The sequence below is a fragment of the Tachypleus tridentatus genome, chromosome 9 (assembly GCF_004210375.1).
Source record: "Tachypleus tridentatus isolate NWPU-2018 chromosome 9, ASM421037v1, whole genome shotgun sequence".
NCBI lineage: Eukaryota > Metazoa > Arthropoda > Merostomata > Xiphosura > Limulidae > Tachypleus > Tachypleus tridentatus.
In genome coordinates, this window is record NC_134833.1 from 143,005,468 (window position 1) to 143,077,556 (window position 72,089).

General features: G+C 33.0%; 1 protein-coding gene across 1 annotated transcript; it reads right to left on the minus strand.

Moving 5' to 3' along the window:
* Nucleotides 1-5,680: 5,680 nt before the first annotated feature.
* On the minus strand, nucleotides 5,681-40,394 carry LOC143227502 (uncharacterized). The gene is made up of 16 exons (XM_076458943.1): nucleotides 40,310-40,394; nucleotides 37,560-37,769; nucleotides 34,908-34,949; nucleotides 33,058-33,237; nucleotides 31,574-31,753; nucleotides 30,812-30,973; nucleotides 29,195-29,623; nucleotides 26,638-27,015; nucleotides 23,699-24,010; nucleotides 21,974-22,291; nucleotides 20,698-21,003; nucleotides 18,080-18,472; nucleotides 15,967-16,203; nucleotides 13,052-13,426; nucleotides 11,896-12,321; nucleotides 5,681-9,284 (listed from the first exon to the last, which is right to left on the minus strand). The coding sequence occupies exons 1-16, from the start codon at nucleotides 40,392-40,394 to the stop codon at nucleotides 8,956-8,958; spliced, it is 4,362 nt and encodes a 1,453-aa protein (XP_076315058.1). The 3' UTR covers nucleotides 5,681-8,955.
* Between the last annotated feature and the right edge of the window lie 31,695 nt (nucleotides 40,395-72,089).

Genomic DNA, 72,089 nt, shown 5'->3' on the forward strand with positions numbered 1-72,089 from the left:
ATAACGCTCCCACAGCTGACAGGAAAAGCATGCTTAGTATGACTGGGATTCGAATCCTCTACCCTCAGATTACGAGTCGAGTGCCTTAACCACCTGGCCATGCTGAGCCTATCACAATAAGTTGTATGTGATCAGGTAAACGTAAGTTATTTTATCTCGAGTCTCATATATTGCTGGCTAAAATCTTAGAGCCAGTGAACACAAAGAAAAAATATGCATTTTGTGTTGTTAGACTCAACCACTTATTTGACTAGAGCTTTGAAAGATGAAAATAAGAAAAGGGAAAATAAAAATAATAACTTTCTAGCATTTATTAGGGAAAATATGAGCACTATGAAATTAGTCTAAATACCAGCTTGTCAAAAGTTTAAGACCACACCAAAAAGAAGTCCTAAACAGGGTAGGAAATGCCCAGCAAGAGGTCTCAGTAGTAAGTTGCAAGGCCGTCATTGCGAATAACTTCAAACATTCGCTTTGGCATGGTCGATATAAGCGTTCGCAGAAGGCTGGCTGGAATTTTATTCCAAGTGGTGAAGATGGCTTCACGAAGATCATGCACTGTTTGGAATTGACGTCCATTTCTACAGACTTCCCTTGAGAAGGTGTGGCATTTAAAGACGTTTACGGTTTTTAAAGCCCTTCTCTCGTAGATGCCATCTTATTGTTCTGGAGCTGCATTCTGCGTCCGTAAGGGCCTTAATCTGGTTCGACAATTGATTGGTGTCTTGCCGGACAACCCGCCGAATCCTCCTGCTCAACGCCGACGAAATTTTTTGGGCCGACCACTTGAAATTCCCGTTCGAATACCCTCAGGTTTTTTAAAGAAATTTGCAACAGCAGTTTTACTACGCCCAATCTCACCAGCCATGGCACGTTGAGAGAGACCTTGCTTTTGCAGCTCGACAATTCTGCCACGTTCAAACTCTGTCAACTTTTTAGCTTTTGCCATGTTTTTACCCACTGTAACACAGGAGATGTCAGTGGGAGATATTGACAACGAACACAAATGACTAAATTTCGTTACGTGTTTTCCGATTAACGCTTCGTTTCAGTATGGTCTTAAACCCCAGCTAGTATTTAGGCTAATTTCATAGCGTTCACATTTTCCCTATTAAATTCTAAAAATGTTTTTTATTTTTATTTTCATCTTTCGAAGCTATACTGAAATATGTGGTTAAGTCTAACAACACAAAATGCATATTTTTTCTTTATGTTCATTAGCCTTAAGATTTTGTCCAGCAGTGTATATTTAGAAAGCGAAACGAAATGATAGGTACATCTGCTAAATTTTGAAGAAGAAGAAATCTTACCTTATTAGAAACTTAAGTTTAAATAGAATTTTACGCAATGAGTCACATTAGTCAATGTTTGTTCGAAAGTGTAAAAAAAATCAAATAGTTTATAAACAGTAATTTAACTAGTTAGCAACACAGTTCAGAAGCAACCGTTTACCTATTTACGTAAATGTAACTTATAAAAGATGTAATAAACACGCACACATTATGGTCTTTTATTAGACCATGTATATGTAAGCACCAGTTATACATATATTGATGATAACGAAAAATCCACTTGAAGTAAAAATGTATTGCAGAGACGAATTGTATGGATATTAACAAACCGAAGTAAAAATGTATTGCAGAGACGAACTGTATGGATATTAACGAACCGAAGTAAAAATGTATTGCAGAGACGAACTGTATGGATATTAACGAACCGAAGTAAAAATGTATTGCAGAGACGAATTGTATGGATATTAACAAACCTTAACTAAATTAAATTACAAGAACAACATTTTGACCTTCGTCTTGGTTACGAGATTGTAGGGGGCATAACAGTTATATGTTAAGTTATTAATTGATACAGGTATAAATGTACTCCTATATATTGTTATAATTTTTTACTTCTCGTATAAGTAGTTACAATCAATACTGTTAGCAAGACTGTATTGAACTCAGTAGTCAATAAACATTAATTTGGTTTTGCTAAATTGGATTTCTGGATGATAATTATAAAGAAAACAACCCTAAGGTTATCATTAATTTTACTTTTAATTTTTACATGTTAACTAAATATTTTTACAAGGTTGCAGAGCAACACACATTTTTGTTAAAATTATAATGAAAACACTATTATACTGAAACCCATAACTTTGTATGCGTTCTGCCGAATTATTTTCATCGTGTACTAATAGTTATCACCATAACTTATAAAATTTGCGATCTATTTCAATTAGGTGGATAATAAAACTGTTTCGTTTATTTTTCAACCAAAGTCACATAAATGTTATCAGACACTGTCATTGTCTGCTAAGTATATCAGAATATTTAAATACACATTCACAGCGCCCTCTACGGTTTAAAGAGTTAAATACATTGAAATAATTTTCTCCGCTCCCAGTTAAGCACGAATCCAAGATTACAGCTTGACTGTTAATATGGGTCTTGAATGAGGAAGCTCTGAGGACTAAATACATCATGTGTGTGTTAATTCTAGTCAACAGTTAATGTATTAAATATCTCACTGTAACTGTGATACCACTAGCATTTTCTCTGTATAACACCACATCAGTGTTGTGTTAAAGTGGTTTTAAATTACTTTTTTCCATGTTTTTAAATATCATATTCCCGCCTTTGAAACATAACTTTTAATATATTTTATACCTCAGTCACTCAGATACTGAATAACATTTCATTCCAAAAAGCGTTGATACACTCCAATTTTATCTTTTAAAAAATGTCTGCATGTAGATTTTTAAATTATCTTCCTTTGACGGACGGAGCGTGTATGTCAATATATATGTATGTAACCAAAACTCCTGTTTCATTTACTAAATGGCACCTAAAACAAAAATACTTCTGGTATTCAAGGTCCAGACAAATAACTGTGGTATATGCAACAACCATTTCTTTATGACACAACACAATTTGAAATAAAAGTTCTCTCATTACAACAAGAATACAACTTTCACTAGGGCTGTACTTGAGGAGTTGATTAGATCTTTATTAACGTAATTTTTATATATACAACTAAAAATGGAGTTATTACGAAAAGGTGATTTTATTTTCATTAAACGGTACCATTTTAACAAACAAGAACATTACAGTTTATATCAGTAAAAGTTATGAGAGATTCGAGCTCTGTACATTGTATTATGTTGATGCAATAAGTATATATGACTAGAAAACACAATTCACACACTTCTCCCGTGCACTACTCCCCCCAAAAACAAAAGTTTAAAAAATGTTCAGTCTTTTTTTAAATGTTTTCTCAATGTAATTACTAGCACAAACAGTCGCCAGATAGCGGCGTTTCTGCTAGTTTAAATACTATGTGACATAATATTTAATGTAATACTGTAGTATTATTACAATATTTAACATGTTAAATATTTACTCGAAGGAAATGTTTACAATTTCATCAAGTAACAGCGAGTGTAAAATATGTTAATGTCTACTTTCTACTCCTTCCCAATGACAGTTTAACGAAGTTCTTCAGGGTTTTTTTTTTATAGAAGAATTAAAAATATCTATATACAGTTCTTCTCAAGTACACACTCACTGAAAACAAATAACCACGATAACATTACTGATGAGGTTTAATCACGATGTCAACAACAACAAAACTGAAACTTGCACAGCGACTGGACAGTTTGTACACATTAGAATTGGAAGTACTTTTAACATTTTACTTCCATAGCGAGTAAAAACAAAAAAGAACTAAATGAAACTTGTATTGATATGTAAAACTATATTTTATATAATTTCTGCAAATTAAAATATTTGACAGTGTTCCGAATCCTCAGCTGATGTCTTCAAAAACCAGAATAGTAAAACTATGATCGGTATGATACTAAAACGCCAGAAGTTCCTGTGCCTTTAGGTCCAATGACGAATGTATTAAGCACCTAATGACACCTGTGGTTTAAAATGCAATTTATATGTAGGGTTCTATAATAATGGTACTTCTACGTACGTATGTACCTAAATTTGATGTGCATATTCATTGCTACAATCTCTATTTGGCCTTCTTTATTTTGAAACCAAAATATATTCGGTAATAAACCATCCAAACAATAAGTTACACAATCTACCTAGTTAAAAGGTTGATGTATTACCAAATAATAGCATCTGTTAAATAAGTTACACAGCAGTTGTAAAGATTGTATTTTTACAAGCAAAATTACCCATCCCAAGATAAAATGGAAAAAAAATAAGTGAATCTATCAATATAAATTACTTGGTATACTTTAAAAATGTTAATTGTTTGTACTGTTAGTTCCATTCACAGCTAAAGCTCCTAGCTATTTTTACAGACCATCGCGAAAAGTATCACGATTAGGCTAATAGACGTATGGTATATTATTAATATTATACTAACACACATCTACATAAATTTTTTATGTAAATTGAACGACAAATAAACTGTTTATAAACAAATAACCAAAAATAGGTGGAGCAGAAGGTGTTGGTACAGTTCAGAACGTGTGAAAAAACTGATATTCCCGTAAAAATTTTGTTTAGTTTGGCGAATAAACTACATTATACCATTCCAGAGCTAGACACTGAGTTCATAATTATTGGAATTTAGCCAGCAAAACATTTACTTCCGGCAATTTAGCGCCGTCTCCATTATCTGCTTGGCCATCATGGCGAATAGGATACAACTATCCAGTGATCTAAAAAACCGAATTATTGTGAAATACAAGTCTCGTGTGGCTCTTTCTGGTATTGCTACACAACTTAATATGCCGACATCTACTGTTCAAAGCATGATTGCAAAGTTTAAGCTTACAGGATCAACTGCTAACCTCCCTCGTTCTGAACGCCTCACCAAAATTCCAGAGAGAACCAAGAAGGTTCTCAGAGAAGCTAGTAGGAATCCTCGTCTAACACGTAATGACATACAGAAACTGGTAAGGGAAACTGGGGTTGAAGTAAGCACCTCTATTGTTACGAACATGTTACGCTCTTTTGGGTTCAAAGCGTGCCATTCTTGTAGATCTCTTTATTTAAAGCCTCTTCATTTAGAAGCACGATTGAAGTATGCAAAAAAAGCATGTAGATAAACCCTTTACCTATTGGAAGAGTATTCTTTGGTCAGACGAGACTAAAATCGAGCTTTTCGGCCACAATGATGTTCGCAATATTTTCCATAAGAAGGGGGGAACAAAATCTTCCAAAGAACAACATCCCTACAGTTAAACATGGAGATGGCTCGATCATGCTATGGGGTTCTTTCAGCTCTTCTGGTGTAGGCAGCCTTCACCGCGTCAACAGAATCATGAAAAAAGAAGAGTACGTTGATATATTAGGCACTTATATCATTGTGGAGTGGCCATCACAGTTACCCGATCTCAAACCAATTGAAAACGTCTGGCATGAGTTGAAGACCGGGGTTCATCAGCGTCATCCGAAAAACGTGCAAGAGTTGGAGGCCTTCCGTGAAGAAGAATGGAAGAAAATACCAGTCGAGCACTGTCATACAATCATGGAGGGCTATGAGGAGAGATTGTGCCAAGTAATTCACCTGAAAGGCTACACAACTGACCATTAAAAGTAGAAGCACGAACACTTTCTGCCCCTCCTATGTTTGGTTATTTGTTTATAAACAGATTATTTGTCGTTCAATTTACATAAAAATTTATGTAAATATGTGTTAGTATAGTATTTATAATATACCGTACTTTTGTTATCCTAATCATGATACTTTTTTAAGTTATGAGGAAAAAACTACTCACGACGCAGGGGTACGAACACTTTTTGTCGTAACTGTATGTCTGGAATGGAGTTGGGTACAATAATTTTCCAGCCTTAGGGTAAAAAATGTTATTGACAGTTTTCTAGAGTTATAATTCTTTCTTTCTCATCCACCACTTTGTACAAGAATGAAAGTAACACTATGAGGGTCCAGTTGACACTTGTACACTTCATGGTCTTTGCCACCACAATGAGCATATGTAACAGAATCGTCACAAGATGCCTTTAAAAGACTGAATTGCTGATATTATAAAGACTGGAGAGGGTTAGGAATATATGACTGTAACTTACAATGAAGATAACCTGCCTTGACAGAGGCAGACAAACATGGAGATGCAAATATCAAAATGAGAACACCGGTTGTCAGCATAATTTCATCTTTATTCGCAGAGATATGTCACACTGAAGAAACACTTGACAGGAGAAGCCAGCAAGGATCTTCATCTAAGAGAAGTTTTTAAATCCTTATCAACAATAACTCCTTGTGAGGAATTCAAAGTAGCATGGGGAGTAAATTCAGTTGGTATATCCTTCATAGCCTTTCAATTCAGGAATTCAGTGTGTTTTGGTGTAGTATTTCCACAAAGATGTCCTCAGAATGTAGCTTCTTGACTGACTATGGGGAGCCAGCAAGCCCTTATAGTTCCTTCTGAATAAAAAAAAAAAAGGGTGGGGAGCCTGACACGGAAAGCAATATAAAAAAATAAGATACAGGATCACGGTGAGTTGAAGAGTGTTAGTCAGAATTTAAGAGGTGGTCGTATACCAATGAGATGATCTTTTACTATTTTATTTTACTTTTTGGAAAGGGGGGATCCATAACAGAAGGAGATTGATTCAAGACCCACTCACCCTTCACCATGGAGTCACACAAAAGAATGCAATATAATGCCAAACAAGGGCACTACAGCAACGTCAGGGCTTCATGAGCACTATACTCAAACACCAGTATCAGACACAATGTACAGAACACCTGATGTCCAATACTGATACTCAGTTGACCCTAGCCCAACAAAACCAGCTGGTTGACCCAAGGGAGAGAGCCACCCTAAAGCCAAATGTCTAAAGGAATTCAAGGCTAAAGATGCGTGTTGCAGTGCCCCAGACACCACTCAACCATCACAATGCTCCCCTTTATGAGTCACCACACACAGCAAACACAAGTGGATGTTCAGATTCCAAAGCAGGTAAAGTGAAAATACAGAACCTTCTCTACGAGATAACCTCACCACCTCCACATCAAAGGGCTCTTCAGTAGATGTATTATTTATTTCTTTTATTTTTTAGAGCATGCATGCATTTAACACATTTTGGTACTCATACATATTGGAAAACTGTTGACCAACAAAAGTATTAGCAATAATTAAGATAGCTCTTAAATTACACAACATTGATACAATGAAAATTGTTAGACATTTATAGTGTTCTTTAAAAAAATATCTATCAACCCAGTAAGATACTATTTATAATAGTTTTTCAAAACACAGGAAAAGTTTTTTCTTCAATGGCTGAACCATAAATACTTCACATGGCTTTAGCAAGAAAAATTGGCATGAGAAGATATAAAATAGCCACAACAAAACACTTTACACAGTGAAGTCTATATAGCTTAGCAGGTGTGTATGACAAGACGAATGGTGTAAACCAACGTTTCCAGTGATGCTGTTGTTACTAAGTGTTAATACTGAAATAACTGTGGTCATTTACCTCCAATGGAAGATATTCATTCAAAATGTCGAGAAGCAAATATTTTTCTTCAGTGTTATGCATACGTGTAAATGTGTATGCAAACTTATCCTGCAGGCCCTAATATAATGTTGATTTTATGACTGTTGTATACAAAAGCCTCTCTGTATTGATTTGTTTGAGTACCCTAAACTTGGTTTTACCAATAACCTGTCATTTGTATTACAGATAAAGTAAATTTGTTTCCTGCTAAACAAAATGATTACAGACACACCAAAAGCACAACAAAATTGTTACATATACATCAGAAATATAATACAATCACAGACATATAATGCATCTAAACACCATTTCAGACACACTGAAAAAAAATTATCACACACACACACATTAAAATGTAGCAAACATTTTGTTTATCAACAGCCTAATGAAAAAGTTTAATTCTCTACACAGAACAGTATTCTGATTTACCTTATTTAATCAGCATCAAGATGCAGGAAAAACTAGTTTTAAAATTATCTGACTTTAATAATCCATTACATGAATATTTCTCTCTTCAGTCACTTTTAACACAGCTAAATCAATAACTGAAGGTAGTTTTTGTCCTCAGAATAGAGAAAACAACTGCAGACAGTTTAGAAGATTACTTACCTGAATAGAACACATTGCTGAGCAGACTCTCACGAATACACATGAATACACATACAAAACTAAACATCTATGTCGTACTTAAGCCTTTCAAGACTAACTTATGTCCTATTTTTCTAAAATTTTTCAAACTGAATTTCATTATAGGTTAAAAAAAGAAATGAAAGAATATTTAGGTCTTTTTTTTAATGTGAAAATCATTATTAAGATGTGTTGCTAGTGTTTTGAGGAACAAGAAAATGTATATTTGTAGAGAGATAGATAGACAGACAGACTCTTAGAAGAAACATATATAGTAGTGATGGCAGCAAAAGAGTTACACAAATAATAAAAACAAAAACTTTAATTCCATTCAGAAAGTTTGGCTTGGATGGAGTTGAAAGATCAAATGCCAAGCATAGATAATGAAATAAAGGTTGCTGCTGTTTATTTTAAAACTAAATGTGAAACTAAGCATAACTCTGCTCTAAGGATAAAATGAAATCTTTTGTAATTCAACAAAAAATTAAAAGTTTATCCTACTAGATGGAGCATCTCCACTATTTTATCTTAATAACAAAATGACAAATATTTTCCAGTGTTGTGTTACATATATGCCACCATTATGAGAAGGATTACAACATATATCAAAGTAGATGGCAGAACTCAACACTTCTTTTACAAACAACACATGATTAACAGAATATCACATTATGCTAAGTGATATAACTTACATTTAAACTGCAGTGAAAAGAAACAAAATAATCACATACTGGGTATAAAAATAAATCATTTGAAATCTATGAACTGTATCTATCAAAAAGCTCACAAGTCATAGTTATTTTATGAATTAATGATAGTTATATTTTTACTGTTATGTATATTAAAAAAAAAAGAAAAACCTAATCACAGATTTGTAAGGTTCATATTCTACTGAATAAATCCCATTATTCTGGTTATGAATGGTGCAAAAAGTCAGAGAATGGAGTATTATGAAATACTTACATAATATCTGCACAGGACAGGTACTGGGACAGTTATAATGATTGTTGTTTTCATTGTGATTCCAGTCAAAGTCTACATCTGTGCTACACCATGCAACTGTCTCTCCCTCTTCCATAACACATGACATACTGGTCACAAGCAAACCAGAGTAAGTAACAGGTATAACACAGGTCCTGTTTAGCCGATCAGTTGTTTGATTGTAACACACTAGTGGTAGAATGAAGAAATAAAATATTCACATCATGAGAACAAGAACACAATGACAAAAGAAAATAGGTCTTTGCTGAAGTTACTACAACAATTGCAGAGTAAGATAACTACAATATCAGGATAAAAAATCAAATGTTTATCCATCACATTAAATATTTGTCTAAAACTGTAAAAATATAAAGTATAAGCCACAATTTGAGTATAAAAGTACCTAAGAAGTTATAAACTGAAAAGTAATTTTATCATTCACAGCTTAAGATCAGTTCACTGAGTTTAAGATCAAAATAAGCAACTAGAAGTCTGAAAAATACAATTATCTGATTTTTCTTCATTTATCTTTGTTGAAGAGATGCAGCAATAAACAAACACAGAAGATATGTTGAAGCTTAAAAATTCACTTTTAAATTAAGTTCTATCCCTTATCCATTATATGTTCACCTGCATTATTCCTAACAAATGTCCTCACCTTAGAAATAACATTACATTGTTGTTACATGAAATCAGATATTCTTACCTTAGTACAGGTAGAAATAAAATAAAATTACATTGTTGTTCTACAAAAGTCAGATATCCTTATCTTATTACTGGTAAAAATAAAATTACATTGTTGTCACATGAAGTCATATATTCTTACCTTAGGTAGAAATAAAATAAAATTACATTGTTGTTGTACACAGCCAGATATTCTTATCTTAGTACAGGTAGAAATAAAATAAAATTACATTGTTGTTGTACACAGCCAGATATTCTTATCTTAGTACAGGTAGAAATAAAATAAAATTACATTGTTGTTGTACAAAGCCAGATATTCTTACATTAGTACAGGTAGAAATAAAATAAAATTACATTGTTGTTGTACAAAGCCAGATATTCTTACCTTAGTACAGGTAGAAATAAAATAAAATTATATTGTTGTTGTACAAAGCCAGATATTCTTACCTTAGTACAGGTAGAAATAAAATAAAATTACATTGTTGTTCTACAAAGTCAGATATCCTTACCTTAGTACAGGTAGAAATAAAATAAAATTACATTGCTGTTGTACAAAGTCAGATATCCTTACCTTAGTACAGGTGGAAATAAAATAAAATTACATTGCTGTTGTACAAAGTCAGATATCCTTACCTTATTACTCACAGAAATAAAATTGCATTGTTGTTACATGAAGTCAGATATTCTTACCTTATTACTGGTAGAAATAAAATAAAATTACATTGTTGTTACATGAAGTCAGATATTCTTACCTTATTACTGGTAGAAATAAAATAAAATTACATTGTTGTTACATGAAGTCAGATATTCTTACCTTATTACTGGTAGAAATAAAATAAAATTACATTGTTGTTACATGAAGTCAGATATTCTTACCTTATTACTGGTAGAAATAAAATAAAATTACATTGTTGTTACATGAAGTCAGATATTCTTACCTTATTACTGGTAGAAATAAAATAAAATTACATTGTTGTTACATGAAGTCAGATATTCTTACCTTATTACTGGTAGAAATAAAATAAAATTACATTGTTGTTACATGAAGTCAGATATTCTTACCTTATTACTGGTAGAAATAAAATAAAATTACATTGTTGTTACATGAAGTCAGATATTCTTACCTTATTACTGGTAGAAATAAAATAAAATTACATTGTTGTTACATGAAGTCAGATATTCTTACCTTATTACTGGTAGAAATAAAATAAAATTACATTGTTGTTACATGAAGTCAGATATTCTTACCTTATTACTGGTAGAAATAAAATAAAATTACATTGTTGTTACATGAAGTCAGATATTCTTACCTTATTACTGGTAGAAATAAAATAAAATTACATTGTTGTTACATGAAGTCAGATATTCTTACCTTATTACTGGTAGAAATAAAATAAAATTACATTGTTGTTACATGAAGTCAGATATTCTTACCTTATTACTGGTAGAAATAAAATAAAATTACATTGTTGTTACATGAAGTCAGATATTCTTACCTTATTACTGGTAGAAATAAAATAAAATTACATTGTTGTTACATGAAGTCAGATATTCTTACCTTATTACTGGTAGAAATAAAATAAAATTACATTGTTGTTACATGAAGTCAGATATTCTTACCTTATTACTGGTAGAAATAAAATAAAATTACATTGTTGTTACATGAAGTCAGATATTCTTACCTTATTACTGGTAGAAATAAAATAAAATTACATTGTTGTTACATGAAGTCAGATATTCTTACCTTATTACTGGTAGAAATAAAATAAAATTACATTGTTGTTACATGAAGTCAGATATTCTTACCTTATTACTGGTAGAAATAAAATAAAATTACATTGTTGTTACATGAAGTCAGATATTCTTACCTTATTACTGGTAGAAATAAAATAAAATTACATTGTTGTTACATGAAGTCAGATATTCTTACCTTATTACTGGTAGAAATAAAATAAAATTACATTGTTGTTACATGAAGTCAGATATTCTTATCTTATTACTGGTAGAAATAAAATAAAATTACATTGTTGTTACAAGAAGTCAGATATTCTTACCTTATTACTGGTAGAAATAAAATAAAATTACATTGTTGCTATGAGAAAGCAAATGTCCATACCTTGGTACTGACAGAAATAAAAAATTTCTTCACCATGTGCAACCTGGAACCAATTGTATGTGGGTGGCATCAAAGCAACTCCAATGCCTCCCTGAATCTTTCTCTCCAAGTGAGATTCAGAAGAGTACCAGTTAGTGTACCTGTTTTGGTGACGTCCTACTATAGGATAATTGTACCAATCTTCAATGTTCATTTTGTACTTTAACCCCAGCCAAAAAGATGGAGATTTCTTCACTGAGTCATTACTGTGAAACTGTACATGCTTGCTAAGAATAAGTTGTGAGAAACTGCCATGTGGAACTGCTAGATCCCTGAACATGTGGTCTTCACACAACTGATGAGCCTCTTTTTCTGTTACCAAATCAGCATTAACAAGATAGCACTTTCCACCTATAAAAACACCGTCCCCTTCACACTGTAGGTTACCTGAAAAAATGAAGTTTTACATGAAACCTCAAACCTTTTCTTTTACCTAACTTTATTTTAAAAGTATCATAGCTTTACACAAAAATTTGTTTGATTACCTTACAGGCTAATTGGCGTAAAAGAATCTAAGAAACAGGTGCACAACCCTTTTTATGACAAAATGTAACTAAAATCACGAAAAGTTCTGGTACTTAAGGAAACCAGTTTTAAAATTAGAAGTTGAGAATGTATTTAAACTGATCTCGTCAGGTGCATTACATAAACACATAACTTTTATATATACTTTTACGTATTTTTCTGTTATCTAATAAAAGATATAATGAATTAACAACATTGGGGGGGGGGCACCTTTTTGTCCACCTTATGCATATCTTGATAAATATTACATGAATGTAGCTTTATGTGGAACAAAAATTCCTGTCTAATATAGTACCAGAACTTCCTTGTCAATAATTTATTTACAAAGTATATATATCTTGATACCTGTTACACGAATCTGATTTTATATAAAACTAAACTTCCTGTGTAATGTGGTACCAGAACTTCCTGGTTAGTAGTTTTGAAACTATCAATATTTGGGAACTTTGGATGTAGTTTTTATGAAGGTTTCAACAGTTAAATATTTTCAAGTGGAAAAAAAAAAAAAGAAGTGAAACAAAATGCAATCAAACAAGATCATATTTTTCAAACCTAGTTTAAAAGTAAAAATGTTTAAGCCTCACAGTCTCACCTGGATTTTCACATACAAAAGGATACTCTACATCACAGTCTGACCTTAAAAGTGTGGAATCATTGCTTGAAAGATACACACACTCATCATTAGAATTAGGACTTTCACTCTTGTCTTTTTCCCATTCACTAAAGACTGGAATGATTTCTCCATCTGATCCTCTCCAATGTCCTCCATAATGGTATCCTCCAACCCAGGCATTTGTACCACTTGGTAGTAAAGTTTCCAATGTCTCAATTCCAAATTTATCTTTTAACAAAGCCAAGTAACTACTCTCACGTGCACAGTGTAAAAGTGCCATGAAAAACTTCTGTGGTACATCAACATATCTATAACATGTTCTACCATAACCGATGTACCCTTGAGGACATGATTCTGAAACAAAAGAAAAAAAAACATACTGGAAACAAGAAGTTTACATTTCTACTCCACATAAGTTATAAATATAAATGGTACACTTAAGTTTCAACATAATGTTCATTTCTTGCACTTTTTTTTGTAAACCAAATAACCAGTCAATTTCAGGCCTGTTTCTACAATTAAAGAATTCATTAAATTTAAAATCTTGCTTTCTGGTGTAAAAAATAATGATAATAATAAGTACCACACACATAACGGATTTACCATTGTACATTCATTTTAGTATCTACACTTGTTTCTTTATTGTTACCTTTTTCTACGTGGCATACATTCTTGACTGTATAGCACAAGTCCCACCCATTCTCAAAATCTGTAGAAAGTTCTTGACATAAAACAATACTTATTTGACAAAAGTGTGCTAGAATATTGTCAAAGTTTATACAAATTTGTGTGATTCCTAAAAAAAAAAAATACCAAACATAAAACTCAGTACTGTTTGTAAGTTTGTAAATTATTGTATATAAACCATCATTTGTAATAACCTTTATTAAAAACTGTATTGTTTTCATGTTTGTATATTAAAATATATCTGTGTTAAAAAAGGAAATTGTGTGTATAAATCTTGTTGGCAAATAACATAAATTTGACCCATATTAATATTTTATTAAGTTTTATATTCAAATTCAAGTTTCCAGTTATATGAAATAGTAATTCATAGCATATGTGATATAATAAATCAGAGACCTGTCCAAAATAAAATATAATACATAACAAAGTTAATCATCTATTTCACTTCCAGATGGTGCTATACACACTGGTGAAAAGTCCTAAGAATCATTATAGAATTAAAATTGCTTGAAGTGAAAGGAGTGGGTTGGTTTTTCTTAATTTAGTTAATAATTTTAAACCTTCAAGTTCACTCTTCATTAATTCTCAGAAAAAACAAAAAAACATTTTTCTTGTTGTGGACACCCTACTTTTTTAATTCAGTAGCTGAGATTAATTTTGAAGAACATTTTAGAAATATCTGTCCTTTAAGTTTAAAGAAACAATAGTTGAAATGGAGAGATGATTAAAATAATAATCCTATATTATAAAAATAATAAAAACCCATTTCAAGTATCTATCTCGGTCTCTTAGCTTTTCACAATAAACAAGAACAATTGGGTTTTCAGTTGAGAACCAACGAGAAACAATAACTTATTAATCAAAATATTATCAAATTCATCTTCCTATATCTGTCTTCAAAATATTTTCCATCTAAAGCCTTATCAAGTCTTTACAACTACCACAGGGTTTAGAGAGTGTCTATTTCACATTTTTTAGTTCTAAATCCACTTGAAGCAAAAACAGATTTCCTAAGTAGCACACATAGTGTGCATTTTATAATCCCAGTTTTTTTACACATACCTTTGTTATTATTGTTATTACTACAATCTTATTACCACTTACACCTTTTGGCTAGTTCTTAGGGTTTAACTTAGTCACATTACACAAAGCTTATAACATGTTTAGTAAATTATTTTGATTATGGCTCACCTGATTATTTTATTTACTGTTTAATGAATGAGGTCATTATTAACTTAATCTATTATTTTGTATCCACATAGACATTAGTTTCTGCTGTAATATCTGTACTGTCTTGCTTCCAGACTCTATATAATTAAAGAGTAATGTCTGGTAGTAACCACTTCAGATGTCAAGTATCTTTAAAGTTACAATATCAGAGTCATTTTGTAAACTTTCATTGGCCAAATGTTGTGTAGAAGGAAAATATTTAATTTGGAATATACACCACACTTTGCAAAAAGCAAGGGAATTGGTGATAATGTAAATAACTAGTTCTTATGTGTTTCTAAAGCCAGTTAAATTCTACTTTTCCTTCAGTGTATTTTATTAACGGTATTAATTAAAATATTCTACATAATTATAATTATTTACTTATTTTTATCTACATGTTACTGCTTATTACTTGCTATTATTTTTTATTGTTAACTTCATACAATAATTAAGTGCTAATTAAAATATTCTGAACTGGTTAAGAAATAGTGGAAGAACAACAAAATATTACTAATAGGGTGAATACCCAACTGATGACACAATTAATTATAATTATTAGTTTTAGTTAGATCAATATATTAAATTAGCCAAGTAATGCATTGTTTTTTTTGGTTCTATGTAAAAAGATTGTTCAGTTCAGAAATATATAACAGCACTATGATATATAAGAACATAAAACAGATTTCAAATTACAAAGGTGTAACTCTTAAAAGTTTTAGGTTAATCTTAAACACAATTATTTTAACCCTTAAACCCACAGAAGTTTTTCAAAATATTTCCTCTAACATAAACATCTAAAATTTCAATACCCTCATTTTGGTTCTGTATTTACGGAAAACTTTACAAAAACGGTGAACAAAATGAAATATTGTGAAATTACTCCCCTTCCCTTCATTACATGAAAACCAGGTATGGCAGATGTTGTAAAAACTCATTTACTTAAATTGTACAAAGTAAAAAAAGACACAATCAGGTACAATATTCTCTTTACTGACTTGGAATAGTTTGAAATGCATGGTTAATCTGGCCATTATCTATAAGAAGAATATCCTGAGAGTTTGTTGAGATGTTACTATATCCTGCTGATGAACTCCACTGGCTCAAGAAATCTTTCATATCTTGAGGAGCATCATCCTTAACAAGACTGGATGTGTCTGATGCTGAGCTATCATATTCTATCAACTCAATCCACTGATGTTTGAAGAAGATTTTCTTTCCTTGTAATCTTAGTCCTAGCAGGCAGTACAAAATTATTTAAGTAAACTAAGCCATAACCACATGAAGCATCTTTTCATTAATTTACTGTTGTTGTTTTTTTAATTACTAATAACAGAATACAGAAACTGTTTATCATCTTTGAAAAGCAATGTGTTTTGCTTTAACTTCTTAGAAATGATATTAGGACAAAATTGCATTTAAGGAGAGACAATCATTGTTATCACACTTACATGCTAAATTCACACAATTAACTACACTACTGATTTTTTAAAAAATATTAGAGTAGAAAATTAGATAAAAACATCAGATAATTATCTGTCAACCTATATGAAACAAATAATGTTGTAAAACTATGTTTTGAGATGCAGTGTATCAAGACACACAGTAATGTGTTGTGTAGCCAAAACAACTTGCAGGATACACTGTGGGTTATTAACAGGTGTGACAATTTAGCAATTTTATACCTTCTATACAATGGGCTGTGGTAGTCCAAACCACGACATACTTTCAGTGGACATGTTCTACTAGATCCTTACTTCATATATCAAATTTCAAGGCAATCCATTACGAAATCCGAGGTATAAAGTCTCAAATTTTAATTTCATTTCTTCCTTTTTTCTTCTTCACACTGAAGGTACAGCAACTTTATTTGATACATAAACAGATTTAACTTTAAAGGATTTTTTTTTAAACTTTGGTACACTGATAGATCTTTACAACCTAGAATTAGGTATGAAACTTTGTATAAATATAAACCATGGATGCAAAGTTATTCAACAAAGACCACTCAAATTTGATAAAAATCTTTGCGTTCCTCTAAAAAGAAGTCACATGGGTTGTCACTATAAACTTTTTAATAAAGCTTCATTAAAAAGCAAGCGTGGTCGATTTTTTAGTTTTTCTCATTCAGGTTAAAAACGGATGGTTTAGAGCAGTAAAACTATGGGCTGAAAGCATGTGCAGATACGTAAGTAGTGATTAGAGAAGTAAACAAAATTAATAGTTTCAAGCTCGAGTTTTCAAAAGAATTATACAAGTAGATTATTATTGATTACTCATTGCCACCTTTTCAGCATAAAATTGCTAAATTTTATGAAATTATCCTAATTTTAGAGCATTTAGGATTACATAATATTAACTTAAGTAATTAGCATAATTAATTATGCTTGATACTGTTGTACCAAGTACATGCAGGTGATCACAAGAAACTATTAATCTAGATTCTGTGGCATTATTATAAAAGAAGTTATTAACACTGTTTTGGAAAGGAAAAACTACCACCATATATTTTAAAGAATCTGGTTGGTCTGTGAAATATAGGTCTGTTCTGAATACTAGGATTACAATCCTAAAGCTGATGTTGGTTAGTATCGAGTGTCATTTTCTTATTTGCTGTAGTTTGTTGGTGTGTATTTACAAAAAGGTCATAATATCTAATAAAGAACACATTAGATATGAAAAAAAAAACAGGTGTGGTGAAAATTAATTTAGTGTGCAACTTAAAGAAATGAACTTAAAATTGTTGGCCTAACTTGGTCGGTATACTTATAGCACTGATAAGAAATTTACAGCAAATGTTCATTTATTGGTTAGCTAAGCTGCATATTGTTTTCCAAACCAGCATGTCCCAAGTTGAACAAAATCCACAGCCTGGCTAACTAAAAAATGATTATTAGCTAAAAAAATTCTTACTGATGCTATAAGTTTAGTTACTAGTTTTACTGCCAACTTTGATTTTATTCCTTTAAGTCATACACTTAATCCTTTTTTGGCTACATTTTTTTTCACACCTAGGGTGTTTTTGATTAGCTAAGGAACAAACATGATGAAAGAATTAATCTAGTCTCATTGTTTTTCGTATTTACCATATATGTTTAAACCAAAACTTACCACTAGATTCTACCTCACATATAAAAGGTGCTTTCCTATTACAGTCATGTCCTGACAGGTGTTTCTGATGAAAAAATACCATACACAATTCTTCACTCTCATTTATATTCCTTCTTACTCCTTTAAAGAATGAACCAAGTTTCTGGCCATTACTGAAGTACCAAGTGCCATCATACCAGCGTGATGACAAACCCATCCAGTGACGACTAGTGACACCAAGTTTCGTAGCTGCATAATTTTGAGTTCTACTGTCAGTAATGTCAGCAAGTCGGCCACCTCTATTAGCACAGTTTAGCTCAGCCATTGAATAGTTTGTTAAACTGGAAATTCGTTGCATACTTCTGTCTATATCAAACAGCCCAGAACCTCTTACATTGTTGATGATATAATGGGCTGAAGCATCAAAAAAATTAATTTTTTATCATTCACAAATTGGTACTGATGGTGAAGCACAACAAAATGACATTTTACATAAACAGTTCAACAGTTTAAGATAAATCTATTTATGAACACAATTAAGATAAATCTATTTATGAAGACTGTTTTCTGATATTAGAAAAATGAAAAAATTCTTCAAAAATGATTAACCTCTCAAACAAGTTAAGCTAGTTTTTATCTAATTTTCTATGCATAAAACAAGTACTATTCTGTTAAATTAGATCTACATTATATTTGTATGTTGTATTTTGTATTATCCTGTCAAAATTAATAGTTAGTATCATTCATACAAGAATGCTAGCTGATGTTCCAATGAGGATAAAACTTTGTCAGAAAATTACCTCTAGGACGTATGTTATTTAATAAGGTTTATTTAAGTTTTTGCTTCTTCACAACAGGATCAATAATGATATTTCTTGGTTGATTCTTATTAACTTTTGTTGAGTCCATGGAAACCTGTGATTATCTTAAATTAACTTTCAACTTTGTTAACTGAACGTGAAAGTTTAATACAAGTGTCTGGAAGGCAGATGTAACATTTGTCAACTCTTTGAGAACCTGTGATCAGCACTGTCAAGCAGCTTGTTGAAAAATCTGTTTATTATTTCCATGAAATTTTCATAGAAATGGTTTGACTCTCAAGGTTGTAATACCCTCTTTAAAGGCTTTCAACAGTTCACTTTAAGAGTAATTTAACTAATCTCTAGTTCTGTAGATTCAACTGTAGCAGCTTTGGCCCATGGAAAAAAACTGATACTTCAATATTGGTTCATAAATAACTAGTTCAACTGGATATGACATCCATCAGCATGTAAACTGTGTAATTTACCTGATGTTGACTAGAGACTGAAAAATATTCTTTACACTTTCTGTGGGCTTTTTTAGTCCTTAAACCCAAAAAAGTGAGAATAAATACAGGCCAGATAGACTGTATAGAATGCATTGTAAAATGTAAACCACATGACCTTATGCACTTTATTCAACTTTAGTATTATTATTAATTATTGGTAGATATTGTTCTTAATATTGAGAAGTGGTTAAATTTTGAAACATTGTATTACCATCTAGTGAGTTAAGTCATTTATTTTTCCTTTTTTTTTTTTTTTTTTTTTATTTAATTTCTTTGATATTGGAATTCACCACACTAATGTTTATGTACTATTGTTTGTTAATATTTATACCTAGTTCTGGCCACTTATGGGTTTTCTTATTTTTTTTTATTTTTTTATTTTTTTGTAAGTGATAAAATTTGTATTCTATTTGAATTTTTTTTCTGTTGTAATATTTAATAAACTGTTTTTGTTTAACCCTTGTTCTAGCAGCATTTATTTAGGCCGTTACAAGTTGAAAATCTGTACACAAGTCACAAGTGTTTTTGGAAGATATTTTGTCAATCTTTACTGAGAAATGTTTATGTTTCTGAAGCTTGTATACTATTCTTTATCACACCAGCAACAGTTTCCCACATTCCTTCAGTAGTCTGCCATGAAAGATAACAAGCAATCTTTGCACAACTTAAGTTCAAGTGCTCACATTCCATACATTATAATAAAGTAAATTGATATCTACCTGTAGTAATGATATTTCAGAGAAGCTAATTAATACACACACATTTAATAGATACATCATCTGCTCCACCCTTTTGTACAGCAACATCACTTGCAGTCAAGATAGAGTGCATCTAATCAGTAGACTGTTGGTGTCACTCTGATGTTGAAGTCTGATAATGTTTGAATCACTGTCATTGTATTGCTTCTTTTAGTATGACATGTCACAAGTCCAGTTTTAATTTGTCCAAACAGGAGGAATGAAAGCTGTTCTCAAATTCAATTTTCGTATTCTTCGATCAACTTGAATAATAATGCAAGGGTCTTCAGGTCACTTTCTGGATATGTGTATCACTTTCATCCACAACAGGTTTCAGGTCATTAACAGCATTAGTAGATTGAAGCAAGCAGATCTAGATCAGCTTAAGTCACAAAAAGGTCTTTAAAAGTGAGTGTCACATCCTAAAATAAAATTTATCTCAACAGACCTATCAAAATAGGCTTAATTAGACAAGGGAAATAAATTAATACATACAGAACTACAGACAGATACTGATCAAAAGCTAAGCATAACTAATCGAAGTTAACTTCCTGAAATCATTACTTGTTAACCCAAAGAAATTTTGTTCTTACCCTTATGTTGGCAGACAAAAGCATGTTGGTTTTGACAGTTCTCTGTGATGAACTGCATGCTATTTTGATCTTTCTTTAAGACAACACAAGAGGGCTCACTTCCAGATGCTATGTTAACCCATAAGTCTAAGGATGTTTGTTGAATGATCCCAAACAAGAAAGACTGTACATCTGGGTCATCTGCAAACACTAGCTCTGCATTTTCAGACTGACAGATACTGGAAGCTTCTGAATTTGTGGACTCATTGCTATGTACTTTATAACAATGACCATTAAACAATCGGTAGCCACTGCTACACTGCTTAGCTAGGAATAAATAAATTAGAATCTTTGTCACATTTCACTTTAATGCAAATTCAAATAATATGATTGATACCTCAATGTTAACTCTATCATCAAATGGATATTATTAGCATTACTTAATTTGTTTACTAAATTTCAGTGCATAATCCTACAATGTATTTTGTTACAATATACTGACAACAGTCAAAAATAGTTGCTGCTGAAGAAAATCGTAAAACTTACTAATAACAATAACAGGATCTGACAAAAAATTAATTTTCTTTATCAATGTATGTTCTGATATAGATTTTGTTAGTAAAAATTCTTTTCTGTTACTGCTTCTGTATCAGATTTGTATATTATGCTGTAAGAACAATAGACAAGCATGTAACCACTTTTTAAGTGAAAAACCAAACTACATAAAATAGTTATTGGCTCATACATTTAAACAGTTTTCTAATAAATGTAAAAACAACTGTTTCTAAAAAGCATCTATAGGGCTTTTCCATTAACTAAAAAATATATCATAGCATCAGAAAATCTATTTTATTTTGTAACCGAGGTTGAAGGTGATATGTTTTAACATCTATCTCATGTAACTAATTAATCCCAATGAAAATCTTTAAACAAACACCAGCATTTTACATCTCAAAACTCCAAGTAAACCAAGTCTACAGAAGATCTTGATTGCACAGTATGTTCTGTTTAATTAATATGTCTATAAATAACATACATGCATTTGCAAAGTAGCAACATCTATGCATAAAAGCTTGAACAGATTAAATGTGTTATATGTCACGATCAAAACAAACATGACACAATTCAAGCAATAAAGAACACTTGTATCTTTCAACGAACACAAACTGTCATAACCTTCAGTATTTGTAAAAGATCCTCATATTACCTCATTAAATATCATGAAACTCAAATAGTACAAACAACATTATTATAAATAAAAACAACATAAATATCAAATTAAAAGCATGAGACAAACCTCTTCTTTCACATATAAAATGATATCCGTTACGGCAATCTCTTTTGCTGAATTCCTTTTCTGTAGTTTTCACCACACATTTATCTGCCGTCACACTGTAAACTTCACCAAGCCACACTGTATTATCATCCAAGTTAAGAGAAATTAAATTATCTTCTTCCTCCTTGTTTCCAATATTTAACAATATAGCTCCACTATTCTCACAAACTTCCACTGCTTTGCTCCACTTTACATTTTGTGCAAATAGTTTTATACAAGTTCCCTTACTATCAAAAAGTTGGAATCCATCTGCACACTCACTGTCTGACAACTCTGGACCTAACCAAAACAATTATAATTTTATTTTACAATGTACTAGATGGAAAATAATTCATCAAAAACAAAATTATAAATTATGATTTTTCTTTTACACTTTAGAAACTAGGCTAAATTAATATTTGTTAAATCATACTTTATTTTTCTTTTTTTAAAATTAAGCTTGCTATAACAGAAAGCAAACCAATAAACTACTAGCTATTTATTTATATCAGAAAAGAAAGCTGCAAAAACTTACATCAGGTGCATGTCTCTACAGTCATTCATTAACTGTTCATCAGAGAAATCCCAAGAACTAAAGACACTTGATTACCCTTTCATTACTTTATGTATCAGGTGCACTTGTACGGTACATTTTTTTTGTAGATTTTATTTTTTAAGACGATTTGTTGTACACTTAAAAATTAAAATAGTTTTCTCAACCCATCAACAGAGGGTTCAGTATGTTAGATTAAAACAATTCCTAATATGCAAATCATGTGTCAATCACAGCTGGAACAGAATAACATACATTGGACATATGTTTGGATATTTTTCACAGGTAGCATAATACAACAAAAATAGAACAAATTTGAAAAGGTTATGTTACAACCATATTTAATGCAAAATATGCATAAACTTATATCTTAAAGATGTTTTAATACCATGGATTCAGAATGGATTTCCAAGATTGAGTTTTCTTGCACTAAATGATATTCAAAGACAAACAAATGAAACAATTTTGAACCAAGACCATCTAGGAAGAGACCTGCAAAACCTTGTACCCCACTTAAAGTTAAAAACCCACAACACCTTGTAATAGGTGAAACTCCAAGAACACAATGTACATATGTCACAGGCCACAGACAACATGCAACAAAATCATGAAAGACCTCTGATTAAAATCATGACATAAGTCAATTGGGCACAAGTTTCTTCCCTCTAAATGGAAAAAAATGAAATGAGTATTCTTGTTATTCCATATGAAGACATACTGGTCAAGTCATTGTACATAGTGCTTACAGACTTCTGTAAAATCAGACTGTTGAAATAGATGCTTGGAGATTATCATTCTCAGATACTAGATTAATTACAGAAAGAAACTAGGGAGAAGTGGTATGCTTTGGACATCACAGCTTTACATCAGAAACTTTTGCAATAGGAAAGACTCTACATGACTATTGTTAAGATGCACTATTATCAAACAAACATGGCAATATAAACTATCATGTTGTGATGCTCCAAAATAATTTTAATATAATGTATTCAGCCTCTGTATTTGTAAGAAATATGATGTGATTTTTTAAGTGTATAGTTTTTGGTCATTTTACAGGACAAAATAATATTACCCCACAATCAAAGTCATCTTTTTCTTTTTTGTACCATTAAACCAATAAAAAACTTAAATAGACAACAGCAACTTGGACTTACCTCCTACACCATAGTATCTCTGGCAAATGACTCTTTTGCTTGTCTCACAGTCCACATTTTGCTGCAGACCATGAATTTCCAGGGAAGAACAAAGTGCACCAGATGTGTTTATCCACCAACCAGAGGCACCATCAGACCAAAACAGAAAAAGCTTAAAATATTCTTCATGAACTTTGTCAGGTATGTTCAGCACTGTTCCTTTATCATCAACACACATTTGTTCAGCTTCCATGTAGTTCATTTGACCCACATCATTAAAAGCTTTGTAACAAATCCCATTATATGGTTTATAATCATCAAAGCACCAAGGACCTTTAAGACAATAAGAGATTTTTAATAAATGTTGATATGCAGACAAGATGTACATCTTCAAAATCTCTTGCAAGCATTAACCACAAAAACACTCAGACAATGTGATATATGATGATTTCAATAATGTTTACTGGCATTTACAGTAGTTTCTCTTTCCTTGTAGCACTAAAGCAGCAAGATTTCATTTAACTAACGAATTATTTCATAGTTCTTGTATTCGTAAATATTTACATTATAAAAATGTGAGCCTACATTGTAAGCAGGTTTGTTAATACCAGGACTTTAGAAAGGTATTATTTTATGCACGACTCTTTGGTGTTTCAACCTCATTTTTAATTCAGTGATCTCTGGAAAAACTTTAAAATACATGCCAAGATTGGGAGTGTTCCTCCATAAATTTCATGAAACTTCATAACATAAAAACAAGAAAAACAGTAACCATTATTAGTTGATAGCATTGTAACATAATTTAACCCATGTTATCATACTGCAAATTACTAGAAGTTACAGTGATTTTATAAACTGCATTAACTGAACTTTAATTAAATAAATGCTTTTGGAAAATATTAACAAGAGGTCTACTGAAATATAAACTTGTACACATGTTATCTGTGTGTTGGCGATAATGTTTTGAACTGCCAGTTCCATGAGGTTAACAATTCAGCATGTTTTACCTCCAGACTACTGTCAACATTTCAATCCATCATCTCCAGGTTAATAGCCATAAAAGTTTTTACTATAGGGTATTCTGTTCTGCCTAATCATTTTCCTCAGCAAATTGTTTTCCATTATAAGTTATTTTTATACAAAGATTTCAAATTGAGAGTTACCATTTCATTTTTTTTTTTATAAAATATTCAAAAACTATAATGAACCTGTGACACAAATCAAATATCAACCACAGTTTTGTCTATTTAGATCTGAAAGATTATGAACTGCATTAACCATTTCACCAACCTTGCAACTACACAGCAACCATCAGAATTTCCATACTATAACTTTTAAAACATTTTGCATATTTTCACATATCTTTTTAAGCTTTCAGTAAACATTACAATTCTTTTTTACAGTAAAAAAAATATATCAGATTTCTATTCATTATTTGTGTTTAAAATTTTCCACAAATATATCAGGTCAAAGTTTGACTGTTCCAAAGATATTTACATATTAAGATTAAAAACACTTTTCTTCATTTGTTAATTTTTCAGATTTCATTTGTGTAATTTCTAAAACCACCTAAATAAATATCAAACTTTTTCAATAAAACTTCATATTTTTTCTGTTATTTTTTCTATCATAACTCTATATAGGATCAGTAAAACTACCCTCTTTTTCTTTATAGAATGGCTACAAGTTGCAACAAGAAACCACATCTTAATAGGAAAGTTTGAAGCATGACACATCAGTTTATACCTGCTTTTATTGATTTATTGTCCTTTGCACTATGTCTAACTAATATCCTGCTGAACAAGTCAAACCACTCAAAGCATACACAGTTCACATTACCATACTGAATTAGGTAATGCTCAAACTGCTCATACATATATCTCATGAAGTTCTATTATTGTTATTATTTTTCATTACCTTATCTAATTTTATAACAATAAGTAAAGAATGCAAATGATATATATATATATATATATATATATCTTTTTTTTTTTGTCAACTGCCAACAAAACATAAGCTTACTTTTTTAAGTATTAGTGGTAGTACTATATTAAATAATATTTATTTGTTTAAGTAATGCACCAAATAACATGCACAAAACAAAATAAATGTCCTATGTTACATTTTTCTCTGTTTTTTTGTTGTTGTTTTTAACTATGCAACAAGAGCCTTCAAAAACTCGTCTAAACTTGTCAGCTAAATTCCCATTAGGAAAACGTTTTGAACTGGAGATACACAATTATCTGTACAGAAAAAAATGTAATATATCACTTAATAGTTTAAGCTTTGTTTTTCTACTGGTTATAAATAAAACAGTTTCAAATGTTAGAGAAAGCTATTGGCAATTAAAAAGAGGATATGATGGGTTAACCTGGAAGGTGGGTTTGGTTTTCTAGTTCATGGCTCCATAAATAAGATTGTAGACTATAAAAATTATACCTTGTATGAGTAATATCTGTATTACAATGAGTAATTTACATTCAATTTTGTACTTCTCAGGAGAATGGTAGATAACTTAAAGATCTAGAGAACATCAGCCACAGTTTGTTTTCTTACTACAAGAAACTGAGGAATTTTACATATTTCCTTAAAAAATTAAAAACTTAAATATTAAAATTTGATTTATTATCCATATTTTGAGTCAAGTTAATTTGTATGCATTAATAATTGGTTTAATTACACTTGGAATGTAACTTCCGATAAAGTTGTGCCATGTACACTGACCATAATGAGACAGTTAAAAACGTTTGTACAAAATGCTGTAAAACACATTTACAGAGAAATAAATATTTAAATATAAAGAAAATCTCAACATCAACATACTGACTACAAAACTGATAGATCTGCTTGGTTTCAAGATCTTCTAACCATGTTTGCATTTATTCCTTTCTAAGTTCAAATATTCTGTTGATATCCAAACCTCCATTTATACATTATCAAACAAAAAAATTGATACATACTAGGTGGATATACACACAGAGCTGGAAGAGTTAGGTTACATGGAAATCCTTCCCATTCAGATCTCATGTATAAGGTCCCACAAGTTTCATTTCTAGGTGACAGGTTTGTGCTGACAAAATCTGACAAAGTACTTTCATCACTCAGCTTCCATTGGTTGGTTTCTAAGCGATGCGAAATGCCAACCCAGTAACGCTCCTCATTCCCCTTCTCAGCTAACCTGATCAACGTGCTCAGGTATGGTATATCTGTCACAGCAGTTAGCTGACCTCCCTCTTCTGCACATTTCACTTCAGATTCCACAAAAGATTTTCTTTCATTTTCAAAAACTTTCACACATTTGTGGCCATACGACACATAACCCTGAGGACAACTGAGCTCTGGAAAGAAAAAAACAAAAAAGGTTTATTTTGGTGAGTGACTAATAAATGAATGAATTTCCTTTAATGTTCCAGCAATCAAAACTATGATTACACTTTATTCACTTTAAATATGTATTCCTTTATTACATCCTATTGAAGTCAGATTACATCATACACCTAGCTGCTAGGCATATTATATAAAAAAAGTTTTTTTTAACACTTTGATAAATAGTATTACTTTGGAATTTAAATGTTAATTTAACTAAACATTAAATGTTGATTTACTTTTATTATGTTTACCACTATATCAAATTAAACACCAGAGTGATATAATCACATTACTAATGTGGTCAAGAATATTGGCAATCCTGCTAGACAATGGACAGACATCTGTAACACTATTTCATGTTAACTTAAATCTGTATATCACTTGAAAGAAATGCAGAATTAATGCTAGCACTAGTTTTTGGTCCACAACTTTCAGTACGTACTGGCAATGAATCGTGCATCTCATCTTTAAGAAGTTGTCTTTAAATACTTACCTACCATTTGTCTGCACAAAAGTGATGGAGTTTTGCCATTCTATTGAGATAATCACCTTTAATAATGCAAATATTGTCCTTAGGCTTTAATACAATAGCTGCCAGAAATAAAATTGTCCTAAGCAGGTATAGGGTCAGGATTTATGCACTGTCATGTGTCCTACAATAAGTTGTGCTGATGATTTATTTTGGTACAAGATTTAAGTAAAAAAACTCAATCGTGATTTTTTGAAGTGACATCAAATATACTGTTTACAAAATCTAAAAAAAAAAAAAAGTTCATGTTTTCAACTGACTGCACACATGCATAAAGAATCTGCTATTTATAGATATCTATGAACTGGTCAAGACTAGATCTTGTTCAAAGTTGGTAATAACTGACATAGCTTTCCACAAAACTAAAATCTCAACTAAAATTGGTTTGGTTTGTGACTTGAATTATTTTGAAAAATATTACTTTAGTTGATAATTTAAAATACAATTTATCAAGTTTAATTCATACAAGTTGAAGAAATATTTTTTATTAAAATATTTTCACTTCTCAGTACTTTAGATTTATTTTTAAATTTAGGTATGAAAATAAAAGTAAATAGTTAGCAGCAAGGCTTGGATTATTTGTAGAATTTGTTTCATAACTAACATCAAACAAAATTATACGTAATTAATTTATTTAATTACTAAATAAGAAGCATTGTATCACTGTGTTATTTCAGTCATATTCAACTGAAAATCAATTTAAGAAAATACAACATAAATTAAAGGGCAAAAAACATCAAATAATTTAAACAATAGCATAATAGAACATCAAACATTCTATCTCAAATTAAGTAACTATATCTAAGGTCAAAACTTGCAACTTTCAACATTACAAAGTAGTTTAACTGTGTGGCTACAAGTGAAGCTCCTTCCTTGTAAGATAAGATTATAATAATAGAATTTTTAATCAACATTTAAAAAAAGCAATAGTCCAAAACAAAAAGGAAGTATTTTTAATAATTTTTTCAAAACAATATATCACAGCAAATGCTTGGGCACTTCACCACATAAAATTTCTTCAAGCTGAAACTTGATATTATTGATGCATTTAGTAAGTTTGTTAAGTGTTTCCAACGTCAGCAGAATAAAACAAGACAAAGAACATCAGTAATACCCTCCTAGTTTGGGAAGTGTTAAGGCACATCATACTTTACTATTATGTCCCTATCCCACTTCTCTGCATCCTATCAATACAGGACAAGTTTATTTTACATCTAACTCATTAAGGTTGTGTCCAAGAATCACGACTTCAATCTTTAAATAATCCACACATTATCTAATTAGTTAATCCAAAATTTATCTGCTGAGTTTTGGTTAATTTCAACATTACAATATTCTCAGCAACATACAAGTGTCACTAGCCTTGTCTTTATAAAGAGTATACTTTGCAATGTATGAAATACTGAGGACAAAGAATAATGAAAAGATGAAATCTTTTGTAATTTTACTTCCTATCATTCTAAAATATTATTGAGCAAACAGTAAAAGAATTATATAGAACTTGATATATTTAACACTAAAAAAATTTTATTGGTTCAAGTGGTTCAATAAATTACATTCTTGTTACATGGTTAGTTAATCAGATAGAAAAAAAAATTAGTTTTTTAAATAAAACTCACCAGTTCTTTCACAGATGTAACTTTTCAGTTCTCCACAAAGTGACACATTCCATTTATAGTACACATTTCCATTGGTAATCTTGTTCATGCTGCAACAAACATCCAAGGTAGATGTCAGTGCATTGTCTGCTGAGCCTCCTTCCCAGCTATTGAAGAAGTCCGACCTTAAACTGGAACCGTCTGCATATTTCCACCGTTGCCAATTCACAAAATTCAATCCTATCCAAGCAAACACTGGTAATGTTGTATCCTCAGTGGCCTCACCTACCAAACCTTGAAGAAAATTCTGGGTGTCTCTATCCTTAACAATTGCTAAAACTGCATTTTCTGCTGCACACTTTTCTTCTGCTTCTTGGTAGGTGGCATTCTCCAATACCAATTTATAGCAGCCACTGTTGTGCTGGATATAGCCATCTTCACATTCAAATTCTGTCAAATAATTTTCAAAAGAAATTCTAGTTTTGAGAATTTTTTTACTTAATTCTATAATGACACATTAGCCACTCTTGCAAGCCATGAATCTCTTGAGAATGATATCTTCCAGTTTGACCTCTTTTCTTAAATACTTGATATCAGAGATGATAAAAAATTTCTTTAAAAAAGTTTTATCATTAATAGTACGTTAATATTGAATAGAAACAGCAAAAAACGAAACTTGTATTTTTGTGTAGAATTACAGTACTACATTAAATTAAAAAAAAAATCATTTTTGATGACTCACTCTCATAAAAGAACTATGAAAATTTAAACAATTAGTTTTTAACTAAAAAATTGAAATCAATCAATATTTAATAGTTATATGAAGTGGTTAACTTCTAGTTAATTTTTCACAACCACACGTTGCAATTCACACGTCCAGTACAAATTTCCAATTATTATTACTTCTCTTCAAAACCTAAACATTTCAAGACATTAAATACTTATCCGAATTGCAAATTTTTCATTGGTTAAATTTCATAGTTTTTTAACAAATATATTACATTTATTTTTCTTTGCTATGTTGTAAAGTTCCAAGTTTAATTTAATTCCACATTATGCAATTCACGGTATATCTATTCCAAATTGGTGGGGAAAAGAATACACCATATAAAAATTCCAAATTATATATGCATGTACTTTTAGTATTCATACCAAAGATAAGACTCCAGGTCAACCATCATCTTCTAAATTTCCAGTTTAAGAAAAGTTGCAGGTTGACTGATGATTAGATTGTTTATGGGTAAGCACAATGAACTACCTGCACTCTGCCCTCCACAAGTATCAAAATAGAGTTTTAAGGATCATAAGCCTTCAGACTTTCTGCTGTGCCACTGGAGGGCTTTGATTAATGATATAGTGATTCAGATCATGTGTTATATACAGTCACATAAAGATGTTGAAACATGCATATATGATAAAATGATTCACTTGCATAATACGTGTAATCTCAAACTGTAAAACATAAAAATAAATGCTTTATGCTTCAAGTTTTACTAGAACAGGCAGGTGAGCAGCCACTGTGGAAGTATTGTATTATTGAATTAAAAAGAATGTCCCATTGATCTTTAAACAGGAAATTACAAGTTCAATATTCTGCACCTAAAGACATTGGCCTAACCTGCTACAATAACTTCTTACCATAAGTCACGCATTTAGCCAAATGTATCCATGTGCACATCAAGGTATCCTGATGAAAATGCTGACCATCAGGACAGGTCCAATGATACTGCATGCCTTGAACACAAGCAAAGTACTTGTAACAGTCATTCGTATTAGAGCTATTGGCTGTACATGGAGAACCTTCATCAAGAAATAAATGTAGTTGAATTAGAATGTTATAATTTTTTGTTGTTGTTCATTATGTTATACATAGGATACAAAATTAAGGTCTTTTTCATATTCATAACGTTTCTAGTTGTTTGTTTTTTTCCACCTTATGGCTTGTGTAATCATGAAGTTTAAACACTTGCTTTTCTCAAAGATGTCTGAAGAACAAAAACAAACAAAATCTATACTTAATACACAACACAATACTCTGTCAATTCCATTTTTCTGAAAACTAAAACCATACATTTATGAAAATTGTTAAATCTGTTTCTTTTTCATTCTTACAATAACTGGAACAAACTCACTTAAGTATAAGAAACAAAATAAAAATTTAAATCAAAGGTTTGCTTTAATATAAACTGCAACAAACTCTCTCATCTATCATTTGTAACACATTATTTTCAAGATTTTAGCATTATAAATAGTTATTTCCTCAGCTGATGAGTATAATTTCTCTTTAAACAATAGCATTTGTTAACATGTTATAGAAAAAGTATAAGAAATGGAAGAAGTAACAACTGAAACTCAGGTGAAGTGCATGTTGTTGATAACAGTACTTCTGGTTATTCCTACCTTGACAACCAACAATATCCCCTCTTTCACATTTCTGGGAACGAGGATCAAAATGTAGTGAAGAGCCACAGCTACGATGATAAGTCACTGTACTGTTTCCTCCTACACATTCATAATACTTTGAACAATCACTAGAATCAACAAAGTATCCTTTCTCCCCAGGACACTTGAAATGAGTACCTGCAAATGTACAGCAACATTCTAATTTTAACTTGTATTACTTAACAAAGAATCCCTACAGTTAATTAGTACCTGCTCATACATAGAGACTCAACAGCATCCACTACCAATTCAATTCATATCATTTAACAAAAAATCCATGCTCTTCAAGAGAGTTGATTAGTACCTGTAAACATGCAACAGTATTCCCATTTCAATTAATAGTATACAAATTAAGTAAACAGATGAAGCCAACCAGTGGCTTTATCTTTTTCAAACCTCCTCAATTTCAGAAAAACCTATGTTCATTGTAACACAGTGTTTACTATCCGATCGATGAAGGACAACTACATGAAACACCATGTAAAATAAACTAGAAAAACTTTCATTTAGATGTATCAATTTATCATCTTCAATTCAAGTTTCTTTACTCACATCTTGTGGAAGAGTTATATTGTTCTGTAATAAAGTAGTTTTAACAAACGAGCAACAGCACTTTGCATACCTTCACAAAGAAACACTGCTTTTAACAGGATAACCACTATTTCACCACAGTATGTGGTACTTCAATCTGGATGAAATACAACCCTAAACAGTATGTGGTACTTCAATCTGGATGAAATACAACCCTAAACAAATAGTTATGGTTCAAAATTAACATATTTTCTGATTAATCTGTTTATTTTGCACAAATAAAAAGCTACAATAAAAATCATATCAATTATTTCCATATTTATATAACCAGTACATAATGAATATATTTCAGATTTCTGGAAACATATTTATTTTTAAAGCTTCTGTTTTACACTTTCATCAAGACTTCCAGCTGTGGTGATGTCTGGAAAATAAAATACTTTCTTCTGAAACTACAGTTTATTCAACTACATAAACCACATCACTTTGTGATATATAAACCCTGAAAAAAGAAAATTATATTTTCTTCCTTTAGAGAAGTAACTGGCAGGCTTTTCAATTGTGAAAATCCCACTGCTGTATCCCCGAGGAATGTAAACAAACCTGGAACCTCTATTAATTAACCTAAAGTGTTAATCCCCTAACTGCTAGTAATGCTTTTTTTAACAGTTCAAAATAATAAATGGTTAATTTTATTGTTTGAGGATAACAAATATGTAAACAAAGTGATGGATATATTCTCTATATTTCAAATCTTGTAAAATAACAAGCTTTTGGCTAGGTTGCAGTAACTTTACTTAGGCTTAATAATATTAATTGTAATCAAAGTTACTGGAACATAAATTAAAACTACATTTAAATTTGGAAACTATCTATAGTACACATTTTCTTATATAAAATTACTATCTTACCTGCTTCTTGGCAATTCACCTGATTCAGTAGCCTACACTCTTTAGTTATTGGATCAAACTGATCGCCTGGTTCACAAGTGTTTCGGTAGCTTATTTTGTTTTCTCCATAGTCACATTGGTAGTAACTTGAACAGTTATGTTCATCAGGAAGAAACCTATCCGTGGTACAAGTCACTTCACCTGTAGAGAAAAAAATATTATATATCTTTTGTGTAAAAACAGAAAATCTTTTGTGCATTATATGTTAACTTCTAGTTCTTCCATGCAGCTCAGCTCAAACAGAAATTAATGTTGGCCCTAACTAAAAATCAACACATTATGCTTTACTATACTTGGGTCATAATAGAAAAACATTCTTTTTATATCACAAAGAGATCTGAAATTAAAAGCAAAGGTTTTAAGTTTCTTTGGAAAAGTTTGGAGAGTTCATGATAGTTGTGTTACACTAAAGCACTGTGAAAAACCAATTCTAGAAATCTCAGCTGACTTTATTCACATAAGGAAAATTCACAAAAACAAAAGGATTAGATACTACAAAATAATGAACCTCTTCTAAAGGTGATACAGCCAGCAGAACTCTGAAAGATCACATGCATAGACTATCTCACAAAAAAAAATACATTTTGGAAAAATCATTAAAACTAAAATTAACATAAATGAAATTTAATATTGGTCATCAAGTCATACAATCTTAACATGATTACAGTGTTTATTTTAAGAGACTGTTTAGTAGAGATGAGATAACCGAGTAGCAAAGTGCGCTGCATAACGTACAAAATATTAGAAAACTAAACATGTATTGATTAAAAGCATAAATTCATTATTTCAGTATTTTTCTGCAGTAACAGTACTTAAGTAAGGAAGTACTTATGCTATGTAATAATACATTGACAACAAAAGGCTTAATTTTGGGAAGATACTCGATGTTTTGAATAAACATTGGTCTGTAACAGTGCTCAGTCATACATTAGGTAAACTATATCTTTTGAAACAATAGTCCCAGATTCTCATAATTTATTTTCATGAAAATTTTCCCAAAAGCTTTATTTACACTTTAATTTGCATTTCCTTGTGGCACATTCTTATTTTCCTACATTGATTTTGAAAGGATTATTCTCACTTAATTATTTACACAAAGATCTGAAAACTAATGGTGGAATGAAAGTTATAAATGACACCTTACCTATGATGAAATGCTGAAAAATCATTAGAGTCTGTTAGGACTAATGAGAGTAATACAACTCACTAAGATTGCAAAAGTTTTGTTTTCCCCAGATTCCTTTTACTTTTTCCACAACAAATCAGAAGCATAAAATTCCAGGTGTATTTTTTTACACTTCAAACTACTTAGTGAAATATATTTAGGGAGGGCCTATCTGTACTGATTAACTACAAATATAGAAATTTATAAATGTTTCTGCATTACTTTGGGGGCCTGCAATATAAGAGATTCATTGGTGCTTTGCCCTGATTGCACTAACATTGAACAATGTAAAATTTGATAATGTACATATCAAAGTCTTAACTGTTTAAAAACATTTTCACCTGGGCTACAGTTATCAGCAGCATGAATACAAGTTATGCTCATAGAAGAAGCATTTACCATGTTCATAGTATTTAAATTATAGTCATTGCATTGTAGCTAAAAGTTGTACTTATTTTCTGACACAATTATAAAAGTTGTACTTATTTTATGACACAATTAAATTTTAGCCTTACTTGTTTGGTAACATTCTATTTCGAGTTGCAAATTTTCTTAATAGGGTCAAAGTATAAGCCTGGATCACAGCTTCCTAAATAGCTGATTTTATCTGCACCAAATGAACACTCATAATATTCAGAACAGTTACCTTCATGAGGAATAAAGCCTATTTCCATACACTGTACTTCTTCTGCAAACAGAAAAATGTAAAGTTACAGTAAAAAACAAACAAAGCTAAACACCTTAGCTTCTGTATCTCAAAACAGTTGATATGGATATTAACACTTTTATTGATAAGCAGAGAACAATGTTTTGACTTTCTGGATCATTTTCTCACCATCAAAAACTTAGCTTCTGACTGTCTTTTTTTTTTTTTAACAGATTACTATTAACCCATTAAACTTGCCAGTAAAATACCAGAAAAAACAGAGCTGGAACACAGATTTGACAATTAAAACTACATTTCATATGTATTTGTCACTTTCATTCGTGAGAGTTCATACACATGTTTAACCATTTGTCTTTAAAAGTAAACATTCCTCACAAACAACATGATACTCTTACTGAAAACACATAGAAGTAACACATACCAAGGAATAGTTCCTTTTTAAATATCTGCAATTTGTTTTTTTTCATGAACAGAAAATAGCTTTCTTTTATGAATGGAACTACTTAGGTCAGCAAATAGTATACAATGTGGGTCCAATAATTAGTACAGGGTTGTCTGTGCAGTAAATAGGGAGAAAAGAATTAGATTATGCTACCCAGGAATACAAGTAGAGGATAGAGCTAATAAAGCAGAAAATACAATAATGGAAGCTAGCAGAGATAAAGCTTTTGTGGTGCATGTAGGGGCTAATGATGTGAGGAATGGTAGGTCAGAGGGGCTAATTAATAAGTACAAATGGTTGATAAAGGTATTTAAAGTAAAAGTCCATAACTTAATTTTGTCAGGAACACTACCAAGATTTAATTGTGGGGATGAAGTAGGTCACTGGGGCTAGAGGGTAGGCTTAGGTTACTAGGTGAGGAGAAGCAGATTGGGTGTTTAGATTTGTGGGATCACTTTAGTGGAAAAAGGGAGCTTTTGGGAATGAACAGTTTACATTTAAATTGGGTAAAGACTGGCTTGTTGCTAAAGTTATTAACTCAGCTATAAGGGAAATTTTAAACAAGGACTAGATGGTGAGTGATGAGGACTCGGGAAAAGTAAATGCAAAAAGAATAATAGGCATAGAAACGTTTAGCAAAGGAAATGAGAATAGAAGTAGTTACAAGGATAGTTTTAATTATTACTATTATAATGCTAGAAGTATAAGAAATAAAACAGATTACCTTAAGACACTAGTAGGAATGGTGGATTTTGATATAGTGGGAATAACTGAAATGTGGTTAAATGTTGATTTTTATGACATAAGTTTCTTTCAAATACATGGTTATAGGTTATTTAATAGGGATAGAGTACCACAAAAATGGGAAAAAGTGGTTTTATATGTGATGTGCAAGTTACTTTCTGTTGAAGTTGATGATATTAAGGATAATAACAAGGATATTGAATCTGTTTCTGTATCCATTAGCCAATACATGCCATCAGATAATACTGATGAAATTAATAAGAAACTATGCAATGATATTAAGACTTCAGTTGGTAATGAAGTCATAATTATGGAGGATTTTAATTTCAGATATATAGATTGGGAAATGCTAGAGTAAAATCATATGGGAGAAAAGTTTTTTGGAAACTATTAATATAATATAACAATATTTTGGAATAACATGGGGCCAATTGATCGATCTTGGCTGTTCCACACTCTAAACTAAAGTAAAATAAAAAATAAAGGACCTTAAAGCCAGTTCTTATCATTCACATCTTTTGTTTTAAGCTTGATTAAATATACTGACTCTACAATATCTGAAGTCAATTTTTGAATTATAAGTATAATTTGGATGAGAATAATCTTAACAATATTATGAAAGAAATGGATCTTAGTGTAATAATTAATCAATCTCTTTAATATTTCCAAGCACTATGCTATTGTTAATGATAGGGAAAATAGGATTTTAGGTGAAATCTAAAGAAATACTAAATACAAACCAAAAGAGTTTATAATTTCATTGCACAGGTCACATATGGAGTACTATGTTCAGTTTTGGGCTCCTTACCTTAGAAAGGACATTGAATTGTTGGAAAGAGTTTGAAGAATGGTTACTAGAATGGCACCTGGGATGGAGGGGTCGTCATATGAGAAAAGGCTGAAATCTCTCAAATTGTTTTCCCTTGAAAAAAGAAGATGACTGAGGCATTTAAGATGGTGAAAGAAATTATAGTGTTGATGCATCATTTTTTTCATACTTAACAGTGAGATCAGAAGGAATATGCAACACAAATATAACTTTTGTAAGAGTAGGAGTCATTTCCAGTTAAAACAGTTAAATGGAATGGTTGATTGTTGGAATAGGTTGCCTTCGGATGTTGTGAAGGCAGTAAATTGAAGCACAGTTACAAGAAATCTTGACAGCATCCAAATGATAAGTGCTGGCCTTAAGATTTTATTTTTTATAATAGTTTTAGTTTAATTTAAAGGATTGGATAGCCAAGATGGACCAATAGGTCCTATATTCTCCCAAAACATTATGTTTTGTTAATTATTTATTTTTCATGAAAATTTGTATACAGGCACTAATGTCACACATACAGTAAAACTGAAAACGATAACTGGCACATTTGAACACTATATTTATAATTTAAATTTAAAAGTTACTTATTCATTCATTGAATGAGTTCATTTTCTCAACTTACCCTTTTCAAAACAATTTGATTTTGTAATATTGACGCATTCTCTTAAGAAAACGTCAAAATGTTCCCCTTTAAAACAAGATTGTATGCTTCCAACACCATCCTCATACACTTCGAATAATGAACAAGAAGTTTCCACTGGAAACCAGCCATTCTTGCCATCCGTAGAATTATCGTTTTGAGTAGCACCAGTAACGGACTGAGAGTCATCTTCTGAAATTGAAAATTTTAATAAAATGGAAGAGTTGTGTTGTTAATTATGATTCTAAAGCCAAAAAATTGTAAATTATAACAAATTATGTTAAAAATACAGAAATTATCCCTTAAAATAAACATGAGATCTCTACAACTTACCAGAAACACATTTGCCGCCCTTAATACTTGCAGTCGTAATCAGTTCCCGTTTTATATCATTTTGTATTTGTATTGTTGTAACGTTATTCTCTCATTCGTGATAACTTTTAAATTACATACTGATAATAATTCAAAGTCCAATCTGTGTAACGATAATAAATTAGCTTATTTCTTCATTAAAGGTTTTACCAGCTCAAAAATTGCGATTACTTTAAAGCTACGTTTACAACCACAAGAGACATCACTAGGTACTTAAAACAAATAATTGGCATTATATCGGAAGCTGATTTCATATAGAAGCATGGGTGTGAGATTAAGATAGCTTCACAGCCGAAAACAAACAAACAAAAAATCCCAGTGTATAATGAACTTCCAGTTGAAACAGATATAGTGGTCATTACACCACCAAGAAGTTAAATACTCAGACAAGGAGTTATTAGTAATAAATATACATCTAAAGACTGGAGCATAGTGGAATCAATTACTCGGACATGTTCTGTGGAATTGATGTGGGAAGGGTTCTCATGTAAGTGAAGAATAAAAATGGTGTGCATAGCTTTATCCAGATTAGACTTAAACCAGGTTGTAATGAAACAAAAGGAACTTATAATGTAAATGCTGATAAAACTGGAATTCATCGAGGTTACATGGTATGGCTGAGAAGCTCTCATCATATGGAAGAGCAAGCGTAAAAGTTAACTAAGTGTTCAAAGGACAGGTGATTCAAGCCAAAAATCCAATGTGATCACCTACTGGAAGTGCCCTGGTAAGAGAACAATCAACTTAGTAGCTTCAGAGAATAATTGGTAACAACAAACTCTAGCTACTAAGGAGATAAGATTCTTATCAAGACTACTTCCAGAGGACCATTAATTATGGAGCTGCCAATGGATTTACTCGACCACCTACCCAGGACGAGGTGTCACACTGTCAAGATTACCAGGACAACTTGGAACAAGACACCGTACCATTTGCTTATTATAGCCCTTGGAAGAGAAAAATTATTAAAAATGCTTGGTGAATGAGTAGTTAAGTATAGTATTTTATTTTGTAGTATTAAGACTGTGCAAAGGCTTTTTCTAAAGCACAATATCAGTGTTGCTATAACTTGTCGCAGCAAAATTATTTTCTATATAATTTCATAATTAGAGTGTAAATCAGGCATACGATTGAAAATAGAACTATACAGACTATGATAAACTGAAAAGTGTCTTTTGCTTATATTTCATTTGGACAAGAAAAACAGCCCCTCTCGTGATTATTTATTTCTAAAATAAACTGGTGTACGCGTGGTAGGCTGCTAGCTTTTTTATTTCTATGGCATTCAAAATGTATATAATATTTCCAGACATTAGTTCTTTGTAACAATGTGCAGTTTAAACACTGTGAACCTATGCCTGGAGATTACAACATTTTTCCATAGAACATGGGCTTTGCATTATCTTTTTGCTCGTGTGATAAAGTTCGACTGGAAACACCAGGACACCAAACAAAGCATTTGGGCTTGACATGGTCACGTGGTTAGGGTACTCGACTCGTAATATGAGGGTCGCCGGTTTGAATTACAGTCACACCAAATATGCCCTCCCTTTCACCCGTGGGGGTGTTATAATGTGATGGTCAATCACACTATTCATTGGTAAAAGAGCAGCCCAAGATTTGGCTGTGGGTGGTGATGACTAGCTGCCTTCCCTCTAGTCTTACACTGCTAAATCAGGGACGGTTAGTGCAGATAGCCCTCATGTAGCTTTGCGCGGAATTAAAAACAAACAAATAGAAAATCAAATTCTACTACAAGAAAATATGCAACTGTTTCTAATCAGTTTGATAATGTTCATTCTAAAACTCACGTTGCAAATTTCTGAATCGCCTCCAGTTTTCGAGTTATGAAAGATTTATTAAAAATATTCTAATATATATTGTGAAACGAATAACTTTTTTATTTAATAACTTTATTTATTCATTGAAAATATCATTTAAGAATGTATAATCTGCATATATTCTCAATATTATCTCATGTTCAGCAGGATCGACAGGAATTGATGGCTTAGTGTTCCCATTGTCTTGAAGTACAGTTTTTAGACTAACTTTAGACGAGTCGATAAAAAGCCTTCTTTCTTTAGAATGATGTTCAGTATCTATTCTTCCATTAATACATCAACATTTATAGATAAATATAAATTACCTTAGATGCTGTATTGAGAAACAAAAACTTTGATAGCTACTTCAGTATATTGAAACTCTTCTTTCTGGAGCTAATAAATTTCCTTGCTGTAAACTAGAGTCAAGTTGTTCTTCCTGCTGCTTTCAAAGAGAAAAGTCACAAATTAGATCATTTAACTAATCTTGTAGGATCAGATGGGATAGTTTATGTTGAGGTGCCACAGAGATAGAAGTACTTGATGAAGAGGATAGCTCTTCTGTTTCCCAACGTGATGGTGGATGGAGCAATGAAAGACCATCCCTATGAGGTTCTGGTTTCATTGCAGATACAATAACTTGATACGTAATGTAATGTTTAGTTTTGCCGATATATCCAAAAACATTTATCATGAAAAGTAACAGTCATATCATGGGAACTTCAGATGGCATACTTGCTCTCTTCATATTCAGCCAGTGTCAAGTCAGATGTGCAAACTGTACAACACACATGTGGAGCCCAATGATTTTCTTGTCACGAATTTTACACCAAAATTAGTGGTAGTGAACTACATTTATCTTGTGTGTGATGTGTTTTTTTCTCGTGAACCTAATATATATTCTACAGATATAATAGAAACTGCTTGGGTGATTATTGCTCTTTCAGACCTTGATTAAATTTGAGGTAGATAGTATTTCAAATAATTTTCTAATTTTTTTAATTACGTTTAGAGAACTATAATTTAAAACGGTTTAAAAACAAAGTTTTCAAAACTTGATATTATCGCGGATATGATGCAAAAAAGAAAATCGGACTTTGCTTTGGCTGTGCATGGAGCGAGGCAAAGTGGCTAATTGAGAGAATGAGAGGCAGCTCAGAAAAAAATGTTTGACTCCATCCCTTTAATACTCAATTAAGGAACTTCTCTAATGTTCTAGAAAACTGAGCACACGAGGGTTTCACGATTCCTTAGTGGAGCTGGTGAGAACGGGAATGAAGCAAAAATGGTGCAATTTGCTAGAATTATATCGAAAACAAGTAGCATATAAGATCAGTATACAGTAAAAACTGTCTAAGCCGGAAACCGCATGGGGTGGAAACCTGTACAAGCCGAAAATATCAAAATTTTATAGCATTATCATAAGATTTCTCTCATAAAAGGCCCTCTATATGACGGAACTTGCGTAACGCGGACGGAAAACTATTTTAAACCTACTTCATCTATCAGTGAACAGGATTAGTACCTGAGAAGTTGTTGTTTTGAATTAAGCATAAAGCTACACAATGAGCTATCTGTGCTTTGCCCACCACGGGTATCGAAACCCGTTTTTAGCGTTGTAAGTCCGCAGACATACCGCTGAGCCACTGGGAGGCAGTCCCCGAGAAAGGACAAAAAATATTTTTGATTAAATATTAATTTTTTATTTAATTAATAATTTCTTTAAATGTTAATGAATTCTTGCTTAATTAATAATTTGTTTAGATATTAATATCTTGGACATTTTGTTACAGTAAGTGTTGGTTAAATATATTATGTTCTTTTTTCTGTCGTCATTATTCCGGAAGTCGCTATTCGAAAGAACAATTTATTGTACTTTTAGTCGCATTTACTGATAGAAAACTAGAGAAACCATGAATAATAAATAAAAGTGAAAATTAGCGCTGTTTCAAAAAGTTAAGGAAGAATCAACTTCCTATGGAATAGAAAGCGAATAATAAAGGGTGGATGACAAGTCCTATATTCGAGGAATTTTTAAACAAATTCAACAAAAGAATGGAACAAGAAAATAGGAATATTCTACTTTTCCTAGATAATGCAACTTGTCACTCAGAGTTCAACTATCAAATGTTTATTTAGTTTTTCTACCTCCATGTACAACATCAGTTCTACAGCCACTAGATAATGGAATTATACAGTGTATAAAATTAAAATACAGAAAATGGATGCTTCAGCATATTACTGCAAATACGGCCGACTGTAAGAGAGCATCTGAAATGACCATGAAAGTTGACGTGTTAGATGCAATTGCATTTTTTTTTTTTAAGTCATTCAATCAAGTGTGTAATAAAGCACTTTCGAAACTGTGAATTTATTCCTGATAATGGCGAAGAATGTGGAGAAGTTGTTTGTTATGATAATTCAAGTGAAATCCAAACTCTAATTGAGAAGATTGATGCAGATGATTCTGTGAACGGGAAAGTTTTGTGAACGTTGACAAAAATGTTTTAACAGAAGCTGGTGAAATTAATTGAAAATCTATAATAGAATCGCAAGATGGTAACAATGTGAAAGATTCAGAAGATGAACAAAATGGAAAAGATAGTGAGGAAATAGAAATTCCTACTTAATCGCAAGTGTCAAGTTATATTAACGCTATCAAGTTGTATGCAAAAATGAAGGGAGAAAATGAACTTCATGAAAAGGCCGTACAACTGACGTACTCTTTTAACCGCATGAAAAAGCCCGTTAAGAAAAAGAAAAACAGTTGAAATTGGACACTTTCTTCAAATAAATTTGATTAAGATTTTGTGTACTTCTGTATATTTTGAACAATGAACAAAGGTGTGTGAAACAAATTTGGCTGAAAGCATAAAAATTAACATTAATGATTTTTTAAAGTGCATTATGGGTAAAAAAAATGTTAAGATGGGGATAGGACTCTTGAAAGATGACAAATGAAGACTTGTATCCGATGGTTATGAAATAACTTGGTTATTAATTTCTGTTTTTCCTTCAGTTTTTACTAATGAAGACTTCAGAAGTATTCCTTATCTTAAACAATTGATAGATGAAAACAAAATTGAACAAGACAATTACGTTTTATGAATTTCGCATAAAGTTTCACGAGGGCTACCTGCGCTAACCATGCCTAATTTAGTATTTATAACTTAGAGGGAAGGTAGCTAGTCGACTTCACCCATTGCTATCTCTTGGGCCACGCTTTTACCAATGAATAGCTGGATTTACCGTAACTTTATAACGCCTCCATGGATCAAATGATAAGCATGTTTAATGGCTGGGATTCAAACCCCGAAACCATTGATTACGAGTCGAGCTTCCTAACTACCAAGACTCTCTTTCAAACAACATAACGAAATACCTGGCAGAACCCCAAAGATGATCTCATTGTCCACCCTCTAGTGTAGCACTTTGGAACTATCTTCCTCTAGCGACACACTTTAAAACTATAAGCCATTTGTTGCCACTTTGTCAAGCCACGAAGTGACGTTTACCTCCAGTTCTCAAAGCGAAACCCACCCCACTGTGGGTATTCCTTATTCTCCTCTCACCCATATTCTCACACTCACTTGCTGATATGACTTCTTTTACCTTAGTTAAGAGACTTAAGTACTTTAGTATTCACAGCATGTTTTAACGTTATGATATTCAGATACATTCATATCCAATAGATGAGCATCAACATCCACAACATATTCTGAGATGAGCAGCAAATAAATAAACAAAGACGGCAACAAAAAACAAGAAACACAAATAAAAGAATTTCTGGGGATTCACCTAGACTGAACGACTTCAAAATTCTGCTAAATGCTGAAGCAAGCAGGTTTATAACAGATGTTAATATGATGAACAAAATAAAAATCTAAAGCGATTGTAACACAATCCTAGAATACCTTTGTACACAATCTTTTCTATTATACATTCAACGAGGCCTGGCATGGCCAGGTGGCTAAGGCACTCGATTCGTGATCTGAAGGTCGCGGGTTCGAATCCCCGTTACACAGAACATGCTTGCCCTTTCAGCCGTAGCGGCGTTATAATGTGACGGTCAATCCCACTATTCGTTAATAAAAGAGTAGCCCAAGAGTTGGCGTTGGCAGAGGATGGTGATGACTAGCTGCCTTCCCTTTAATCTTACACTGCTAAATTAAAAACGGCTACCGCAGATAGCCCTCGTGTAGCTTTGCGCGAAATTCAAAACAAACAAAAGCCTCAATTTCCTTGAGCCGTTGTACCACTCATCCACTTGGGCATCAACAGGACTACAGGGGAGTGACGATACAATAACATCATATACCTTCAGAGAAGAACTGTCGTTTTACCTTATATTTGTCAGAGAAGAGGATTATTACAAGTTTACAACTTGTCACATAATGTTTATTATGATGCCAACTAAATATATGAAATCACCAGATACATGTATAATCTTTACTATTTATGAAAAGTTGAAAGACAGCAGTTGTTTCAACTCTGACATGCAGTGCACAGTTGAGAGATACAGTATTGCCTCTTTGAAAAACAACAACAAAAAATAAAACCTATATGGTAGGTTAGCAAACCTAACATTCAAGGAATTTCACCAAATAAAATTAGTTGAAAAACGTTATATATGATATTATTTGTAAAATTTAAAATGTTAGTTTAAAACTAAAACGTCCCACTAATATGTCAATAACAATAATAAAGAGCTGTATTTCTCATTCAATCAACAATGTTCTGAAAGACTCACCATTCGTACAGTCGGAAGCAGCGACACATGTTTTGGTGTTTGAATCAAATTTTCTGCTCTCCTCAGGACACTCTCTTCTCACATAATCGCCATTCACACATTCGTAGTAAACATAGCACTTGAAACGGTTAGGTTTGCGGTTTCCTTCAGGGCATTCGTAGTTTAAAACTAAATGGTGGTGAATTAATAATAAAAATATGAACCTATGTATGTAACACATTATTTGTTACAGAACATTTTCATAAAAATACACCAAAGTTTCACCTGTCTTTCATTTTAACTCGACTAACCAGAGGGCAGCTTGTATTTAGCACCCACTGTAATTTCTTGGGTTATTCTTTGGTGACCGAATAATGAAACTTAACTTTCACTCTTATAACACACACATATAGCATCAGAGCGCAAAGCTTATGTTTGCGGCAGTGGGTGCAAACCATAAACCCTTGGATACAAAAGTCAAGAAGATAATCATTAAGCCACACTTGACCCAAAAAAAAACGCTCCACTAGGAGCACGTAACAGGAAATGTGTCTTTTTTTTCAAACGGATATGAATCGTACATACATAAGTTGGATTAACATGGTTCGGCTGGGCGTGGCCTATTGGTTAATTTACTCTCGGACTGTGAATCCAGTGGTTCAGTACTTGTATTCCCTTGCAAAAAAAAAAAAAGGTTTTCTCCATACATTATGGCTGTCAAGGCGTTATAAATATGGCACTCAACTCCTGCTCAAAGTCGAGGGTAAATCGGTGTCTGTTTGTTTGTTTTTAGAATTTCGCACAAAGCTACTCGAGGGCTATCTGTGCTAGCCGTCCCTAATTCAGCAGTGTAAGACTAGAGGGAAGGCAGCTAGTCATCACCACCCACCGCCAACTCTTGGGGTACTCTTTTACCAACGAATAGTGGGATTGACCGTCACATTATAACGTCCCCACGGGTAAAAGAGCGAACAAGTTTGGCGCGACGGGGATTCGAACACGCGACCCTCAGATTACGAGTCGCACAAATTAACACGCTTGGTCATGCCAGGCCTAAATCGGTGTCTAATAACTGAAATATGTTTGAAACATAACTGTAAGGAAACTGTAAAATAGTAGAACATTTTAAAAATAAATGACTGCAAGTGAAATAGTTGAAGAGTAGATGTATTAAAACGTGATACCGGTAGAAGGTTTATAGTCAATAGCTTACACTGATATAGTTCAAGCGTAAATATATCTAAACTGATACCTAAACAAAGAGTGGGATTGACCGTCACATTATAACGCTCCCACGGCTGAAAAGGCGAGCATGTTTGGTGTGACGGGGATTCGAGACCATGACCCTCAGATTGCGAGTAGAGTGCCTTAACCACCTGGCCATGCCAAGCCATCTGTAGTTGAAATATTACTAAACCTAAACTGAATACTCAAAAGAGTTTATAATCGGTCACTGAAAATAACACGCATGAAGAGTAACCATATCTGAACTGTACAGCTAAGAAAATATACGAGTGCATGAGTGCACTAAGTTTGTGAAACACTATTTATTTAAGTCTTTCTTCCTGCATTATATTATCTTTGCATCAACGCATGTTTGATAATTAGCAGCGATTAGTAAATGACTTATACTTTCAGCTTCTCGCCTTACACCCAAGTTCACATACAATATACTTACACGAAAACTGGTCAGATATGTCAACTGATAAAACTAAAATATGAATACACCACAAGACTACAAAGAATCTGGAATTGCCAGCGGACACAGGCATTGCTGACGAAGCTCTGCATAAATCTGGGTTATCCCAAGTCCTGCCTGCCTGTTTTTTTAAATGATTCCAAGTCAGTTCAACTCCTAGTGAAAGTTATTCGAACTAATACATGAGAACGGTAACAGGTGGCTTTCGGGTGGAGAGAACCGACTAATTAAGCTACTGAGCCTATGAAAATGTAATTTGATTGGAATGTTTCCATTAAACTGTAAGAGGTTACATTTAGTTTCTGTGACATTTAATTGAACACCGACAAGATAACAGACTGATATCAACAACAATATCAAATATTTCAGAATATATATAGTCGCACGAGCTACTAGTAAAGCACGCTACAAAATGTACTTTGCATACAGGGTTTCAGAATCAGAGCTGTTTGGTTTAACGTGGTCGTTTATTTATTTATATACATACAGTTACGACAGAAAGTGTTCGTACTCCTGTGTCGTGAGTAGTTTTTTCTCACAACTTAAGAAGTATCATGATTAGGATAACACAGTATATTATAAATATTATACTAACACACATCTACATAATTTTTTATGTAAATTGAACGACAAATAAACTGTTTATAAACAAATAACCAAACATAGGAGGGACAGAAAGTGTTCGTGCATCTACTTTTATGGTCAGTTGTGCAGCCTTTCAGGTGAATTACTTGGCGCAATCTCTCCTCATAGCCCTCCATGATCGTTTGACAGTATTCGACTGGTATTTTCTTCCATTATTCTTTACAGAAGGCCTCCAAATCTTGCAAGTTTTTTCGGATGACGCCGATGAACCCCGGTCTTCAACTCATGCCAAACGTTTTCAAATGGGTTGAGATCGGGTAACTGCGATGGCCACTCCACAATGCTTATATGGTTCCCCTGCAACCAGGATTGCACATATTTTGATGTGTACTTAGGGTCATTGTCGTGCTTGAAGATCCAACGACGCCCAAGCCACAAGTTCAGAGCATCATTCTTGATATAAGTGCCTAATATATCAACGTACTCTTCTTTTTTCATGATTCTGTTGACGCGGTGAAGGCTGCCTACACCAGAAGAGCTGAACGAACCCCATAGCAATATCAAGCCAACTCCATGTTTAACTGTAGGGATGTTGTTCTTTGGAAGATTTTGTTCCCCCCTTCTTATGGAAAATATTGCGAACATCATTGTGGCCGAAAAGCTCAATTTTAGTCTCGTCTGACCAAAGAATACTCTTCCAATAGGTAAAGGGTTTATCTATATGCTTTTTTGCATACTTCAATCGTGCTTCTAAATGAACAGGCTTTAAATATGGAGTTCTACAAGGATGACATGCTTTGAACCCAAAAGAGCGTAACATGTTCGTAACTATAGAGGTGCTTACTTCAACCCCAGTTTCCCTTACCAGTTTCTGTATGTCATTACGTATTAGACGAGGGTTCCTACTAGCTTCTCTGAGAGCCTTCCTCTTGGTTCTCTCTGGAATTTTGGTGAGGTGTTCAGAACGAGGGAGGTTAGCAGTTGATCCTGTAAGCTTAAACTTGGCAAGTATGCTTTGAACAGTAGATTTCGGCACATTACGTTGTGTAGTAATACCGGAAAGAGACACACGAGACTTGCCATGGTGACCAAGCAGATAATGACGGAGACGGCGCTAAATTGCCGGAAGTACATATTTTGCTGGCTAATTTCCAATAATTATGAACCCCGTGTCTAGTTCTGGAATGGTATAATATAGTTTATTCGCCAAACTAAACAAAATTTTTACGAGAATATCAGTTTTTTCACACGTTCTGAGCTGTACGAACACTTTCTGCTCCTCCTATTTTTGGTTAATTGTTTATAAATAGTTTATTTGTCGTTTAATTTACATAAAAATTTATGTAGATGTGTGTTAGTATAATATGTATAATATACCATACTTAGCCTACTCGTTATACTTTTTAAGTTATGAGCAAAAAACCACTCGGGACGCAGGGGTACGAACACTTTCTGTCGTAACTGTATATATATTTATGTTTAAGCAAAGGTGAAATTAATGTTCACGACAGCATTCCTAGTGCTAAAAACAGGTAATACTGGAATTTTCGTAATTAACGACACAAAATGTGTAACAAGTAAAAATCTGAGAGACAACATTAAAAAATAACTCTAATTTTAATTCCAAAACAAGATAAGATATGACTTTCAACTAGTTTTATTTTACGACCTTATGCTTTACACACACACACTGTTTGGTAAAATTTATGTTCCCATCCCTGCGATGGGGTAAATGCCAAAAGTCAGTTTTACAGTTTTGCGCTTGACAACAAAACAAAAATATCCACGTTAAAGCGAAGCATGAATTTCAGGGTTTCGTGACAGAAGCTTTGATGTAGTATTTAAGCTTTCTTGGTGTATTACATTTTAATATTTAAACAGGTCTAGAAAAGGTTATAGAAAAAGTGTACTTGAAGTTCCAATCAATTAAACTGTGATACATAAACAAACATAATTTTAGGAATTCGTCATTTTAATCAGTTTTAATTTTTGTTTGCTTTTGGTTTGGAGCAAAGTTGCACAATAAGATATCTAGAGAGATCGAGCATTGAATTCTAGCACATTACGTCATCGTGCTAATCGCTGTGCTGTGGGAAGGGATTTCAGTTTTTTGAGTTGGTAGATAAGGTTTTTTTTGTTATTTTTTTAGCTTCGCGCAAAGCTACACGAGAGGTTATCTGTACTAGCGTCCTTAATTTTGCAGTGTAAGACAAGAGGGAAGGTAGCTAGTCATCATCACCCACCACCAATTCTTGGGCCACTCTTTTTACAAACGAATAGTGGGATTGATCGTCACATTTTAACGCTCCTACGACTGAAAGGGCGAGCATGTTTAGTGCGATGAGAATTCGAACCCGCGACCCTCAGATTACGAGTCGACTGCCTTAACCAACTGGCCATGCCGAGTCTGGTAGATAAGGCTAAAAACACCTATAATTATATAATTACCACTCATCCATACTATCATATTATCCATCTTTACAAACAGCAAACTTAGATTTCAAGTCTACTAAATCATTTTAATCAAATTTTCATTGAACAGGATGCTCAGTTTCACAAGGAATAGGAATACATCCCGTCCAGAAGAAATGAGCTTTAAGAATATTTTACCGTTTCTTACGCGTTTTTTAAGTCTCGGGTACAAGAGCTGATGTTTATATCGATTTCATGAGATAATTATTGGTTAGAAAATGTTATTATATTGCACATAATTTTAGACGAAAAATATATTTATGATGGTATCTTTATCCGTTTTAGTTGGATGATATTTCTACATAGCTAGCGTTCTATATATCTACTGATTTTTGTTTTGTTTTCTGCTAACAGGTTCATACTGAGTGTAGTTTTTCTTTTACTATTGACCCCAGTGGCACAGCTGTATGTCTCACAACCCTAAAAAACCAGTTTTCGATACCTATAGTGGGCAGAACACACATAGCCTATTCTATAGCTTTGTGTCTAACTTTAAACAAAAAAAACCTTTAATACTGTGATTAATATATCAGAAAACGTGGTGTTCATGATTAAAGTGAATAGGACACGTTATTATTGCTTAGAAATTTATCGTAGTTCATTAAAGGGAATTTCTAGGTTCCCGCTATTCTTAGAACTACTGCCTTCATTGGCGAAAATGACAAGACTGATGATCGCCACTCACGACTAATATTTGCTACCTAGTCACTACAATTTCTATCTGAAAACCTTCTACAAAAGACGGTTGTTATTTTTCTGCTGTTTTTCTTTTATAAGTGGTATAAAGCTCGATTACCTCTTTTTGCAGTTAATTTACTGCAAATCTGGAGGAGAAATGTTTAACAAACTATAATTTGTCTGCGCTATGCTTAAAGTGAGTATCGAATCCCAATTTTTAGCGTAATAAGCTCTCTATTTTACCGCTGAGACACCTGAAAAAGGTTTGCTTGTTTTTGAATTTCGTGCAAAGCTACACCAGGACTATCTGCGCTAGCCGTCGCTAATTTAGCAGTGTAAAACTAGAGGGAAGGCAGCTAGTCATCACCACCCACCACCAACCTTTGGGCTACTCTTTTACCAACGAAGAGTGGGATTTACTGTAACATTATAAGGCTCCCCATGGTTGAAAAGGCGAGCATGCTTGGTGTGACGGAGATTCGAACCCGCAACCCTTAGATTACAAGTCGAGTGCCTTAACAACCTGGCCATGCTGGGCCTACTGGGAAAGGACATGAAGGATGGCGAAATTAGCCTTAGATCACTAATCCTGAAAGATTTTTCACACCCCTTCCATTGTACATAAGTGCTGTTTTTCAAGGCCAAAGGCGCCAAGGTCGATTGGAAGTGTATAGAAAGAATTAACAGATATGTCATCAATTGATATTTTTATTATTCCATTTATTCGGCCATAGTTTTCATAAAAACATTCACTGAGTCCGACACATGAACTTCTTCCAGACTTGTGAATTTAAATCACCTCAGAAACATTATATTAAGCGGACCAATATATATATATATGTATTTATGTGTGCCCAGTTACGTCTGAATAATTTGTTGTTGTTGTAGGGTTTTCCTTTGTAGCAATACTCTTAATTTTTCGTGTGAGTGACTTCTTTCGAATTGGCTCGGGATGTGGTTTTCTGGCACTCTTACATATGTCCTAATTGCCTTTCGATAGAAGATTCTCTCAGTTCCAATTGAAATAATTAAAAAGGATTCCTTACTTTCCATTACTATATACTTTCACTCTACCTTACTTTATGTATACTTCTCTTTGGAAATAATTCTCATGTTCCTTGATTCACAGATGGTCGAGAATTCTTGGTAAATATAATATGCACAGGTTAACTACTATCTCCCGTGGCACCACAACCTGCATTGCAACTTCGTTTAATTTTTTTCTTATACAAGGCGATTAACCCTTATATTGTTTTGTTCGTTTGTTTGTCTTTGAATTTTCGCGCAAAGCTTGTTTGTTTGTTTTTTGAATTTCGCACAAAGCTACTCGAGGGCTATCTGTGCTAGCCGTCCCTAATTTATCAGTGTAAAACTAGAGGGAAGTCAGCTAGTCATCACTACCCACCGCCAACTCTTGGGCTACTCTTTTACCAACGAATAGTGGGATTGACTGTAACATTATAACGCCTACACGGCTGAAAGGGCGAGCATGTTTGGCGCGACGGGGATGCGAACCCGCGACCCTCAAATTACGAGTCGCACGCCTTAACACGCTTGGCTATGCCGGGCCTTCGCGCAAAGCTACACGAGGGCTATCTGCGCCAGACGTCCCTAATTTAACAGACTAGAGGAAAGGCAACTAGTTATCAACACTCACCGCTAACTCTTGGGCTGCTCTTTTACCAACGAGTTGTGAGATTGTCCGTAACTTTATAACGTCCTTACGGCTGAAAGGACGAGTATGTTTAGTGCAACGAAGATTCGAATCGGTGTTCTCCAGATTACAAGTCGAGCACCCTAACCACCAGACTCTGCCGGTCCTGACCCTTGAATTTACTTTTGAAACAACAACATTTGCGCAATGTAGATGTCATATATCCGATTTCTTATAGCTTGTATAATGAAAGACTTAGTGTTGCACAGTGATATAGCGTATCATGCTGTGGATTCGAAGATCCAAAGTTTGTGCCACGATGCTGATAAACAGTGTTCGTATTTTTAGTTGTAAAGTAACAGCCAATCCCATTATTCGGTTCAAAGTCCTTGTTATGGTGACTCACAGATTTCCATTTTCTGAGACTTTTAAGATTAAAGTTAGCGATACTTGTAACATAGAGTCTTACTCACCCAGCCATTTAGCTCATAAGTCGCTTTTCTGGTTAAAAATACCATATACAAAATACCATTACACCGACAAAACATTTCAATTTCTGTGAGATTTCTAGATAAGAACAAGAAAAATTCAAACTGAGCCGTGTGTTAATTTATATGACATGACTCGCTCTAAGACATTATTCACTGTTTTTGTTTTAAATTTCGCGCAAAGCTACACGAGAGCCATCTGTGTTAGCTGTCCCTAATTTACCACTGAAAGACTTGAGGGAAGATAACTAGTCATCATCCCCCACCGCCAACTCTTGGGCTTCTCTTTTATCAACGAATAGTGGGACTAACCGTCACATTTCAACGCCTCCATGGCTGAAATGGTGAGTATGTTTGATGTGACGTGGATTCGAACCCGTGGCCTTGATATTACGAGTCGAGTGCCTTGTCTATCTGGCCTTGCCGGGCCCTTATTCACTGTCTCATGCAATAGTTGTGTTATATTCAAAATCACTCTAAGTTTGAAGATAAGCGACTGTCACGCGATACCAAGATATGTCCAACTCCAGCTTGTGGATGGCCAACTAGAGGTACCTCAGAGCTCATTGGAACAAATTCAACTTAAAAGAGATCTTTATGCATCTGTGTTTTTATTGTGCCACTGCATGATAATCATATGTAAATACAAAGACGAAACTATAGTAGATTTTTCAAGAAATGGCCAAGTGGTTAGGATAATAAATTTTCAATTAATATTTCTTCGATCTTAAACACTTGTACACATGCTGGCTCGGCATACCCAGGTGGTTAGAGTGCTCGACTCGTAATCTGAGGGTCGCCTGTTTGAATTACAGTCGCACTAAACATGCCCACCCTTTCACCCGTGGAAGCGTTATAATGTTATGGTTAATCCCACTATTCGTTGGTAAAAGAGTAACCCACGAGTTGGCGGTGGGTGGTGATGACTAGCTATCTTCCTTCAAGTCTTTCAGTGGTAAATTAAGGACGGCTAGTGCAAATAGTCCCCGTGTAGCTTTGGGAGAAATTCGAAAACAAACAAGCAAATAAATTGAAGACACAAATAGAAGTATTACTACGGTTTATTAGATGATTATATATTTAAAGGTGCTTGTCTTAGAGGAACAAACTTCCACCACAACACATCGTACGTCTTAAGTTTTATTCAGGGAAATCTAAATGTGGTGCAGATTGTTTGGAAAAGCATCACGGAAAGAATTTAGTTTGAGCTCAGTTAACATAAAAAAATAACCTTTAAATGACGCTACAACAAACCTTGCGTGTTCATTTATCATTATACACTCTGACACGAACTTTACTCAAACCTCATATGTTAAGATATGTGTGTGTGTTTTTCTTATTGCAAAGCCACGTTGCTGAGTTCACTGAGGGGAATCGAGCCCCTGATTTTTAGCGTGGTAAATCCGAAGACTTGCCGCTGTACCAGCGAGGAACATGTTAAGACATAAAGGGCAAAATAAAAGAAAGAAACATAATGCATTGTAATGTAAAAAAAATTGAGGGCATACCATCTCAAATTCCGTTTATGATCATAGAGGCAATTTGAAAGTATTTGGTTACAATGAGTTCCAAAATACGGGGGAAATCAAAAGAGAAAATAATCAATATAATAACCTGTTTATATGACCTCGAGCAGTTAGTGCTAAAATTCGAAGTATGATCCCCGTGTCAGACACAGCACAGGTGTGCTATTATGCAGCTTTGTGCTAAAACTAACAAGTGAACTTCAACACCAATGACTAAATTTCTTATAGAATTTATTTATATAGAATTATTATTTTTGGCCAAAATTTGTTGTTGTTCTTTGATAGACTGTTTAGGCAGAGTACTCGTGACGAAACGATCTATCAAAGAACAACTTTCCAAACGTCGTCCTCGACACTTCTGTCTCCACGAGAGGTAGTTGACGTCCGTTCTTCAGAGTTTCATTTGTTGTTCTTGTTTGTTATTAAGCACAGAGATACACATAGGGCTACCTGTGCTTTGAACGGTTTATAGTAAAAGAAATCCACAGACATGCAATTGTGCAACTGTGTTAAGGAGATGATATCCTGGGGTTCTGGCTCATCTTGTTTCTACGTCTATGTGCTGTAAGATTTTTGTTGTTGTTAATCACAAAACTATAGAATGATTTGTCTGTACTATGTACACTACAGGTATCTAAACCCGGTTTGTCACGTTATAAGTCTTGAGACCTACCGCTTAGTAACTAGAATTTATACTGTGGTATTGAAACTTTAACCACCAGAACATACTCCCGGTCATAAAATGTTCAAATCTAACAAAGTTTCTTCACGGATACCAACATCCCGTGGTAGAAACAAGTGATTCATCTCAACACTTTGTACGATTTCAGTTTACAGTCTTTATTTTTTTTATATTACTTATAATTGTAAAAAACGTGCTTAAACAGTGTGGTATCTAACCACAATGACATTGCAAATGCAAAGACAACAAATACTAGTACAAAGGGCCCGATTTTCTACAAATACCTAAACATTCAAAAGAACAAAACCAAGTAAAATATGAGCAGTCCAGTGTAAATGGTATATACTAGACTTTGAGAACAAGACATTTTCGAAAATGAAAAGTGATTAACAGTTATCTTCAGTTGTTGTTTTTTCACGAACATTCTGGACATCCCGTCAAATTTGGACATTCAGAAAATTTCTATGCGTCACAGACCATCACTAAGTCGTGTCAAAACCTTATCTGGCAAAAAAATACAAAATAAATAAATTTAATTCTTAAAACAAAGCCTAAAATGTTAAAAATATACACCTACGCTGATTATTTCCGGTGAAATAGGCAGCTTCCTGTAACGTGGTTCTGGTTATTTTGAGGTCCTGTTGATGTACCAAGTGGTATTTATCCTTCTTGTTTTTTGTTGTGTGCGTGTGTTTTCAAATATTCGTACAAAGCTACTCAACTACTATCTTGGCTACTCGTCCCAAATTTTGAACTGATATACAAGAAGAAAGCAGGTAGTCAACAGCGCCATCTCGTGTGATACTCTGATCGAATAGTAGAGTTTGACTATTACTCTCATAACGTAGCTTCGTATGCAACAAAAGAAAGGAATGTGATTTTTTTTTCTTTCACTATAACAGGACGCGAATCTGAACCCCCACACACACACCGATCAATAATCTAAAATGATATATTTAAGCAATCGCACGTGAAGATATCACAACTATAACGACAGGCGGGGTAACAACAAGACACACGAGTGATGAAACTTTGTAGAACGGACGGCAACTGCTTGTTGTGGAGACACAAGTACAGAAGAGGACGTTTCGAAAGTCTTCCGCCTTTCGTCTTCAACACTTGTGTCTCCACAGCAAGCAGTTGTAGTCCATTCTACAAAGTTTCATCATGAATATTCTGCCTAAACAATCTATCAAAGACATGCGAGTGTCTAAAAGTGCTACTACAGCCTCTGGCAGTGTACAGGGCCGTGTAAAAGATGACATGGACAAAAGCCACAAGGACTAATTGTATAGGCGTTTTAATTGTTCTAGTTTTCTACATAATAAGATGTTTTGTTTGATAATGTTGGATAAAAACGACAGTGAAAATGAGAAACTAATTACAGCAACAACGACATAGAAAGTAACTTTAATAAATCAATAACTCGTTCAAAACACTGCAGATAAACATATATATATCTATTAGCTTTACAGTACCACTGTCTGTATCGAGAAATTCTGTGAAAAACTATTCTTACAGACGAGATATAAATCATGAAAACATAATGAGCCAGAGACATACTGCTGTAAATTATACATCATGTTTCTCAGGGAAACAGTGTTTGTTTGCTGTCACCAAGTAAACTGCAGTCTTAAGGCAAAACAAAAAATGAAGTGTTTATTTTCTCTCTATATATATTTTATGTAGGAACTTATATGTATGTTTCTATATCTATATTCAAGGTATTAATTAGCTATTTTATCATTATTTATTAATAGTCTTCAAACTCCAAGAGTATGAATTATACTAGAATATCGAGAAGAACCAGAAGGTACGTCACAGAATCCAAAAATCGTCTTTTCTCAATTTCTTTATGAAACTTAACTGGTGACAAAAATCCAATATCGCAGTTGAAATGTAAATGCGATTCTAAAAAATGGATGTGTAACACAATTTATCACCCTGTTCACCAATTTCCACTACGTTATACTGTTTTTGTTTTCGGGGATTCCGTCTCTCATTAATAACCCTGGACAAGGGCACATCCAAAAAAACAAGAGTAGGCTTCATATGATGGTAATATATGTATGTGGTTGTGTGGTATTGTGGTACTTCGTGTGGGTAAAAAATATCTGAAATCATCATTCATATAAATATTATTTGCTTTGTATTTTGTTTCTGATATGTAGCTTTTAAACACGTGGAAAACATTTAAGAATACAGCGCTATTCGCACCATTTATCTTCTATACTCCTTGAAGGATGATCTAACCCTAATTTTAAGAGCATATGAAAACGTTCAGGTTCACATGGTTTACTACTGTGGACGACATTTAGTATATTATATTATCTGTTTATGTAATTCGTAACCTAGTGTTGTTGATATTTAAACACATAGTAAAACTAAGGAGTTTAAACTATAAGTATCTTATCATTTTATGGAAACCAACAAACTTTGAACCAACACATACAGTTGTGCTTTTTCTCACCAGTAAACTCTAAATCTACGAAAAAATCCGTCAGGTAAACCAACATTCTCTGAATCCATGCATAAATCATTTCTTCACACAAGTGAACTCTGAAGCAACAAATAACATATTTTTCAACCCAGTAAACTAAATCTATCTAACACATTTCACAAACCAGCATACTCTAAATCCACACAGAAGACACTTCCACAAACCTCTAGATATAAATCCACGCAAAGAGATTTCATAATAAACCAGCAGACTTTGAATCCACGCAGAGGCATTTTTAAAACTACCAGATTCAATGTTCACGCAAAAATATTTCTCACATCCGTAGAGACTAAAGCATTTCACAAACCCTTTAAAATACACTTGCTTATAGTATCAAGTTTAGATACGTTTTCTTGCTATAATATCATTTTGTTTTTACACGTTATCTACAGGAACATTAATGTTGTTTTTTTCATTGTTGGTTTGACAGACAAACTTTTGTTATTATTATTTTACAGGCTATACTGTGACGGTCAGTCCCATTGTTCGTTGGAGTAGCCCAAGAGTAATCGGTGGATGGCGATGATTAGTTTCTTTCTCTCTGGTGTTTCTCTGCTAATTTATGGACGGTTAGTGCAGATAGCCCTCGTGTAGCTTTGCGCGAATTTCAACAAGCAAACAAAACAAACTAAGCACATATTTAATGGAAGTAATGCCACCAATGAATGCAAATTAAAACTAAACTGTCAAATCGTCTACGCTTAAAATGCTCTCTCTCTCTCTATGGGTATTTGGGTATTGATGTTTGTGCACCCAGGAAGGTCAGGTTTTGTTAACCTCTTCCTCCTTCCTTCAAATTTATGGTTTTTTCATGTGTCAAGTGTATTTATATATGGTACACGAGAGCCAGAGTAACCCGCACTTACTCAGGCCCCTTTCAGGGCAATGTCCATGCACGATTTATACATACATTTGGTGCAAATAAAACATTTCTCTTATAGTTCCATAGATTATGAAAAATAAAATTTTGTAATTAATATCTAAAATAATGTGGAGCTGAGTTAATAGGTGGCCTTTTATTATTTTTATTTATTTAGAAAATATATACTCACTAGGGAAAGGTGCTTAGGTCTATCATCATCATGCAAACAATGCCTGTCAAGTTCGTTCACTAGTTCATTTTTTCTTAAATTTTTATTAAAATATATTATTGTATTATGTAGAAATCTCTCTGCTACTGTTTCGATATGTGCATATTTATACATAAATTCGGAAGATGTTGTTCTAGGTACTTTTTAAAGCTGTTGTGAGTAATGTATTTTGTATTGTTTGTAGTTTAGTTTGAAGTAGTTTTTTGCTTACATTTATCCATTCAGGAGGAGTTGCATAGTCAATGACGGGTCTAATGTATATTTTGTATATTTTCTTAATGTTGTCTACCGTAGCTCTACTGTTTTTGCCAGTTAGACTCCTAGCATAGTTTGTTCTTCGCCAATTTTTTGTTCTAATATTATTTATGTGGTTTACCCACGTAAGTTTTGAATCGAACGTAAGTCCTAAGAATTTTGCTGATGTATCAATCTGGAGATGTTCACCCATCATATAGATCTCATGTTGTGGTTCTTATGTTTAGTTAACTTTATGTATACTACTAGTTGTGTTTATTTTGATTCTATATTTTTGGCAATATTCACTTATTCTATTTAATTGTGGTTGTATGTTTGTGGCTGCTATTGCTGGTGTTGGTGCATTTTTCCAGATTGCTACATTGTCTGCGAACTGTGATGAGTATCCATTATTTGGATCTTTTAGAGGCATATTATTCACGCACATGATGAGAAGGATAGGGCTAACTACCCCTCCTTGAGGGACATCAGCTTCTGGAGTGAAACTCTGAGAGAATGTCCCTTCAACATTTATTATGCATGATCTGTTTTACAGAAATTTTTGACAGCCAGCGAATAGTTCCCCTCGGTAACCCCTTTTCTTACATTTGGAACCGGAGACCTTTGTTCCATACAGTGTCGAATGCTTGGTCAATATCGAGAAAGCAAGCGACATTGCATTCGCTTTTATTAAAACTATCTACAATTGTTTCTGTTAATCTGACTAAGTGGTCTGCTGTTTGTCTGAAGTTTCTGAAACCATTTTGTTCTTCTGGTAATTTTGATGTTGTCTCCAGGAATGTGGAGAGAGTGTTACTAATTATTCTCTCTAGAATTTTGCTTACACAGCTGGTCAGGCCGATTGGTCTGTAGCTATTTGGGTTATTGGCTGACTTTCCTTCTTTATGGAACATTAACATATTTGCATGCTTCAAAGAAACCGGGATATAACCAGAATATATTAATAGATTAAAAATTACTGTAAGATGCTCAAATAATTTCGGAGTGTCTTTCTTAAGAAGAATGGCTTGTATACCATCCTCTCCTGATGATTTATTTTTTGTGTTTGTTATTTTTTCTAAGAGTTCTTGTGCTGAAATTGTGTTTGTGTAGTCGTTTGTGTTGTTGGTTTGATAATTATTTAAGTCTACTGGGAAGAGTGTTTTAAGTAATTCACTGTTGTTCATTATAAAGTTGTTTACTTTATTATTGTAGTATGTGTTCATGTCTGGGTCGTTATTTGTTTTAAACGTATTTTCAAGCTTTTCTTTATTTGTATATGTTGTGGTATTATTGTGCTCTAAAGGTATTTTATTCTTGTTGTATCTGCATTTGTTAGTCTTTATAGGTGTGTCCAAAATTGTTTCGGATCTGTTGTTTTTTTTCGTTAAGTTCGGTGCAGAAGTCGTCCTATTTTTCTTGTTTTAAAAATTTAACTTCTGCTTAAAATGCTAAAACATCAACATGTTTGATTTGAATTTCGCGCAAAGCTACACGTGGGCTATCTGCGCTAAGCGTCCCTGCAGCGTAAGACCAGAGGGAAGGTAATTAGTCATCACCACCCACCACCAACTCTTGGGTTACTCTTTTACCAACGAATAGTGGAATTGATCTTCACACTACACTGCTTCCACGGCCGAAAGGACGAGCATATTTGGTGTGACGAGGATTCGAACCCACGAGCCTCAGATTACGAGCCGAGTACCTCAACCACCTAGCCATGCTAGGTCAACCTGTTTTGTTATGGAACTACTAGAAAGGATTAGTTGAGTGTACGTCCAACCAGGAATGATGACTCTTACCATCAACATTGCATAGAATAACTTTGAAATATGATAAAGGTAATTTCCGTGATGTAAATTATTTAAGAACGTCTTTCATTTTAATATTTATTTCAAAAAGGATTTGTTTTCACCAACATATATGACGAAGAAAAAAAATTACAAAATACAGTAGGTGACTTTTCTAATACTTCTAAAAATATACGTCAGGCGTTTGCTTACGAGTTGATTGTCATAGAAACATAAACTAGCTAGAAAATAAAAAAAAGATCGCTTTTGGTAATAAATTAAGGATCCCCCAGTGGCACAGTGGTATGTCTGCGGACTTGCACACTAAAAACCGTGTTTCGATACCCGTCGTGGGCAGAGCACAGATAGCCCATTGTGTATCTTTGTGCTTAATTCAAAACAAAGACACAATAAATTAAGGAATTCTCTTGTTATAGGCCTATTTATCTTGATGTCAGATATATGACAACGTATGTCGTCTGGCTCTAATTAAGTGCAAAATTAAAAGTACGTAAAGCTTCAATAACTGAGTATAATATCTTATCACATATGGTCAACACGGCAGGATTACTTAACAATTGCAAAAACAAAGGATCTTGCTGTGTTTGTTTTGCTATGAGTGGGCTATCTGTGTTGTGTCCACCACGGGCTATGCGTGTGAGATAAACATTGAATAAGATGCTGTTAGCCGTAGGACAAAAGTAAGTACATGTATAATAAATCCCTGGATTATTATTGATGTTTAAATAAGTTTTAAACAGATATTCATGTCGTCTTGAACTTATTCGAAATAAACCAAACAGTGATACGGGAAACTTGCACTGGTTCCAGTTCGGAGAACTGCTTTACAATCAAACAAGTAAGCGTTAAGACGTAATGTAGCAGCAGAACAACTGAACAGCTGAAATTGATGACCTCAAAATACAGGAAAACCAATCAGAAACTAACCTGTACATTATATGTTTGAATCTTCAACAAAACACAAGTATTTCCAGTTATCGTTTTCGATTTCTAAGATGTAATTACGTTTCCGATTTGATATTAATGTCTAAATTTGTTTGTTTGTTGATTTTAAGCATAAATCAACACAATGGACTATCTGTGCAATACCCACCACGGGTATCGAAATCTAGTTTATAGCGTTATATGCATTCAGACTTACTACTGAGCCACTAGAGGCGTTAATGTGTAAAAGATAAATGATAATATTTGTGCTTTGTACAGTCTTATGTTTGCTAAAATATTAGAACATTTTTGAAGGAGTATCTAAAAGTCTTTTCTTTTAGGTTAGCGCCACGCAGTAGAGATTAGACGTATTAGGAGGAATAACTGTATGTCCTTAGATCTAGTCCATACTGTACAACAACAATAATTATTTATTATTTTGTCTAAAACCTAAGCTATCAAACGGCTAGCAAAGAGGCTTAAGTATATGACTGACATCCACAGCCCATATAATGCTAAATTTTGACATTGTCGTGAGTTATGGAAAGAAGCCATGGAGGAATATTGTGTTGCAGTACAACATTATTAGAACGGAACCTGCTCAATGGACACTGCGCTACAGAATGATTAAATATAATACGACCTCACATGACGAACTGTAACAAGGCTCTAAAACAGCTTTAACAAAACGAACTTAACTTCTATAGGCTACACAATAAAGGTTACGAATTTTTGAAATGTGATCATTGTACAACGCAAGTGACCATATTATAGTGGTCTATACAAACATCTCAGCCTAATTATTCCTTACTTACTAAAGTTTAATCAATAGATACTAATTACTAACTGCTGTTTTCAATAATCTGGTTGCAGGTCTACTGGCGTCGCCGGGAAATTTCTGAACAAGAATGTTTCTGTGAGGGTGGCGAATAGTTGACCCTCAATCTTCTTGATGGAAAAACCTTTGACCTGCCCATTCGTTAGACATTAATCAGTGTTTCCAAGAGGAGTGTGTTAGCTTCACTGAGCGTGTTATCAGTTAGGTAGATGAAGAAGGTTTGTATACTTCTCTGTTAGCTTTACTGAGTGGGTTATCAGTTAGGTAGATAAAGAAGGTTTGTATACTTCTCTGTTAGCTTTACTGAGTGGGTTATCACTTAGGTAGATAAAGAAGGTTTGTACACTTCTGTGTTAACTTTACTGAGTGTGTTATCAGTTAGGTGGGTGTAGAAAGTTTGTATACTTCTGTGTTAACCTGACTGAATGTGTTATCACTTAGGTGGGTGTAGAAAGTTTGCATACTTCTGTGTTAACCTGACTGAATGTGTTATCACTTAGGTGGGTGTAGAAAGTTTGCATACTTCTGTGTTAACCTGACTGAGTATGTTATCACTAAGGTGAATGAAAATATTTTGTATACTTCTGTGCTAACTTGAATGAGTGTGTTATCAGTTAGGTGGGTGTAGAAAGTTTGTATACTTCTGTGTTAACTTGAATGAGTGTGTTATCAGTTAGGTGGGTGTAGAAAGTTTGTATACTTCTGTGTTAACTTGAATGAGTGTGTTATCAGTTAGGTGGGTGTAGAAAGTTTGTATACTTCTGTGTTAACTTGAATAAGTGTGTTGTCAGTTAGGTGGGTGTAGAAAGTTTGTATACTTCTGTGTTAACCTGACTGAGTGTGTTATCACTTAGGTGAATGAAAAAAGTTTGTATACTTCTGTGTTAACCTGACTGAGTGTGTTATCACTTAGGTGAATGAAAAAAGTTTGTATACTTCTGTGTTAACCTGACTGAGTGTGTTATCAGTTAGGTGGGTGTAGAAAGTTTGTATACTTCTGTGTTAACTTGAATGAGTGTGTTATCAGTTAGGTGGGTGTAAAAAGTTTGTATACTTCTTTGTTAACTTGAATAAGTGTGTTGTCAGTTAAGTGGGTGTAGAAAGTTTGTATACTTCTTTGTTAACTTGAATGAGTGTGTTGTCAGTTAAGTGGGTGTAGAAAGTTTGTATACTTCTGTGTTAACTTGAATAAGTGTGTTGTCAGTTAGGTGGGTGTAGAAAGTTTGTATACTTCTTTGTTAACTTGAAAGAGTGTGTTGTCAGTTAAGTGGGTGTAGAAAGTTTGTATAGTTCTGTGTTAACTTGAATAAATGTGTTGTCAGTTAAGTGGGTGTAGAAAGTTTGTATAGTTCTGTGTTAACTTGAATGAGTGTGTTATCAGTGAGGTGGGTGTAGAAAGTTTGTATACTTCTTTGTTAACTTGAATGAGTGTGTTGTCAGTTAAGTGGGTGTAAAAGTTTGTATACTTCTGTGTTAACTTGAATAAGTGTGTTATCAGTGAGGTGGGTGTAGAAAGTTTGTATACTTCTTTGTTAACTTGAATAAGTGTGTTGTCAGTTAAGTGGGTGTAGAAAGTTTTATAGTTCTGTGTTAACTTGAATAAGTGTGTTGTCAGTTAAGTGGGTGTAGAAAGTTTGTATACTTCTGTGTTAACTTGAATGAGTGTGTTATCAGTTAGGTGGGTGTAGAAAGTTTGTATACTTCTGTGTTAACTTGAATAAGTGTGTTGTCAGTTAAGTGGGTGTAGAAAGTTTGTATAGTTCTGTGTTAACTTGAATAAGTGTGTTGTCAGTTAAGTGGGTGTAGAAAGTTTGTATAGTTCTGTGTTAACTTGAATAAGTGTGTTGTCAGTTAAGTGGGTGTAGAAAGTTTGTATACTTCTGTGTTAACTTGAATGAGTGTGTTATCAGTTAGGTGGGTGTAGAAAGTTTGTATACTTCTTTGTTAACTTGAATGAGTGTGTTATCAGTGAGGTGGGTGTAGAAAGTTTGTATACTTCTTTGTTAACTTGAATAAGTGTATTGTCAGTTAAGTGGGTGTAGAAAGTTTTATAGTTCTGTGTTAACTTGAATAAGTGTGTTGTCAGTTAAGTGGGTGTAGAAAGTTTGTATAGTTCTGTGTTAACTTGAATAAGTGTGTTGTCAGTTAAGTGGGTGTAGAAAGTTTGTATACTTCTGTGTTAACTTGAATAAGTGTGTTGTCAGTTAGGTGGGTGTAGAAAGTTTGTATACTTCTGTGTTAACCTGACTGAGTGTGTTATCACTTAGGTGAATGAAAAAAGTTTGTATACTTCTGTGTTAACCTGACTGAGTGTGTTATCACTTAGGTGAATGAAAAAAGTTTGTATACTTCTGTGTTAACCTGACTGAGTGTGTTATCAGTTAGGTGGGTGTAGAAAGTTTGTATACTTCTGTGTTAACTTGAATGAGTGTGTTATCAGTTAGGTGGGTGTAAAAAGTTTGTATACTTCTTTGTTAACTTGAATAAGTGTGTTGTCAGTTAAGTGGGTGTAGAAAGTTTGTATACTTCTTTGTTAACTTGAATGAGTGTGTTGTCAGTTAAGTGGGTGTAGAAAGTTTGTATACTTCTGTGTTAACTTGAATAAGTGTGTTGTCAGTTAGGTGGGTGTAGAAAGTTTGTATACTTCTTTGTTAACTTGAAAGAGTGTGTTGTCAGTTAAGTGGGTGTAGAAAGTTTGTATAGTTCTGTGTTAACTTGAATAAATGTGTTGTCAGTTAAGTGGGTGTAGAAAGTTTGTATAGTTCTGTGTTAACTTGAATGAGTGTGTTATCAGTGAGGTGGGTGTAGAAAGTTTGTATACTTCTTTGTTAACTTGAATGAGTGTGTTGTCAGTTAAGTGGGTGTAAAAGTTTGTATACTTCTGTGTTAACTTGAATAAGTGTGTTATCAGTGAGGTGGGTGTAGAAAGTTTGTATACTTCTTTGTTAACTTGAATAAGTGTGTTGTCAGTTAAGTGGGTGTAGAAAGTTTTATAGTTCTGTGTTAACTTGAATAAGTGTGTTGTCAGTTAAGTGGGTGTAGAAAGTTTGTATACTTCTGTGTTAACTTGAATGAGTGTGTTATCAGTTAGGTGGGTGTAGAAAGTTTGTATACTTCTGTGTTAACTTGAATAAGTGTGTTGTCAGTTAAGTGGGTGTAGAAAGTTTGTATAGTTCTGTGTTAACTTGAATAAGTGTGTTGTCAGTTAAGTGGGTGTAGAAAGTTTGTATAGTTCTGTGTTAACTTGAATAAGTGTGTTGTCAGTTAAGTGGGTGTAGAAAGTTTGTATACTTCTGTGTTAACTTGAATGAGTGTGTTATCAGTTAGGTGGGTGTAGAAAGTTTGTATACTTCTTTGTTAACTTGAATGAGTGTGTTATCAGTGAGGTGGGTGTAGAAAGTTTGTATACTTCTTTGTTAACTTGAATAAGTGTATTGTCAGTTAAGTGGGTGTAGAAAGTTTTATAGTTCTGTGTTAACTTGAATAAGTGTGTTGTCAGTTAAGTGGGTGTAGAAAGTTTGTATACTTCTTTGTTAACTTGAATGAGTGTGTTATCAGTGAGGTGGGTGTAAAAAGTTTGTATACTTCTTTGTTAACTTGAATGAGTGTGTTGTCAGTTAAGTGGGTGTAGAAAGTTTGTATAGTTCTGTGTTAACTTGAATAAGTGTGTTATCAGTTAGGTGGGTGTAGAAAGTTTGTATACTTCTGTGTTAACTTGAATAAGTGTGTTATCAGTTAGGTGGGTGTAGAAAGTTTGTATACTTCTGTGTTAACTTGAATGAGTGTGTTATCAGTTAGGTGGGTGTAGAAAGTTTGTATACTTCTTTGTTAACTTGAATAAGTGTGTTGTCAGTTAAGTGGGTGTAGAAAGTTTGTATACTTCTGTGTTAACTTGAATAAGTGTGTTGTCAGTTAGGTGGGTGTAGAAAGTTTGTATACTTCTTTGTTAACTTGAAAGAGTGTGTTGTCAGTTAAGTGGGTGTAGAAAGTTTGTATAGTTCTGTGTTAACTTGAATGAGTGTGTTATCAGTTAGGTGGGTGTAGAAAGTTTGTATAGTTCTGTGTTAACTTGAATAAGTGTGTTATCAGTGAGGTGGGTGTAGAAAGTTTGTATACTTCTTTGTTAACTTGAATAAGTGTGTTGTCAGTTAAGTGGGTGTAGAAAGTTTTATAGTTCTGTGTTAACTTGAATGAGTGTGTTATCAGTTAGGTGGGTGTAGAAAGTTTGTATACTTCTGTGTTATCCGTTAGGTTGGTGTAGAAGGTTTGTATACTTCTGTGTTAACTTGAATAAGTGTGTTGTCAGTTAGGTGGGTGTAGAAAGTTTGTATACTTCTGTGTTAACTTGAATAAGTGTGTTATCAGTTAGGTGGGTGTAGAAAGTTTGTATACTTCTGTGTTAACTTGAATAAGTGTGTTATCAGTTAGATAAACATAGAAGGTTTCATTGATATTTCTTTTTCTCATGTGTGTTTCATATCCTATTATTTTACTATTATTCTATTTGTTGTATGGTTTACTTTTATTACAGATAGACCAGTATTACTAAATCTTGTTTTGCTAGTGTGGTCTTCAGTACTTTTGTTTCACCAGTTTAGCGGAATCTACATTCACAAAGGATGTTATAAGTCTTTTGTTCTTTAACTGGTTTTTCTGTCTATAAATGTTATCCTCGTTTTTTTCATTATCACTAAAAAGTAAACTGAGTTCTTAGCATGAGGTAGTTTTATCTGTCAGTGGTCAACCCTGATAAATCCAGTCTGTTTACCGTCGTACCTACCTCTTGCATGATACAGATATTCTATTAGCAGCTGCAAATGGCATAACACTAAACAAAACACGTCCAAATGAAATACTTCACGATAATCGAACTTACAACTTACTGTATTAATACCACCTGCTTCCATCTTGAAAACAAATACAACTAAGAATAAGAAAGCCTAGCGTTGTCTTCATCTTTACAATCAGCACTCAGTAACTTCTGTGACACAGTACAAATATAACCGTGATTTAAATCCCAGAATATTCCTCAGATATATTAACGATACCTCACCACACACTTCATACAAGGCTCATGAACCATCTTGAAAGGCAACATCTTGTGATACGACTCATAAGGGAAACAAAAGAAGACAAACCTGTTCTTAGACGTCATGGTTACCAAGATACAAAATACATGAATGACTCTTGAGAGCAGGTAAAGAAAGCGCTGTCACGCCCCATCACCCGTCCATAAATGTTGAAACATATTTAAAAGGTATTAAGACCCACATCTTTGTATACCTTTCAAATGTACCATTTTTTGTAAACATCATAAAGTCATGACAATACTCAGAAACCACAACACAATACGATCATGGTTAGTACACACCAATCACCTAAGTAGAAGAATAAAAGATAAAACTCCACTTGTAATTTGAAACAGTACATTCGAAAAACAAAAATATCAACAAAAAGCTATAATTCAGGAACATCATAGAACACGATATTTTGTAATATCAATCTGTCTTCAATAGAGCGTCATACCGGAAAAGAACATACCATCAATGATTTCAACATAATAGGATAAGACAATTTGTCACCACAGAAATAGTCCTTTTAAGGAGTTTCTTGAAAATGCCAGCAGACTAACAGTTGAAACGTGAGGTAAAAACTAGTTAGTGATCAGCACCTAGTGATTTAAAAACAAAATAAGTAAGTAGTCAAAATCTAGGCTTAGGCAATCGAATCTGCTTCTAGGACTGACATTTGTTACAGATTATCTTGTAACACTTTTTATATACCTGATGTTCTATCTGAGCAACGTATAGACTAAATGACCAAGTTAGAGATATCAGCCCCACAGTGGCATAGAAGTATGTCTGCAGACTTACGATGCTAGAAACCTGGTTTCGATACTTGTGGTGGACAAAGCACAGATAGCCCTTGACTATAGCTTTCTCTTTAACTACAACCAACCAAACAAACAAAGATTCCAGTGTTCAGGCTCATGCGCCTCTCATTTAAATGGAAGGTATCAGTTATCAGCACCCGCCACCTACACGATAACTTCTAATCTATAATGAATTAACTGTCACTTTTATCACGCGCTCGCAGCGAAATATCGCGAAATCGAACTTTTGACTATTCAATCCACAACCTGACACCATAACCACTACGTCACTCTCGGCAAGTTTACGTGTATTTAACTAAATCGAAACTTCATGTAGTTTTAACAAGATATTTGATTTCAGGAACATAATTAGTAAAATTAGTCAAATAATTAGTTATCAAAATAAAATCACTATCTATAGCAATCATTTTCATCCTCAACCAATATCATTCATACCTATATGTTTATCACAAGAACTCATTTATCTCAGTTAGAAAAAAGACAAATAAATAATAAAATGTAATTTTTATTATGAATTAAATATACACCAAACTACAACTAGGATGAGTACAACATAAAATAAATGTAATTATTAAACTACAACTAGAATGAGTACAACATAAAATAAATGTAATTATTAAACTACAATTAGGATGAGTACAACATAAAATAAATGTAATTATTAAACTACAACTAGGATGAGTACAACATAAAATAAAAGTAATTATTAAACTGCAACTAGGATGAGTACAACATAAAATAAATGTAATTATTAAACTACAACTAGGATGAGTACAACATAAAATAAAAGTAACTATTAAACTACAACTAGGATGAGTACAACATAAAATAAAAGTAATTATTAAACTACAACTGTAATAAATACAACATAAAATAAATGGAATTATTAAACTACAACTAGAATATATACAACATGAAATAAAAGTAATTATTAAACTACAACTACAATGAGTACAACATAAAATAAATGTAATTATTAAACTACAACTGTAATAAATACAACATAAAATAAATGGAATTATTAAACTACAACTAGAATATATACAACATAAAATAAAAGTAATTATTAAACTACAACTAGGATGAGTACAACATAAAATAAAAGTAATTATTAAACTGCAACTAGGATGAGTACAACATAAAATAAAAGTAATTATTAAACTGCAACTAGGATGAGTACGACATAAAATAAATGTAATTATTAAACTGCAACTAGGATGAGTACAACATAAAAAAAAAAGTAATTATTAAACTACAACTACAATGAGTACAACATAAAATAAATGTAATTATTAAACTACAACTGTAATAAATACAACATAAAATAAATGGAATTATTAAACTACAACTAGAATATATACAACATGAAATAAAAGTAATTATTAAACTCCAGCTACAATGAGTACAACATAAAATAAATGTAATTATTGAATTACCACTACAATGAATACAAGATAAAATAAATGGAATTATAAACTTCAACTAGAATAAATAATAATAACTAAAGACTTTTTTGTTCTTGAATTTGTTGTATAATTGAAAACACTCATTAACCTTGGTTCTGATCTCATTAAACCATGAGTGAACCATTCATCTTGTTGAGAAGCACTGCTCTAGAACAATAAGTTCTGAAATGTATAGAGATTGTTGATTATATAGTATATTAGAAATACATCAGTGACAGGCATGGCCAAGTGATTAGTAAGCCTGATAGTGAATTCGAGGGTTATGGCGAAGAAAACAAAAACGCACTACACAATTTGGGACTGTAATTACACAGTAAGAGTAACAGTCAAATCTAAATATTTGATCAGGTAAGAGTAGCCAAAGAGTTAAGTGTTGATGTTTGTGACTAGCAGCTTCCCTTCGAGCCTCTTCTCCCAAGTAGTTCAGGGGTAAGTCTGAGGGCTCACACCATTAATACCCTGGTTTCGATTCTCTTAACAGGCACAGAACAGATAGCCCATTGTGTAACTTTGAGCTCAATAACAAACAAACAAATTATCGTGCATATCACTTCAAAAATATTAATATCTATGCACAAATAACCCGTGTATAAGTTTGAACACATATTTTGAAATACATCAACAATATATCTGTTTAATTTTTGCTCACAGACCTACCTATTGGGTCATTACGGACTCTATCAGACTTGTGTTTTTAATTATCTGTACAACAAATTTTTGTAACTACATGGAGTTGTTGGGTTCCGGAACCTTGATAAGATATGAATCAGATGCGGAAAGACACATCAATATCGTAAACAGAGCTAGTAATATAACAATGAGCCACATATAGAAAACACATCAATATCATAATTAAAGCGACCAATAATGTATTAGTAACATTGGTAAGAATACTCAAATATTACTATTAAAGCGAATAATAACATATGAGTCACATGGAAAAACACATTAATGTTAAAATGAAAGTGATTAATAACATGTCAGTCACACAGTGACAATTACATTAATACGTTAATATCACAATTAAAGTAACTAATTAATTCTGGAGTTTCTGTTTTACATTTAAAATGAGTGGCTTAGTCAAGTAAATATGGTCAGTTTTTCACATTGAATGACGTAACAGGTAAAGTTATTTAATATGGTGTAACGTTTAGACTCAGATGTTCATGAGCAAGTTGGCAGTTTAAGGTTTGTCATGTTAGCCTGTTTGAAATGTTAACCTTTACTTTAGAAAGTAAAATATATAATACTTTCCATGTTTATAGCAGTGTTTCACACAGTTTTAAAGGAATGAGTAGAAACCTTTAGTTCTAACTTTCTGCTCCGTAATATTTTACAAGTTATTATCAAAGGAGTTTAATTCTATATTTATTTCAACGTTGCTTTTCCTTTTATTGTTGTTGTTGTTTTATTTATACAAAATGCAGTTGTGGGGAAGTCTGTAATCAGTTTATATTTCATAGTTACTTGTCGAAATGCTTACAGTTATTAATAATTTATGATGAATTTGTTTGTTTATTTGTTGACAAACGCAATGCTGCATAACGAATAGATTGTGTTGTGCAACCACGAACTTCAGCATTACAAGCTCTCTCTTAACGATGAGACACCAGAGGACAGTGTCTGATCAAAGTAATATACCGTCATAGATTAGAATTAAAAACTAGCCCTGTCAATGATGTAGCTAGTTTATAGTATCTGTCTCATTAAAACTATGCAATTTTATAAAATAAATACTTATAATGATTAAAAAAACACTGATTCGCCGTTTGGATATTGAAATTGTTATCAATGCTTTCGGCCGTAATTCGAGTAATATTTCAGAAGGCTCGATACTAGCTTAGAAAATTTGGTTACTCCTAAATCTGTATTCAAACAAAACAAAACAATTATCATAATAATAAACTACAATAAATATAGGGAAAAATAGATATGTTTTATATACTAAACATTTTAATCAGTATTGTTAAATGTCACAAACCTTAAAGAAACAAGGCAAAAATAATACATAAACTTACCTTTTCACTTTAAAAGAAAGAAAAAAGAAACCGGAGAATAACTGACTGGTAGAAAATGGTAAATATGTATATAAATTGTTGGTGAATAGATAGTAACATAGTTACATACTAGATGGCAGTAGTTTCGCCAAATATTTATACTGAAAGTGTTTTTGTTGTTCCCACGCAATTATTTGTGTTGATGTACAAAATCAGCTAGCAGTTTTACTCAACATCACACAAACATGTATATTAAATTTATCAGTCTCTAAATTATGAGCAAACTTTCCACTTCGATTACGTCACATACTAATAAGACAAAACGTTTGTTTTCAAAATGTTGTTCCAGTCAGCTATACTAAGCCTTATATACATCATTGCTTTTATTCATAAAGTTACGACCCCAGTGGCACAGCAGTATATCTGCGGAATCACACTGCTAAAACCGGGTTTCGATACCCGTGGTGGGCAGAGCACAGATTGCCCACTGTGTAGCTCTGTGCTGAATTCTAAACAAACAAATATATAGAGTTACTAGAACTATCTTCTCTGTTACGTTGGTTAAGACTCGACACTTCACAACTGCGCGTAAATTTCATTATATTCTTAAAGAGTATAAACATCATAATTTTACCTCTCAATCGTTCGCTAAGAATTCCGATTTGTTCTCTATGCAAGTAGGCTATTGTGCAGCTTTAGGTTTATCAAATTGAACTTCTTTTTTCTTCTTTAGTAGGTACAGTGTAGCGTTAGGCTTAAGAATGAAAAACGCTTTTCGATTGAGATAGGATGAAATAAGAGTGAAAATGAAGAAAAACACATAAAATGTTGCAACACAATTTTTCAAACATATATATATAAAGCTCACAACAGATTTTTGAAGCATATAATTAGCATAAAAGTAGAAAATAAAAAAATCTCTTCTAGGTACGACCTTTGTACTCAGTTACTGTTTGTCTAAAGTTGCGTTAAGAAATTTCGCAAGCGGAGGATGTGAAACGAAATAATTTTTTAGGTGTTATGTATACATTTGAATGACCAAAAATCATAAAT

What these genes read in the sequence shown, in the direction of transcription:
- LOC143227502 (XM_076458943.1), bottom strand. Translation starts at nt 40,394, where the DNA reads ATGAAACCAGAACCTCATAGGGATGGTCTTTCATTGCTCCATCCACCA. An exon ending in GGCTAAATGCGTGACTTATG is followed by an intron (nt 29,624 to 30,811) that starts GTAAGAAGTTAT and finishes ATTATTTGACAG; the next exon opens with AATTTGAATGTGAAGATGGC. An exon ending in ATGTGAGGTAGAATCTAGTG is followed by an intron (nt 16,204 to 18,079) that starts GTAAGTTTTGGT and finishes ACTGCCTGCTAG; the next exon opens with GACTAAGATTACAAGGAAAG.